Source organism: Cydia splendana, chromosome 7 (assembly GCF_910591565.1).
Source record: "Cydia splendana chromosome 7, ilCydSple1.2, whole genome shotgun sequence".
Classification (NCBI taxonomy): Eukaryota; Metazoa; Arthropoda; class Insecta; order Lepidoptera; family Tortricidae; genus Cydia; species Cydia splendana.
The window spans coordinates 7,173,172-7,245,260 of record NC_085966.1 but is presented as its reverse complement, the minus strand read 5'-3'; the positions used below and the strand labels follow the sequence as shown (position 1 = coordinate 7,245,260).

The following is a 72,089-nucleotide window of genomic DNA, read 5'->3' as shown; positions in this document are numbered from 1 at the left end:
CTTTTTTTTTTAAATCATAGACAATTGGTGATACAACAGCCAAATATCTGTCAACAATTTTTGGCTAGCCAGACTCTAACTGAAATTATGTAATATTATCAAATGGCAGAGTATCTACTCAGGGGACACCTACGAATAATTAAATTATAAGACTTGGAAAGACACACACAACAAAATCCGGTAACTGTATAATTTCACATGCAATTGATTAACCGCTGGAAACAGTTTATAATATAAATAAGCAGGTATGATTTTTTATCTGTTATACAAGATCTTAGAAGGCTTCTAACCAATTAGGGTTTATTCTCCGTATTGCTAAACCTTTTCGTAGACCTACAAGACCTACAAGATACTTTATAATAGCTTCGTCAGAAGCCGCCTGGAATTCGCTTCGGTAGTACGGAATCCCTACTATGATGTCCATAAAAAGAGAATAGAAAGGGTACAAAAAATATTTCTTAAAGCTCTTGAATTCCGAATAAGGGGTAACTATGGAAATTACGCCTCCTCAATCTCAAGACACAGGCTTCAACCTCTGTCATTAAGGCGCTCTTGTAATGATTTAGTATGTTTTTTTTTTTAGGTAAACAAACAGTCACTACAAGAAAGGCTTAAGTATAAAGTATTTTTAACACTATATACAGTATGTGTGACCAACACCGTAAACCACTTATTACAATTAGGTAGGTACTTTGATTATTCGGAGCTTATACCTCTGGAGCTTATTAAGGCAAAGGTAAAGGTAATAGTTATTTGTTTTACAAGGGGGCAAAGTTGTTGTTTAACCGCTCGTGCTAATATTGATATCCCGAGCAAGCGAAAGAATCCAAAATTGAGCCACGAGCGTAGCGAGTGGTTCGAAAAATGGAATCTTGAGCGTTGCGAGGGTTTCAAAGCACGAGCGGTAAACAAAATTTGCCCCCGAGTGAAACACAAAATTTTTCACCACACCAACCCGAAGCAAATATTAAATGTAAAATATCAAACAAAATCAAACCAAATCAAATCCAAATGAATGATATTAAATATTGATCATCCAAAATCATCATTTAAAAGTCAATTCTACCAGCGAACATAAGAAAGCAACTCAAAATTTGCATTTGATTACTTTGCCTCACATGTGAATAAAATGCAACTTTGCTATCAGTTTTTGAAGTGCAAAGTAAGCCTTTCCGAACTGGTGTGGTGAAAAGGTTATTATTATATTAAGTTCATACATCATAAAATGAAATAATTAACGCTTACTTAATAGTTAACAGTGCATGCAGAATTACGTTACATAAGTTTTATTTAAATCTTGTAGATGCTCCTGGTTTTCGAGTGCCTCGTAGAACAGAACGTGGTTGTCGGAACAAAATGCTGTTTAGTGTTGCAATAATATGTCGAACTAAACATGCACAGCAGTCATACATTAAACGCGCATGCAGGTTGTATAATGAAAAGTGTATGAACTGAACGCGGATATAGGTATTTGGCAGTTCGTTCAAAGGGTTATTTAAGAAGAAGATTTATTCTTTATTAAATACCTAAGTGTGAAAGTTAGGTTAAGCTATCTCATTATGTATTATTTGTTATTTTTTATAGTTGTTATACTTCGATATTATTATACATTTCATAGTATTAAGTTTATTACAAAATATGTTTTACATATAGGAAACTATAGGACTACACTATATGAAATTCTAGCTGTTAGCGTACTTAGCTACATGTTTTATAAGCAGTGATCGTTAATTTTCCAGCAATTTTGGTGCAGCATAGTAAAAATAAAGGATTTTCTTAATTTTTTTCTAGGGAGAGGATTGGTTAAGGTTAATATTACTGTTATTAACCCTAATTATCTATTCCACCTAGAGTAGGGCAAACAGATGCTTTTAACCAACAATGCTGCACCAAAATTGCTGGAATATTAACGATCACTGTTTAATAAACGAAGTTGAACAATTGTTTTTAGTTATACCTACATACATATAATATTTTTTCTGAATTTTCGTCGTTATAATAAAAGAAACAAACGTAGCATTCATTTGTTTATTTAATGGTTTAAACATGAATGCAATATGAATTATATGAGAGACCGTGAAGCATATATATATATATATTATTATAACAAAAAATACTATTTAAAATATCGGCATGGTGGGTCAATTGTAAACATACTATTAAGATATTGGTAATTATATACTAAGCATTATATAATAAAATAACCAACTAAAAATATTCCTCAGGTTGGTAACTATTTATTGCTTTAACAGCCAACAGGCATTTATTAACTAAAATAAATATAACATAAATATATATTGACTCGTATAATTCATCTATATTCATACTATTACATATACAATCAACGGTTTCTACATAAATAAACACAAAATAAGTAACAAATAAATATACACGCGCACAAACTATTTACATCAGATTAGTGACATTCGCTACTTAACAATACAGTTTGACTAAAATCACTAAAGACTATACTGTAACAGTCACAGTCAATAAATCCGATGTAACGTTGAGTATCAAAGGTTAAAATCCATAGTAATATAGGTAACGTTTAGTTAGCAAAAGAAGCCAGAATCACCGCCTGGAACCAGTGGCACGGTTGCTCGCCAGCTTTTATGACTCCAAATGAACGCTTACCCCCTGGAGGAACTGAAACGTGGAAAACTTGGCGGGCTTTGAACCGTTTACGGGTGGGAGTCGGTCGATCAAAGGAAAATCTCATAAAATGGGGAATCTTACCCGAGAATTCAAATGCCGAATGTTCTTGCGGGTCATATCAGACGATGCAGCACATGACAATGTGCCCTCTATGCCCTGTCATCTGCACTACCGATGATCTCCTTAAAGCAACTCCCCGAGGAATACAAGTGGCAAAATATTGGACGAATCACCTTTACACGATAAGAAGAAGAAGTTAGCAATGTCGGTGTGAGGCACCTAAACCTCGGGGGTGGGCTCATGGTAGATCAAGACATCCTGCAACATGATATTGCGCAGATTCTCGATCTGCCACAGGTGCAGAGGACGATCGACGGGGAAGCCGAACGGCTCATCGCTCATGCGGCGAGCTCCGCTGCCGTAGCCAAGAGACGCCACGTGGTCGAAACCAGTACCCTGTTGGACCTTGGGCGCGCGGTACTCAGAGATGTAAGTCAGCAGGACGAAGGGCATACCACCGACGCGACCTGGAAAATAACACACTAAGAATCAGTAGGTAATAAGGATAAAATATATATCGCAAATATTATGATGCTTACTTCACTAGGATTTTATCCCACTTGGGAAAGGATTGTTAAGATGATAAAATGGTTTATTATAATTGTAATGATGGGTATAGGTAGGTTATTATTATTAAATTTTATTCAGTATAAACATACCCTTAGGAAGCAGCAGATGCTCAGGGAATCCTTCAATCTTCTGAGCCTGACTCAAGACGAAATGGCCCTCGCCGTGCAGGCCGTTCTCAGCCTTCTCGTAGACCTCATGAGCGCTGGTCCAGTCGTCAATAGTCCGTGTGTTCTGGATGGAATCGCGCTGGATAACGTGCTCACCAACGGGCACTGTACAAATAAATGTATGTATATGAATATCTTAAATGCTAAGGGAGCTAAGTAGGTATTGATGCATTATATCCTACATTTTACTCACAGTCGTAAGTGAACTCGTCGATTTGGAAGAAGTTTTCTGTGTTGAGTTGAAGAGGGATTTCGTAGTCGTGGCTGTCGTATTTGGGAGCCAAGAATAATTTGACGAGAACGGTCATGTTGACTTGACTACTGACGTTCACGCGGACCTGGAAGACCTTGTGGTTCAGGACAGGGCTCAGGACGAGGACACCACCGTCATCAAGGACCACCTGTCCTGTAATTTAAATATTGAGTTATTAAGTAATATATAGATGGAAGGAGCAGCACTAAAACAAACCTAGTTTTTTTTATTCCAACGTACTTTCAAAATCGTTCATGTGCAGGTGGTTGGGAACTTTCACGTAGGTGTTTTCGAAGTAGGTAACCAACTTGTCAGTCTCAACCTTCTGGATAGTAACATCAGGTAAAGCAAGTTCTTCAGGCTTGTAGGGAGGCAGCTGCTGGTGCCACAGGTCGAAGAGGTTCAACACACGCTTCCAGATCATGTAGAAAGCGGGGTCGCGAAGAGCGGTCTGGTAGAGCTCCAGAGCGGAAGGCAGGACCAGGGGCACGGTACTGGAAAATATAAAATTACATTAAATGCTTACATCATAGGTAGGCGTCAAGTACCGTAAAATGGGCTGAGTAGGGACAAAACTGACATTCAAACCTCGATAACATTTTATTTATACATTTTATGCAAACTTAATTTTATTAATAAATGTTCCAGCCGTTTGTATTTTAGTTTTTTTTATGATTTTAGGTAGTTCCATTTCATAACTTTAACGGTAAACACAAAATCCCTCCTCACCCCGTAGTCCCTCGTAGTTGGGGTGAGATGGGATTTCATACAAAAGGTGATTTTTAAACGTTGTTGAATCGGTTTTTTTCATTATGAATATTACTCTAGCTCCATTTGTAATAGGAATAAATACATTATTTAGGTAGCAGTAGCCTTTAAAAACCATCTCACCCCCCTGTCATCCCTTGTCTCCCCATTCATAACCCGACTCTCCTCGCAATCCCTACTCACCCCATTTTACGGTGCTGAGTAGTAAAAAAAAACAATGATTTAATATTTACGTCCGGTGGTAAGCGTGCTCGTGAACAATAGAGTTTCCGAGGAGTTTTTTCCAGAGGGTGATGAAGTCCTTGTAGTAACCGGTGTTGGGAGAGTCAGCGTTGGCGTCGATCAGACGTCCGAGAACATCGATGGATTCAGGAGTGCGCAGGCTGACGTGCTCACCCAAGTTCTGAGAATCAATTTAAGTTCATTTTAAGTTAAAAAAATGCAACTTTATAAAATATAAATAATAAAGGACAATTTCCACACAGTACTTACGTTAATATAGTATCCAACGTCAATAGCGTCACGAATACGACGCTCGTAGTCCTCAATAGCCTTAATTTCATGGATGAAGTCTTTTTGATAAAGGTGGAAGTGGTTAGGCCTAACCGGGAATGGGATTCCGTTGTGGTACAGGAGACCAGAGGTGTAACCTTCTTCAACAGTGCCGTGCAGTTCAAGATCAGGGATCTCACCAAGACCGTTCGACAGCCTCTCCATGTAGTAACGAGACAGGAGCTGCTTGTGCCAGTACCAGAACCATTCACCACGGTAGTCCTTCACCAAGGGGCTGGTTTCGCTTCCGAGCCACTTCGGGTAAGCCACATGGGTGTTGTAGTACCATGTGTTAAGAGCATAATCGTGAGTCCAGTAGAACACACGGGAATCGACAGAGAAGTAAGGCCAGACGGTCTCGTTCCACCTAATCACTACACTGTCGTTCCAGATGTAAGTTATCGGGTAGTACTCGACTAGGTGCACGCCGTGAGTGTTGATCCTCCCGGCGGTGGTCATAACTTCTCCATTGTGGAAGTAAGAGGGAAAGATTTCGTAGAGGGGCGGGACGACGAATCCTTGAGTGTCGTGGCGGTGAAGAATGGCGGTGGTGAGCACGTAGACGTACAGGTTTTCATTAACACGGTCTCTGAGGTACACGGCAGTCTTGTAGAACGTATCGTAGTCCTTAGCGGAGAACAGAACGTGGAAGAGAGTCTTAGCCTCGTACTGATGACATTCTTCAAGAATAGAGAAAGGCACCGAACGTGGCAGTACACCATACTCCATGAGATCCACGTAAATCTTGACAGCAGTTACATTCTGAAAAGGAGATATATTATTTAACACTAACATAATATACAGGGTGATTCATGAGACGTGAGCAGGACTTATCCTGCATACTCAGTAACTGATAATTGATCGATCACCGTCGTATTTAGGTGAAACAACCACACTTTTTCCTATTTTTTAACTTTTTGGTGAGGGCAAATTTCTTTCTCTACAATCATGGTCACTACAAGACCTAATTAATAAACATAAAACCTCTTTAACCGTAATGACAGCATTTTGATTACGAAGAAAATAAACTGTCAAACTTGAGTGAGATACGAGTATTCAAAAGTAACCAGACCGTGATGACAGTGATGACGTTCAATTTGACACAGAATATCGGTAGTTTAGTATTCTAATTGTAGGGTGACCATGCATGTCTTAAGTAAATTAAAAACTTTTTGTTAAACACGACTAGAAAATTAACGTTAACCTCACTAATACTGATACGAAACAGCTGCTTATAATTTACGAAATGCGCAGTGTAAGTCCTGCTCACGTCTCCTGAATCATCCTGTATAATCACAGTTATAATTTTAATCGTTTATACTCAGGGGTAGGTACGTCAAATGTCTTAGTATGGATCACTTTATACTAAGCAGTATTTGCCCCATACTAAAGCATTTTTTTTAACCATAATAGGTGTGAAGTTATGGGTATTTAATTCATGACTTACGCTGTAGTGCTCAATGTTCTTCTCGATTTCCCAAGTACTGGCAATGGTCTTAAGTGGCTCGTAGTGAAGGGGCTCATGGATATGGTAGGAGAGGGATGACAGGTCAACCTGACGCTTGAGGGAAGCCTGGTCAGCTAAAACAAATGTTTAAGTAATGTTATTATTCAGAGATATACTATATATTTATTACACTCAATAATTTAGCTGAATAATGTTGATTGTTGAAATCACAAATTTATACGTAAGAAATGGGACGGTCTTTCATAAATTGCAAGCAAAATTTTATAGCCAAGTAGACAGAATGAGCTTGTATCATACTAAAATAAGAATGAGCTTCCGACTGATTCACTTAATTCACGCTTATGTAACGCCATAAATATATTATTCTCTCATCAGCGATTTATTTAGTTTTTCGTGAGATGATTTGCCATTGCTTTAAGGGGTCCACTGATTAACAGTCCGCCGGACGGTATCGGCCTGTCAGTTGTTCGGAACTGTAAAAAAATTGTTCTAACTGACAGGCCGATACCGTCCGGCGGACTGTTGATCAGTGGGCCCCCTAAAGCAATGGCAAATCATCTCACGAAAAACTGAATAAATCGCTGATGAGAGAATAGTGGTGACTTACCAGGTTTCTGAGGCCAGATCTTCTTGAGGGAGTCGCAAGACCCGCCGGCCACTAGGAGCGCCAAAGCACACAACACGAGACGAGCCATGTTGGCCAGTGTTGAATTGACCACCAGCACCCCCTTTTATACTGCCACGAGACTGATAACGGAGAAAGGAACTGAATGCATTTTTATTATCAGATATGTTGATTTGTATATGATTATCAGAGGTCAGGCACCGGTAAAGTCACCTTGATAAAAACTATGAATTACACTTCAGAACCGAGTGTTTCAGCTACAATACGTTTCGTGACGGGGGCACGGGCGACGGCAGTGGGCATAGTACCTCAATGTATTACTTCACAGCTAAATTAGTATGCTACCAGTGCATGAAATAAACATTGGAACTCGTTAACCATACTAGTGCCTACTTTATCTCAGTACTAAATGATAAAAATCTAGTCGCTATTGGGATGCACTCAAATAAAAGGATCCCATAGAATCGTTCAAGTCTTTATTCAAGTCAAGCTAGGCCGGCTCCAACCGTACACCTCTGACCCGAGAAGATTTAGCCCTATTTGGGACCGGCAACAAACTCGGCGGGACACATCTTTTCAAAACAACACTTCTTCTCTTTATTTTACAAAAGTAAGCTTCTAATGAAACATACGCTGCTGTATGTGTCCCGATTACACTACCTTACGAAGGTCGAGGAGATCGTGAAGTATGTACGAGCCAAGTCCGGATTCATCCTGAGGGTCGTGAAGTTGGAATCTCGACACAGTGTGAATTTTAATTCTTTTGTGCTGAGCGTTCCGACTGAACATCTAGCGACCTTCACCAAGGAGGAGTTTTGGCCGAAGGGTGTCAAGTTCCGGCGGTTCCGCGGCCGGCTCCCTGACACTGCGGGGTTGCGAACTGCATCGCAGCCATAATTGTGTTTTTAGTTTTAAGATATATTTTGTAATAATATGTATGCTAGTTTTAAGGTATTTATCTATGGGCCAATAGTTGCCTGAAAATAAATGTTTTCATTCATTCATTCATTCATAACAAATCAAAATAACACTTGGAATAAAACACTTAGCTAAATGGATAAAGAACGTTGGATTCTATTAAGCTTTCAGAATAATCCTTCAGGTATAAGCCTTCAGGAACGTGGGGAGTTAGGCACGAGGTTGGCTAACGAGTACGTCCGATCTCTAGCGCGGTCCGATCAAGAAGAAACACCAGCGGCGGAGCCTCGCTGCTCCAGTGCTCCCGCCTCAACGTCAAGTTGGTCAACCTGCTTGACCAGTCTACCAACATAACGACAAAAATGCCAACTCGTGCCTACGTTCACCCAAGAGAAACCTCGTGACGTTCCTTCTACCTGTCATCTTAGTTCAACAACACGCCAATAGATGGCGTTACTCTCTACGTTATGAATTTCGTTACAACTTCCAAACAGCAAACTTTGCTAGTAGCCAAACATTGCTAATCAATTGTATACAGGCGTCTAAAACTATGAACTGTCACGCTGCAATACGTCCTTCTGGAGTCACGCCCCGACATACAATACAATACAATACAAATATTCTTTATTGCTCACCAATATGAAAAAGGACATTACATATACAAATTAAGCACAATACTTAGACTTTGGTAGACAACAGGCGGTCTTATCGTTAAAGAGCGATCTCTTCCAGACAACCTTAGCGACATTGTTATCTGTAGATAAATATTGCTTTTATCAAATCAATGTGCAATCTATTAAAGGAGCTAGTAGGTATTCAGTACAAAAATATAATTTGCTGAACACCCTCTAAGGGCCGATTGCCGAAACAAACCGAATGCAACCTATCTGCTTCTTGTTTTCGACAAAGCGTCACCAACTTGCACACGATGCAGATGAAACGCAGTCCGTCTGTGACCAACCTAAAATGGGGGCCTAGCCAAGATGACAATCGTTATATGGAAAGGAAAAAATAACGGGATGCCAGACGAAAGTCATTTACGTTATTTACGTTTAGAATAGCGTCCAATCATCGATTGTTGTCTTTGCAAGACCCCTTGAATATTATGTACATCGCACTCTCACATATCGTCGGTGCGAATAAAAAAATCGCTGTGTGTTTTTTTACGATTTTTTGATTTTGGCATATTTTAATTCCTTATTCAATTTCCCGTGGACCTATATAAATATTTTTTTAATATCTTTATTAGTTTTGAAAATAACAATTCCGCTATGTGAACATAGAACAACATTTGTACAAAAAAAAAAAAAACAGAAACAAAAAAATTGCTATGTGATTTTTTAGCACATAACAAAATTAAATGCCTTGTTTTCCGTCGAGGGTGATGGCGATAATGTTGCACATGGCGATTTATTGACCCCAAAATCCGCTATGTATCATTTCTCGTACTACGTTACTTTGGCAACAAATAGCTATGTGTAAACTTTACACATGACGATTTTAAGTGAACCAAATTTAAGTCGCTATGTAGCAAAATTCTGGTTAAAATAATTAATATTGTAAAAATTTACGAAAAAAAACTCTTTATTTTCTTTATAAGTATCATGTAAAAACCATTGATCTACCAGAAAAAAAATACAGGTGCAAGAAATATATTACAAACACGAAAATAAACAGTTTTTTTGTCTCCTGAAAAGTAGCTAAAAAATACATGGCGATTTTTTTATTCGCACCGACGATATACAGAATTGAGATGCGCTTCAAACACGATTTAATCTGATATCAATAGGCCATTTAGTAACTACCCCTGACCAAGCGATCTCGAAGTGCGAGCGAAGCGTCTCCGTTTCAGCTTGGGCTTAAATTATTTTGCATGTCTATTCTGTCCGGATGTTTCACAGATCGCTCTTGTCAACTGAATCCCGTGGAAGGATGATGTTCCGCTCCAATACAAGTTTGGCCCAACACTCGCTAAACATGGGTGTTATATTGTTAGGCTCCAAACATAAAATTAAAGTCCCGATATTTATTAGAAATTCACGGACACTTCACAGAACATTATATAAGCGAAATTTCTCTACGATTTTGAGGTTAGGAATTCTGCCGTAATGGGTATTACGATAGTATAATATGAAAAAATATGCAAATTTTCTTTTAAATAACCTGTGACGTTATATAATTATGATAGTTTTTTGTTATATGTACATCTTTACATTTTTACATTTTAAAAATAAATTCCAAAGATATGTTGGTTTCAAATGATAGGTACAATAAAGCTATGAATTTGAACCTAACTTCTACATAAATAATGAAATATTAATTAAGTCTAACCTAAAGTACTTTACATTTTATTTTGTATCGATTGATTTACAGCTAGAAGTACGTGTGAAAATAAATACTAATTAATTATACATTAAACAATAATTGCCATCAAAAATAATTGTTCTTAATTCCAGCGTCTATAATTACGAGAATTTCCTAACTAACTTTCACCTAAAATCAAACATTATCTGTTAGGTGCTAGGTAACATACAAATCTCTGATTATCCTGATGTCATCAAATAATGAGTAAGAGTTATTTATTAATACGGTAATAATCATTTAAAATTGTTTGTTTTACCATTATTCGTAGGTACCTAATGTCAGCTGAATTTCTCTTAAAAAAATTATCTCCACAAAGATAAGTTTTTTTACATAAGCAATACAATCAAACAGCTATTATGTAGGACATATTTCTTTACAATTTACAATTAATTCGCAAAATACTGCGAATAACCCTTAAGCGGCATCCATACGTGCACAGCTGCCAATCAGTGTCAGAGACAACAAAGCAATAAATTTTATTGTTAATGATATCGAGGAAGCAAAGAAAGTTGCTACACTAATTACATTTATTGGCGGCCCTACATATGAACTGCCTCTTTGTTCACCAAAGAAACCATACGAAGTGAAATATGATGACATCAATAAAATTATGCTACGACATCTGCAACCAACGCCTAGCATATTAGTCGAGAGGTACAAGTTTCGGCAAAGAACTCAAACTAAGAGTGAGTCTATATCGGACTAGGTGGCACCTTTGAAGGAGTTGGCTAGAACGTGTGACTACAAGACGGGATTAGACGACAATTTAAGGGATCAGCTTGTCTGTGGCTTGTTTAGTGAGATGATCAGACAGAGGGCCCGATTCGGATTTTGAAATAGACATCTACTAGATAGTAGATATCTTTTAGACGTCACCAAGATACGATAACGATATGTTTAAGATCTAACCTGTCAAATTTGACATTTATGCGATTCTGGAGATACTGTTGAACGATTTCCACAAGATATGACTTAGAGATCCAATTCACATCTAATAGATATCTAACACTATCTGACGTAAAAGTGACACTGGTTGCCCGAATTGAGCTGCAAAAGAAAACTAGTTGAAATCTAAACTATAACGTATCTAGAATGGATCTAGTACGTGTCGTCTCTTGTGAATATCTTGAAGTTCGAATACGGCAGAGAGACTTTTTGCGGAAGATGAAGTTAGTTTTTCAAAAGCTTATAAACTAGCCACCGCCTTAGAAGCGGCGGAGATGAACGCGGCGGCAGTGATGAACGGCAAGCGGCCGAACGACGACGGTGCCGTGGCATCTCATGCTGTCACGAGTGAAACTCGCCGCAGCGAGGGACGAGCGGGACGATACGCGACAGCTGCAAGCGGCGAGTTAGCGCGCGGCCGCTACAGCGAGGGCGCAGCCGGCGGGAGCGGCGCGCAGGGCGCAAATGCTGGAGCTTCGGGCATGGGCCAGTAGCGCGCGGGCCAGGCTGGCGGAGCGGCTCGCGGGCGCGGCGCTGGGAGCAGCTGGACTCACTCGACTTGTCGGGCTTGCGGCGGACAACATGATGCAGCCGGATGCAAATTTCGAGTATACGTGTGTCGTGTATGTCAGGAATCAGGAAGGCCACCTTAAAAGAATGCCCTAAACTTGGCGCGGGCGGCGCGAGTTACGCAGACGGCAATTACGTGGAAGAAGTAAATGATTCGGATACCGACGATAGCGTCGAGATAATTACTTCCATTTATAACATAAGTCACTCAAAAGACTACAAACCATATATCTTAACATTACGTATTAATAATAAACAGTTGGAAATGGAGGTAGACACCGGTAGTCGCATATCGTGTATTAGTCTTGATTGCTATCGTGAAATGTTTATGGATTGTGATTTAATAGATTCCAATCTGTCTTTGCGATATAACACCGGCCCGCCTGTAACAATTGTAGGTAAAATAAGGCCTGTTGTTAAATATGTATAATAAGATACGGAAATTTACTTTGTATGTCGTGAAGGGCGGATGGACGTCTTTAATCGGGCGGGAATCGGGCTTTAAACTGTCGCGGTCCACAATACCCAACTCCTATGTTTAGAGGAGTTGGGTATTGTGGACCGCGACAGTTTTCAGTGTAATAGATAGTATAGCCATGGGAGGGAAATTTGATTTGCACTCGTTCAGTTCCAGATACGCGCAGGTTTTTGAAGACGGGCTGGGGTGCTACACGGGTGAGCCCGTGGGCTTTCGGCTGCGAGACGGCGCGACGCCCGTGTTCTTGCGCGCGCGCCCTCTGGCGTTTGCCTTGCGCGAACCGGGCGACCGCGCGCTGGACCCTGGACCAGCTGGTGAGTGACGGCATCATAACCCCGGTCGAGTGTTCGGATTGGGCCACACCAATTGTACCAGTAGTCAAGTCGGACGGCTCGATTCGTATCTGTGCTGATTATAAATTTACGCTTAACAAATGGCTAGAAATAGATAGGTATCCTCTGCCTAGGATAGACGATCAGTTGGTAAAATTAAATGGCGGGGACGAATTTTCTAAAATCGATCTAAGTCAGGCTTATGCGCAATTTCCGTTGTATGAGACCAAGAAATTTACCACAATTAATACCCATAAAGGCCTATTTCAGTATAATCGCCTCGTCTACGGGCTCGCGTCGAGTCCTCGCATCTTCCAACGTAAACTTGAACAAATGTTTGCTGACTTACCCACGGTCGGAGTCTATCTAGATGATGTAATCATAACGAAAATTGACGAAGAACATTTAAAAATACTTTGTCAAGTTTTTGACAGATTACTAAAGTACGGTCTGAAAATAAAGAAAGAGAAGTGTACTTTTTTCGCAGAGTCGGTTACCTATTTAGGATTTGTTATTTAAAGATGGAGTATCAGCATGCTCAAGTAAAGTAGAAGTTATCAATAAAATGTGTAGTCCACAGAATGTTTCAGAGTTGCGATCATTTCTGGGAATGATAATGTTACTACGCAAAAGTTAAAAACTTGAGCACAATATTATCTCCGATGTATGAATTACTCAAAAAAGATGTCAAGTTTGTGTGGAGTAAAGAGTGACAGGCCGCATTTGAGAAAATAAAAAAGATGTTGCAGTCGAGTGAGGTGCTGGCGCACTACTCGAGCGAGCTCCCGCTGGTGCTGACGACGGACGCGAGCAGCACGGGCGTGGCCGCCGTGATCGCGCACCGCTTGCCTGCCGGCGAGCGGCCTGTCGGAGTGCTAAGTTCAGCTGAGAGACACTACTCGCAGATTGAGAAAGAGGCACTTGCGATTATATATGGTGTTCAAAAAGGGTCTAGCAGGCTAAGCGAACAAGAAGTGCCCCCAACGACGATTTGGTCATTCTTTCAGGTGGTGTACGGGCAGGTCCTAAGAACACTCTATGCTTAATATCAGTCCTCGATCTTTTTTTGTTTTCGAGTTATCCAGGATAATGTAAAATAATCAGCGTATCATTGAAAGTGTCGTATTTTGTAAACTGTTCAAGTTAGATTAACCAAAAAAATTATATTTAACAACAATAAAATCGTCTGCGTAAAATAGAAACTCAAAGCTAATAAATCTTCTGATTTACACTATTATAAATTATAATAATTAAATTTGATGAGAATGAGTTGGTTTTTTACGCAGCAGGTACCTAAAAAATGGCTCCATGGCACAAATTCAGCTAACAAATAGTTTTTTTTGCAATTTTACGCAAGTACGCAGACGAACATTGTAAGCAGGTAGCTAATCCAACATTTTTAACAAAAAAACTTACATCAGAAAACCGTTTTATTTATCAACAATCACTTCTCTAAAAATCACTATAAGTGTTTTTAAGAAAGGTACCATCAATACATATATACATAATAAAAAAGCCTTCGAATGGAGAGCCTCTACATTTTAAAAGTCAGTTACAATGCTTAGAGAACTGTAAGAGAGAGATTTTCTCTCCCAAACGGATTTAAAGAGCTACGGAACTCCGATTTAAACGTACACGGTTTTAACACATTATTATTCACTTTAATGGGACTTAACCGCGTAAAGGATGACTCACGTCAGACCGGACCGTGTCCGGGTCGGAGCTTCCGACGCTTACTTTTCTATGACATGACAGGTGATCACGTGATGCTTCCCACAGAAAACGAAGCGACGGAAGCTCCGGCCCGGACACGGCCCGGTCTGACGTGAGTCATTCTTTATTCTCGCTCACTGCGTCTGGCTAAATGATGAATTAGCCAACATGATGAACACTCTTATATTGGAGGTATTTTAAAATTGAAACAACTTGTTAGGGCCGGTTGTAAGCCGCCTGTAATCGTAGATCGTTATTTTTGAAGTGAAAAGTTCTTTAGCGGCGCTGAGCACTTTTTGTGATGGGGAAAACATGTTAAACTCGCGAGAGCGTAAGACGTGACATCACGTGTGACGGACACTGTTACAAAGTCATTGAGTTTTTCTTTTTTGATTTAAATGCCATCTAGCGAGTTTACCTCAAACTGGTACTAATATAACTCTAGTACTCACAGTGATGTGCTTAGGGGTTTCAAGTAATGCGACGAAATAACGCTAGATGGCGTTATCCTCAATTATACATAGTGCTGCAGACATTTTGCACTAGTCATTGAGTTTTCACTTCTGCCGGCACTCCCGGAGTGCAACCCGTTGTTTTTGTTTATTCGGAGACTCCGAGTTTTTGGCTATTTTCTTAAATAACTTCTTACTTAATATGTTTAAAATTATAAAAAAAAAATATTTGAAATTCTCAAAATGGGCTCTTTCATTTGACATATAACACGATATAGATTGAAAAACTTTATTTTTAAATTTTCTCATTTACCCCCAAGAGTGACCCCCATGTTTAAAATTTTTAACCTTTACAGCCTTTTTTTAATCTGTGACGGTCACGATATTTAAATTTAGAATATCAGCCCGCTGTCAAATAGAACGCGGGGCGGAATTGGCATTCGTTTAGAGGCAGCCGTCGAGTGTAGATATTTATGTAAATTGTATGCTAGCTGAGAAATATAACTAAGAAGAAATAATATCTGTGTTTCCTCCATGCCCACAGCGTCCTCCCAATAGGCCGTCCCCCTTTACATGGTTGAGGCGGAATCGGTGGTGGAGTCGAAGTGGTGGCTGCGTATGGCCACCAGTCTTCTCGCTGCACCATTAAGGCGCTCTTATACTCGAGTTTTACGTTTTCAAGGGGGTGAAGCAGACGCGTGGTAGAACGGGCAGGCGGGCGCCCCGCGCGGCGCACCGCACCATTTCCGCGCAGCACGTCTACGTCCTTATTCTGACGACATCGGTATTCTGAATTGTCAGTTCCGGGATTTTTTCCGGCAATTAATATTGAATAAGATTTATTAGTAACTTCGAATTTTGATGAGTACTTAATGAAATTAAAAATGGTAGGTAAGACGGTGAGTGTAAATAATTATTATTTATATACAATATAAGTGTATACCGCGACAAACTGAGAATCTAATCAAATTATACCAAATTATTATGAGACAAAAAATAGTACTTACTAATAGACATTAAAAATGTAATAGAGCTAAACCAAGAAAAATCTGCAACGATTTTGATTGCACACGCAGTGCAAGTGTTATTTTAAACGTCAATCTTCTATGAAATTATGAATAATACTTGCACTGCCTATGCTATCAAAATCGTTGCAGACTTGGTCTAACTCTAGCAGTCAATTTCGGGCAAGTAGGTAGTGAAAATAAGGAAGAATACTAGCAAAGCTAAGATAATTTGTGGGACTATTGAGTTATGCATAGCTCCAATAAGTACATAAAATTAGCTGTCTTCACAAGAAATAATTATAACAATTTATAACTCTAAGCAAAGTCAAGCATTTAAAGATTGTAATGACAAAAAACACTTCTACTTCGACATTCGAGTTAGTTAATAGCTCAAGAAAATAAAAAAAATCTGCGGAAATAATTCGTTTAATTTTGAAAATTGGCACAGTTATACCTTGTGGTGTCCAGATAACCATGCTTAATGTCCTCTAGCTTAGCGGGTGTGCTGAGGGTGTAGGGGGGAGTGGGGGTGGAGGTCCCTTTTTTTAGTTTTTCGTAAATAACTCGTAAATGGTGGTCAATATAAAAAAATCTTATTAAACGTTAATAATCTACACAAAATTTTGTACAAAAAAGATTCAGTACACTTTTAGCAGGGATCAATATTTAAAAAGATAATAAAGAGAGAAAGTTAATTATATTAAATTCTAAGGTTCCTTGTTTTTATTTTTTCGTTAATAATTTGAAAAGTATGACTCATAGCAAAAAAAATCTTATACATAAATAATAAACATAAAATTTCCTACAAGAAACATGTAGGACACTTTTCGCTAGGATCAATATTAAAAAAAACCGGGCAAGTGCGAGTCGGACTCGCGCACGAAGGGTTCCGTACCATAATGCAAAAAAAAAACGGAAATAAATGCAAAAAGAAAACGGTCACCCATCCAAGTACTGACCACGCCCGACGTTGCTTAACTTTGGTCAAAAATCACGTTTGCTGTATGGGAGCCCCACTTAAATCTTTATTTTATTCTGTTTTTAGTATTTGTTGTTATAGCGGCAACAGAAATACATCATCTGTGAAAATTTCAACTGTCTAGCTATCACGGTTCGTGAGATACAGCCTGGTGGTAGACGGACGGACGGACGGACGGACGGACAGCGAAGTCTTAGTAATAGGGTCCCGTTTTACCCTTTGGGTACGGAACCCTAAAAAGACAAAGCAGCGGGTAAGTTGTTATTTATGTAGGTATAAGATTTTTTTTGCAATGAGTCATACTTTTCAAATTATTAACGAAAAAATACAAACAAGGAACCTTAGAATTTATTATAATTAACTTTCCTTCTTTATTATCTTTTTAAATATTGATCCCTGCGAAAAGTGTACTGAATCTTTTTTGTACAACATTTTGTGTAGATTATTAACGTTTTACTACATTTTTTGATATGTGCACCGTTTAAGAGTTATTTACGAAAAACTAAAAAAAGGGACCTTAGAAGTGATTATAATTGAATTTCCCGCGTTAATATCTCTTTGAATATTGATCCTAGCAAAAAAATGTACTAAATCTTTCTTGTAGGCAATTTTATGCAGATTACTTATGTAATAGAATATGTTTTGCTATGCGCCACCGTTTAAGAGTTATTTACGAAAAACTAAAAAAAGGGTCCTTTAATATCAAATATCTCACTTCCGGTCAAGAATTCGATCAAGCAACCGGCAAATTCGGATTCAGCGGGGTCTAATTAGGTTAAAAAACCCGGTTGCCAAAAAGTAATACGATTTGCCAGTCGAAATCGATATTATGAAAAATATGACCAGTCTAAAATATTTGAATCCTGTATATCTATGTTTAAAAATTATTCAATTTGATTAATTTTATAGCCTTTTAAAATATGTTTACACAATTTATCAATCGTGACTGAATTCCGGATTGGTTAGATGGGTGTGTGCCTTTGCTGCCCAACTTGTTATAAAATGACAATATGACGGACGAATGTCTGAAATGTCACCGTATTTAAGAATTATTTTGCTTTTCTTCGTAAGCATGTTGAAAAACATTGTGTGTATAACATATTTGCATATTTATACTGTGATTACCCATTTTATGAAACGTCCGCTAAACTAGCATAGGTCCGACACCGACAGTGGTCACGGGCGTACTGGCGTGAGGAATGGGCGCAAGGTATTGCCGCGTAGGGTGTAATTTAGTAAGCAAAATGTTGAATTCATCAAATGATGAATGAAAACATTAACGTTTCGATAAAAGGACAAGCAATAATGAAGATTTACTTAAAAGCTATCGACTGAAGTAAGTTTCATAAACATTTTCGTCGTAGTACTTCTAACATAAGGAAATAAAGACAGTGGTAGGCATGTTTTCAACTTAAGATTCAATCGAGAAAATTATGAGCCGTCGTGCTCCTGACAAGCAATAACGTAGTTCAAGGACTGAAGTTATACATACTAGAAAATAATGCATGAAATCCTTGTAAAAGTCTGTAAATATGGTGACAAAAAAGCGCATTTTACTACACACCGCGCCTTAACTATGAAGTAGAGCCAGGAGGTGGCTCGTACGCAGCCCCCACTTCATCGCCACTGCCAACGACCGGGAACTGCTACGAGCCACCTCCTGGCTCCACTTCATCGCTAATGGTGCAGCGAGAAGACTGGTGGCCTTACGCAACCACCACTTCGACTCCACCACCGATGAAGAACATCAGCTGCTGATAATTTTTATATTTTTATTGTAAAATAAAGATTCGCCTTGTTTTTTTATTTTGACGTTAGGCAAATTTGCTAACAGCTGTCAGAAATACAGGTGTCATCTAGTAATGGCCAGAGACAATTAGCTGTGAGGAAATTCAAAAAAAGGGGGTATAGTTCTGGTCGAGGGTTTGGTTTTTTATCATTTTTCCAAACCAAGCCCACATCTGACCTATTTGCGAGGATCTCAGCCATAGTCATGACCTATGTAGAAGGTCGTAGATGTTGGCTACCTTGTATAAGGCCGACTTTAGCGAAGGGATGTTAGGAAAAAAATTGTAGGGGTTGATCTAGGTAGGGCCAATCGGTAGTTAAAATAGAGTAGGATAGGGCGTAGTTTTGTGAAAGATAGCTGCCTCTTTCACCCGAGGAGGCGAGATATGTAAAGGTTTGCAACCTTTACAGCCTTTTTTTAATTTGTGACTGGTTAGTCACGATATTTAAATTAAGAATATCAGCCCGCTGTCAAATAGAACGCGGTGCGGAATTGGCATTCGTTTAGAGGCAGCCGTCGAGTGTAGATAATTATGTAAATTGTATGCTAGCTGAGAAATATAACTAAGAAGAAGTAATATCTGTATTTCCTCCATGCCCACAGCGTCCTCCCAATAGGCCGTCCCCTTTACAGTACTAAATTTCAACTTAATTGGTCCAGTAGTTTCCGAGAAAATAGACATGTGACAGACGGACAGACAGACAGACAGACAGACAGAAGCACGAGTGATCCTATAAGGGATCCGTTTTTTCCTTTAGAGGTACGGAACCCTAAAAAGAGAATTTTCATAAGACTTTTTTTTTTATTATATTGAAAAATTATTCGTTTATTTTTGCGAATATCAAAGCTAGCGCCAATAGTGTGTAAAATTGCTGTGCGAGAATAAGTATTGTGGTTAGCTAGAGCATAAATGAGTATCGTGTAATGTGGGCTAGTTTCTGGGCAGAGTGCCACACGAACGAAGCTCACCATATATACAGGGCCTGTTTAACAAACTCTAAGTGTACTGGTAATCGACTTAATAGTACAACTTACTCGTAGTTTAATTTGGGAATACGTAATAGCACATTCAGACTAGTGTCGGTAATGTCCTTACTTCTTCGATAGTTGTTACAAGAATAAGGATATCTATCTCTAATATTGTCGCTATCTCCCACACATAACATACCTACATACAACCTTACTTTTTCGATAGTTGTTACAAGAATAAGGATATCCCATACATAACGTACCTACATACAAAAATTATATGTACCTACAAATAACTTGAATAAAAGTACTCTGAAGGGAATTAAACGCAATTTTAACAAACTTAATTATGGGGCCAAATTGCTTTCTACTCGGGGATGGTCGTTGTTGACCAATCAGCGCGTTGAAAAGTAAAAGTGTAGCGTTTTAAAACATTGTTGGACTGTTGATTCAGGGGTACAACTGTTCAATACATTTATAGCCTGGATTTAGACCATCTTTTGCCGCATTTCGAATGACGTAAAAAATTGTAGATGTTAATGTTTTTATACTTTGGATGGATGCTAAATGGTTGTTCCTCAATTAAACGAAAAGGGATGAATTGAGTGTATGCAATATGTATGTTGTTGCAATGCAATGTGTGTTATGTGGACCTATAGCTGAAATAACATATTGCATAGATTTCTCCTGCCAAAGCTGGGTAAATGAGGAAAAAGTTTATGCTGGAATACTGCCGATTGAGTCATGAGTCATGACTGACGCGGAATAATTAACTGGAAGAAATTAGTCTAAAATAAAACACTTTAATGTTCGTATTTTTTTATTACTCACGGAGAAGCAACAGTGGTCCGCATGTACCTATGTACATCTGAATTTTGACACTATGGATAACTATTGACATGATATTTATGATATTAATATGTATGTTACCGTAAAAACCAGCCAGGTATTTGGGACTACCTAGATGTAAATAGTTAAAACTCGTTTTAACAAAGCGGAAAACGCGTTTAATTTAAACGAGTTTTTACGGTATCATTTAATATTTATACATACGATGACGATTTTTGTTGTATATTACATTAGTTGTATGAATTGAAATTTTACATTCATTTATAGGTACTATACCAGCATAAGTCTAATTTTTGGAAGCATTTTAGCATTTATAATTTCATAGCTACAAAGAAAGAAATACAAAAACCATTTCTTGAAATATATAATAATAATAGTTATAAGGTCATTATAAAACACAGTTATGTATTTGCTAACGTTATTATTACCTACTAGTGCGGCAAGCACCCACCGCGATAGCCGTTGACCAGATTCTAGGATAGTGCCTTATCCGTAGCTAGCTACGTGACCGTAGCTTGCGTAGGTACCTAACATCGTAGCGAGCATACTTAGGAATCTCTTCATCTGTGCAGTCAGCGTCGTATAGTAGGTAGCATCCAAAGTATTCAAATCATCATCATCATCATCATCTAAGCCATAAGACGTCCACTGCTGAACATAGGCCTCCCCCTTGGACCTCCATTCGTACTGGTTGGAAGCGACCCGCATCCAGCGACTTCCGGCGGCCTTAACAAGGTCCATCTTGTGGGTGGACGTCCTACGCTGCGCTTGCTAGTCCGTGGTCTCCACTCGAGCACTTTTCGACCCCATCGGCCATCTTCTCTGCGTGCAATATGGCCTGCCCATTGCCACTTCAGCTTGCTAATCCGGTGGACAATGTCGGTGACTTTAGTTCGTCTACGGATCTCCTCATTTCTGATTCGATCACGCAGAGAAACTCCGAGCATAGCCCTCTCCATAGCTCGTTGAGCGACTTTGAGTTTTGAGATGAGGCCGATAGTGAAAGACCGATAGTGAAATATTCAAATAGTTCACCATATTATTTGTATGGCGTACCGACTATTTGAATACTTTGGATACTACCTACTATATGACGCTGACTGTACCATGTTCATAATAGCGCCCTTAAACCTTGAAACATCAAACGCTTAAATAAGGTTCGCACTAAATAAACCGCTCCCATACAATCGTGTTACGCTCTCGTTGCGTCTCATTTTACATGCGAAACTTCTCCTCACTCAATTTTATTTGTATAATAATTTTTAACAAGAAACACTAGTACAAGACATATGTTACAGGAATATTCATGTCGAATTTCATGTTGCTTAAGAAATATAAGAGCCTCGGTAGAGAGTACCATTTGGTCCCCGTCCATGGGGTCCCAGCGCGCACAAGTTGTTTGCAGAAATCGCGAAGCGTCTGGTTGACGTAACTGGTGATCGAAGAGCTGGCGGCTACCTCGCACAACGTATCAGCATTGCGATACAGCGAGGAAATGCCGCCAGCATACTTCGTACAATGCCTCAAGGGCCTATTTTAGATTTAAGCTTGTTATTAATTTCGTTTAGTAGTACCTCTGTATATATCTTGTATGTAATGATTTTTCATTTAAGAAATTATTTTTAAAATGAGAGCGTATCATCTAATGCAAGTAGCCGGCTAATAGGTTCATGTTACTAACTCGTCGAGATTTGATAGCACAAATAGCAAAAATAGGAAGTAACTTTGCTTTAACATACAAAATATACCTATTATTTATAAGTATATGAATGTAAAACTGCAAATACATCAACATCAGCGTTACAGGCTGAGGATTACTTCGGTTTGAGAACCACAAACTATCAAGCCTTAAACAAAACCAAATGAATCTACATTTTTTTTTTTATAAATTTACCATTTTTTTAACAGAGCGGAGCGAAGGTCCACATTTTAGCTCGGACAAAATTTTACTAAATTGGTTCAGCGGTGTAAGCATGAAAAAGTAACAGACAGACTAACAGAGATTTTTTCGCATTTATTATAAGTAGGAATTCCATCCAACAGGATTAATTTTTAACATAGCAAGAACAAACCTAATTAAGTAAACCTTCAAATACTGAAACTGAAAAATTAATGATAAATACGTCGTGAAATAATAACACAAGTATAAGATTAAAAAAAAAACAAGGGTTCAAAGGAGACTCGAAAGTCAAACAACTCATGACGCCGCAGGCCGAGAGTAAATATTTTAGATATTGTCTTGACAACCTTTAATTTCGCCTAATTAGTAAATTGTGAATTTAAAAAAATACTGTCAGGGAGGTATTAAAGCAACTGAGAAATGAGACCCCAATCTAAATGAGAGAAAAACGGCCCGATTCGAACTTTAAGATACGTCAAATATTTGGTCTAGATACGATATTGATTAGATGTCATTGTCAAAAGCGACATTTCTTCAAACATAAACATCACTTGTGACACTGACATATCTAATCCATATCGTATCTAGGCCAAATATTTGACGTATCTTAAAGTTCGAATCGGGCCAAAAGCGCGACTTTAACCGGTGGCCAAAATATAAGTGCATTCCCGTTGCCAGAGCGGTTCTGGGATTATACTGAGCAACTTTTACTATGGGACCAACCCCAAAATTGCAAAAAAAAAACCCTGCCATAGAAAATGGACCGCCAAAATGTTTGAAACAGCCAAATTTTTTTTCCGCGATTTCGGGGTTGGTCCCATAGGAAAAGTTGTTCAGTATAATCCCAAAACCTCCCTGGCAATGGGAATGCACTTATTTTTTGGCCACTCTGTATTTGCAATTTTGCATAATTATATATTTACCCCTGCAGATTAGCAAACTGAAGTGGCAGTGAGTGAGCTGGCTATATCTGCCGCATAACTTATGTCATGGCAAGTGCAGTGGGTGTTCTTGCGGGTGTTCTCTTGTATGCCATGTTTCTTTTGACATTGGTGAGTTATAAATCATATTTGTATTGTATTGTACAAACCAAAGTCATGCAGCTAAACCTTCAACCTGTCCGTAGCTGATCATAATAACTTCTTACCAACCAACTCAGTTACACGGTACACCTACTCGTAACAAAGCTTCAGATTTCTAAAGTTTTAGTAATGTGCATAGCCTGTTTGATGGAAATCATATCAGCTTCTTAAATTAAGAACAAAGAAATTGAATATTATCGTAGGAGTAGTTAAAATATGAGTTTATTTAGGCGTAAACGTTTCATCCCAATTCAGAATTTTACAGTTGCTGGCGCGTTCAACTTTATTTACCCTCTTAACTACACCCTAAATGTAAATTAGTCCTTCAATGTTCCGTAACAAAAACTCGTTGGCTGAAAACAGTGGATGGTTTGTCTCAAGTAAAATAACCGGCCTAGTGCGAGTCGGACTCACGCACGAAGGTTTCCGTACCATGGTTACGCAAAAAACGGCAAAAAAATCACGTTTGTTGTATGGGAGCCCCACTTAAATATTTATTTTATTCTGTTTTTAGTATTTGTTGTAATAGCGGCAACAGAAATACGTCATCTGTGAAAATTTCAACTGTCTAGCTATCATGGTTCATGAGATACAGCCTGGTGATAGACAGACAGACGGACAGACAGACGGACGGACGGAGGAGTCTTAGTAATAGGGTCCTTCGGAACCCTAAAAATACTTCTCTCTTTGTAATAATTTTAATTGACCTGGTAGCTAATAAATATTTAGTGTCTTGCGTTAATTTTTATTTCTTTGAGAGTTACTTAAGCAATACAAAATCGAACTATGTGTTCGTTACATAACGTCATACAAGCTCCTATTATTAAATTTAGGCGAGACTGATACTAATTAATTAATTAATAAATTGTAAATTGACACTGTGTGTCTCTGCGTCACGGTAACATTATAACTAGTAATAATTGATCGAGGTTGGAATTACTACAACACAATCCTAATGACGATATGTTAATTTATTGAATGCATTGGAATTTCATTGTACCTACATTAGCTACTTATAATATGAAATAATATGCTAATTTTCTTTTAAATAACCTGTGACGTTATATATTTATATAGTTGACGTTATATAATTAGATAGTTTTTTGTTATTTGTATATTTATAGTAATCTTTACATTTTTACATTTTAAAAATAAATTCCAAAGATATGTTGGTTTCAAATGATAGGTACAATAAAGCTAGGAATTTGAACCTAACTTCTACATAAATAATGAAATATTAATTAAATCTAACCTAAAGTACTTTACATTTTATTTAATATCGATTGATTTACAGCTAGAAGTACGTGTGAAAATAAATACTAATTAATTATACATTAAACAATAGTTGTCATCAAAAATAATCGTTTTTAATTCCAGTGTCTATAATTACGAATATTTTTGCAATTTTCACCTAAAATCAAACATTATCTGTTAGGTGATATAACATACAAATATCTGATAATCCTGATGTCATCAAACAATGAGTAAGAGTTATTTATTAATACGGTAATAATCATCTAAAAATGTTTGTTTTACCATTATTCGTACCTAATGTCAGCTGAATTTCTCTTAAAACAATTTATCTCCACAAAGATAAGTTTTTTTACATAAGCAATACAATCAGACAGCTATTACGTAGGACATATTTCTTTACAATTTACAATTAATTCGCTAAGGAGCTTAATTGCATAATTCAAAATACTGCGAATAACCCTTAAGCGGCAGCCATACGTGCACAGCTGCCAATCAGTCTCAGAGACAACAAAGTAATATTTATTAAATAGCTGGATATCCACCGTTGACATGCTGCGTTCGAGGCGAGCGCTCTGAATCACTCATTGGAGACTCCCGAATCATGAGTACCTACTCCATGATCATGAGACGTGGAGCACCGACCCAATTTGGGATCGTTGGGTGGATATCCAGCTATTTATATACACCTTTCTCGATATCACCCTCGGGATGTTAATGTCTTAATTAAAATTACTAATGAGATCAAAAAAACAAAACAGCACCCATCCACCGACATTGCTCTGTTGTAGTCTTGTAGTCTGAAATCTAAAATAAAATAGGATTTATATAAAACATTTCGCTAATTAACCATTGCTAATAATATAAATGTGTTTGTCTCATCGGCTAATTGGAAACAGGGGGAAGGGATTGCGGTAATACAATAACAAGAAACTTTGTTTATTTAAATAGACTGAGTAGGTAATCTAATTAAGTTCCACGTGTTTTCTTTTTGTTTTCTAGAAAGGTATCCAAGTATTATTTGTTGAGAAATGACATTTTCTTTCTTGCTATTTTAGTTACTGCTAAATAATGTAAATAACGTAATAGGCATGTACATAGTATTAAGTACTCCATGCCTATTACTATATTATTCAGTTGTTGGAAATATGCATACACGTTATATCTTTTAAGTTCCGAGAAATAGAAACAGTCCGACGAACTCCAGATTTGATGGACACCCCAGCGTTTGTCAGGCAGCGCCACGGGTGTTAAAAATGGGAACTATAAACTGTCAAAGCGGCGGCTAATGACTCGCTGTATTACATTACGGCTAGCCGTGTTGAAGAACGTATGGCGCCGAATACATTCCGGCGGATTCTCATTCAGCCGCATTCAATCCGGCTAATCGTTAAACCGCCGCATTTCAAAACGCCCCTGTTTTTGAAAACGGCTAGCCGTAATGTAATACGGCGGATTATACGATTCGACTGCGACATATATAATATATAAATACTTAAATAAATACATAGAAAACAACCATGACTCAGGAACAAATATCTGTATCATCATACAAATAAATGCCCTTACCAGGATTCGAACCCGGGACCATCGGCTTCATAGGCAGGGTCACTACCCACTAGGCCAGACTAGACTATACTCACACTATACTCAGACTAGACTAGACTAGGCTATTATATATTTAAAAATATAATATGACTTTCTATTATATTCTTTCTATTCTAATATTTATAATTGCTACTCCAAGCAGATTTCAAGCCGAAATCATGCGACATTATAGGTCGTTTGTTGAGTACCTGAACTACCAAAGCTAGCTTTCTATTTGTATCTCATTTATTAAAGCTATAATTATCTATGTGAAGGTTTATTTTTATTACAATGATATCGTGAAGGTATTATTGTTTTAAAAATAAAAAGGTCTTACCTTGTGTACCGAAAGGCGTTATTTCTGACGCCTTATCAGCAACTATGTTCATCCTTTGGACAGCTGTGTCGAAAAAAAATACAATTGAAATAAATAAACAACACGAGGTATTTGTTATGAAAATTAGTGAAATTACATATTCCGGAGTAATTGATTTGCTCACAGAAACAAATAATACGATTTTCACAATAACTGTACTGTTTAGGGCGTAAATAGTTTCCAAGTTATTCAATCAACAGAGGTCGCGTTCGGCGGCCTCTAATCTAATTATAGGCATTTAGCTGAATCGTATAAATAAGTAGGTAATAAATATCTTAAATTTTGAAACTAATAAATATTGTAACTATTTCATTTTTATTAATGATTCCATTTTGTCTGGTCACCCTGCGAGCTGCGATGTCTTGATATTATTATTATAACTATACAAAAGTGACTACCGTAAGACGAAATATTGATATAAGTATTATGAACTTATCATATTAGACAATAGATATTCTTAACTATAAGAAAAAATCCATCTTTTAGCACTTATGATGATCACCTAAATATATTAGAACACGTAGTTACCAATTTTGTTGTCCAGTGCAGGTTGCGGCATAGCTTTAAAATAAATTCTAGGGTTAGTTAAACTATAGTAGCAAAACATGTAATCCATATACCTATTATACAATCTATGTAATAGCTAGTAGTCACAAACAGACATTAAAATCACATCTAAAGTTGAGCTTTCTAATAGTAGTTTATATCAATAGGTTATATAATTATAAGTACCTACAGCAAACTAGTACGGATTATACCTAATGGTCCGCAAGTTCTGGAGGCGGCGCAGCGCAACTTGCTATGTAAGTTTGTTTCGTCAAATGCTTGTCCTTTTAAGCCTGGCTAATTGGCAAACATTCATATGAATTGCCAGCAATTAATAGGTGTTTTAAATATCTAATACCTTTAAACGAGGAATTCTTGTTTATTTATTTATTATGTATATTTATATAGGTACATATAATTATATTTCGGGGATCTCGGAAACGGCTCTAACGTTTTCGATGAAATTTGCTATATGGGGGTTTTCGAGGGTGATAAATCGATCTACCTAGATCTTATCTCTGGGAAAACGCGCATTTTTGAGTTTATATATGTTTTCCGAGCAAAGCTCGATCTTCCATATATTTATTATTAAACACAGGAAATTCTCTAGCGGGAAAAGGGGACTTTTCCGGAGTTACTGGCGATATGTGTTGTTATTTATAAAATAGAAACTCAAACCTAATAAATCTTCTGATTTACACTATTATAATAATCAAATTTGATGCGATTGAGTTGGGTTTTTACGCAGAAGGTACCTAAAAAATAGTTAGGTACCTACTACCACCAATTCAGTTAACCTCCATTCAGTTAACCAATTGTGGTTCCTAATTCATAATTTTTAACAAAAAACAAAACAGATATTAGAAAACAGTTTTATCAATAATCACTTCTCCAATAATCTTTAATAGAAAAAAAAACGATTTCTCAAAACAGTTTGAAATGCCATAAAAATTATTGGCTGGTATTTAACTTATCACCAGATAGATATAGTACTGTTATTATTAAACACGGGAAGGAGGTTCCGTCACACAGGCGCGTTTTCCGGGCGGGGAGTGAGCGTTTTATATGTAAAAGCGGCGCGCCCCGCTCATGCGCCGCTCGAAAAATGCGCCTGTGTGACGGAGCCTTTAAACTTTCACGGTTTTAACACATTATTATTCACTTTAATGGGACTTAATCACGTATACGGCTGACGTACATGTAGGGATTGCAATCCGGTTCGGCGGATGCGGTAATCCGGCCGGATCCGGCACGTTTTAGGAGCTACCGGATCCGGCTAGAATCACCGGGAAAATAAAAAATACGCCTACACACAGCACGCGCTGTGCGTTTTAGACGAGGTAAAGGCAACGGATGGAAGGTATGAAGTTGACAGAACAAAGAACGAATGAAAAGGTAAAATTTAGGAAGATAAAAAGATATTTATTATGACGATGATTGAGGACAAAAGAGGATTTCCTCTTCTTTCATGTTGGTGGCGCGATATGACGATTACGGAATCTAATCAAATTTACGTATAATTGTAAACGTAATTTTAAACTGAGATTGACATTATACATTTTTTTACCTACTAATAAGTTTTATTTGATTGTTAAAAAGTTATTTAACTTATTTATTAACTTCAAATCATTGATTTAGGAATACATTTGAAAAAATATCCTTTCGTTCTCGTAATATTACGCAGAAAAATTAGAAAAGTATGTCATTTAATTAATTGTAATATCCATATACCAATCCGGATCCGGTCCGGCCGGATCCGGTCGGATTATGGCTATTTTAATTTATATATACATTTCAATCCGGTTTGCAATCCCTACGTACATGGTGTATAGGACAGCATTATACCCGTAGTCTCTGGAAAGACTCCGAGATCACGGGGACAATGCGGTCCTCAAAGCGTCAAGAGGTAATTTTAAAGGGTAAAAGTTATAGGTACTTTACGCGAAATTGTTTTAAGACTTACGATATAGTTTGATGGTGCCCTCAGTGTCACCCAGGGCGTTCTTGGAGACACACTTGTAGGCGCCGTAGTCAGCGCTCGTGACGCGTTTGATCGGCAGCCGAATCACTGACCGGAACGCCCCGTCGAACTTCTGGGGCTCTAAACCTCCACCTACGCATTATTAATATAACTACTATAATTGAAATTGACACATACGATATACCCACATGATTATATTACGATAGGTAGGCTATAAATAGTTAAGGTTCACAAACGCGAGAAATAAACAAGCATTTCAAAGAAAATAGTGATAAGCCCATTGCAATCCTGACCTAATTGAAATATTAACTTCCGGACATAGTCACTAGGTACCAATGCTATTACGGTGCGAACTTTAGCCGACGCAAAAAAATAAGGGTTTTTCTAATTTATTTATATACTTAAAGCCTGGCAAGTTCCTTTTTGACCCTGATATAGTGTCGCTACAAACAGCTTACATATAGCAATACTACGTCTACGTCACGAATAGTCGGGACAGTGTGTATTGGCATCGTGCAAGAGCGAGTGAGATATACAAATACCTATGTAATTGTAGATTGTGAAACTATGTTTTCAGGTAATCGAAAGAGCATGTTTAATTGATAATTAAATATGAACTAACCTATCCGTCAAAATCTGATTCTAAATATTCGACATCCATATATTTATCAGATTCTGGCTCCGATGAATCTTCATTTGATTCATCAGTTGATGAGTCACTTTCGGGACCACCAACCTCGATTATAAATCTTTCTGTCTGTGATTCGATTATAGGACCTTTTGTACTATATCCGTCTTCTATTTTTTTTACGTGGTCGCAGCATTTTCTCCAATTTTCTATAGGGACTTCCTAAATAATAACAAAGTGTTAAGTTAGTTATATTTTTAACTATTCAATAAAATTCTAAACATTTGTAAATGTAAATACCTGAAAACTATCTTCAACGAGCTTTAGGAAGGCATCATTTGTGATGGAAACATTTTTAGTTGCCACTTTTGCCTTCACGATGCCCCAAATCATCTCAATAGGATTTAAATCACAGTGATAGGGCGGTAACCTTATCACTTTGTGACCATGATTTGAGAGAATCGTATCTATTTCGTATACTGGTTCCGGTTTATGACGTCTCAAAATTGTGACCAATTTATCTTTAGATGCGTTTTGTGGAAATGAGATGTTATTTAAACGCAGCCACTCAGCAATGATGTGTTTTCTATCGTTTGATGTTGGAGCTTTGTTAATTTGGAAAGAATGGTACCGGGCATTATCCATTATAACACACGTGGGTTCACTGAGATTGGGAATTAATTTCTGCAAAACCCATTTCTTAAAATTGTTTCTGTTCATGGAGTCATGATAATCGGCTTTTTTTTCTTTATCATTATATATTAAGAGTGCATTAGGAACAAATCCCGATGGTCCACCAGCATGAACGATAATATATCGTTTGCCGGTTGAAACGGATTTCGACACACCGGGTTCATTTTCACTCTGCCAACATTTTGCATGGTTAAGAGAAGTATGGATGTAAGTCTCATCTAAATAAACAAGAGGCATATTTTTGTCCCTCGCTTCTTTTATTTCGTCTAAATAACTTTCCCGCCAAACTACAATATCCGAACGCTCCTTCAATATGGACCGTTGGTTTCTGCACTTTTTATATTTGAACCCCATACTGTGCAATAGCAATCGCAAATACTCCCTACTACCGGTAAAACCTATATCTTTTTTTAATTCGGTAAGCAGAGTTTTGAGAGTTGGTACTTGCTTTCGCACAGCATAGAATTCATGAATTTTGTGCCTAATGGCACATTTGTCGAAGTCGTCTATTTGTATTCTTTTTTTTGGTATCGGTGGCAATGGCGGCAAAGTCTCATTCTTTTTGTGCATATTTTTGATTGTAGTACTACAGACGCCTTGAATGAGAAAAAAATAATAATTTAATAATTAATATACATATTTAGTACCAATAAACTAACCAGTTCATTACAACCGCACTATGAATATCAGTACCCGTCATGTCAGCAACTAATTTCAAAACATTGTTTAATGGAATGCTGTTGAATCCTTCGTCCTTTTTCTGCCGCAAGTATTTAAATGTGTTTAAAATTATTATTTTTGCATCGGGGTGAATTTTTTTGGGCATTTTGATTTCAAAATCGATTATTATCCTGAAATATATACAATTATTTTCGATATGTTTACATCGGTGACATTCAATGACTTCCAACGTCTGTTGTCAAAAGAAATCATTGCCATTGAAATAAATTAGTTCCATTGAAAATCCGCAACGTGGCCAAGGGCAAAAATGAACTTGCCAGGCTTCACATTAGTGCTCATTACAAAAAGTTACGAATGTCACCTGCCTGATAAAATATACGTGCTCAATGAGCTGATTAATATTAAACATTGACAGGCAGCAGCTATTTTTTCTTACAAAAGTACTATCAGACTTAATAAAAAAATAACGAACTACGATGACAGGCGGGCTAACAACCGGCCCAACGAGTTGCTTCAATTTTAAAATACCTCCAATATAAGAGTATTTTATTTCAAAATTGAGCCAGACGCAGTGAGCGAGTATATGTAACTAAGTCTGCATGACTGACTATTGAGCCATAATTGAAATTGGTTGATGATTTTTTTGTAACCTCATTTTCGGTGTTATTCTCATAGTAAAAGTAAAGCTAAACATTTGAAAAAAAAATAGCCTTCATTTACTGTAAAGTTTCCGCATTAAATTTAAATACTTACCAACGGGAACAATTTCCCCGTTCTCTCGGCTCCAGTAGCTAACCGGCTTGGGGTAAGCTTCTGTGTCACACTCCAGCACCAGATCCGAGCCCAACGCCGCGCCAACCAGCTGGTTTCTTATCGTTATCACTGGTGGGACTGTACGAAACGTGTTTAGTTGTTGTGTTAGACTAATCACTAAGTAGAGAGATTCTAGCATGCACATATTGCATTAAAATTTTACGTGATGTAACATTATAAATATTATGTCTACATATTATGCGATGCAAGTTAGTATTTAAGTTCCAACCAAACACGCTCAATCCTGTAATCTCAGGCTACATAAAACAAAATAGGGTAGAAAAAGGCATATTTTCATTTTTATATTTCTATTTAAGGTGACAGTCCATTTCCAACGACAGCTGCACATATATGCACGTTCATTCGTGGCAATGGCATTCGTTTGAATTTTATAACTCTGTGTTTTTATGTAATGTAATCTACGCTTATAGATAGACACATCGCCCACCCCAACCTATTTCACAACGTCCGAGTCTGTCTGACTAACATTAAGTATTTAAGTACCTATTTCGATTCTGACCCTTTTCATGTCACGTATTAAACCTGGAGGGAAAGCTTTTATTTGTAAAAACGTATTCCAAAAAGATTGCTTACTTATGTACTTGTACGTCTGAACCTCTGAACCAATTGATTGTAGAATAAACACTAGCATTAATCTCTTAATCTGTTAATCCTCAATCGTGCTAAGGAATAGTTGATTACATAAGCCGGGTGTCAGGGATTAAGGATTGTGCGACGCCGGTATTATGACGGTGTTATGTCACTGTCTTTTGGTTGCAATTATGTTTTAAATAATTGTTATTTTTATACCTAGTTATTAGGCTTTAAACCTACACTATTATACTTAGTTCGTTATTCATTATACACATGTATGAGTATGCACTTATATTTCGACCGTTATCGTTAATTATTGATAATTTAATCTAGTTGATTACGGCTTGCGCAATTAATTATTCAGGTGAATGTTAAATAATCAATGATAACACGCCGGCGATAAGACGGGTACGGTTGTTACTTAATACTCTATCTATCAATTAAAATACCCTTTTACTAAGTTCGGTTTTTGTAGCATTAGAAAAAGGCACCAACATATTAACGGTTCATATATGGTTTATGTTTAACCCTGTATTGACCCAGAAAAGACCAGTGCCTAGGTATAGTAGGGCTAATATTTTTACTATACCGTAGTAGTGGGGTGAGTAGGGTTTGCGGGGAGAGTAGGGTTATGAATGGGGAGAGAAAGGTTGAAAGGGGGGTGAGATGGGTTTTTAAGGCTACTGCTACAAAAATAATGTATTTCAATTTAAAACGGAGCTATAGTACGAGGGGTGTTCAAAATATTCTCGGTATGAAAATGAAAACAAACAAGTACGAAAAGTTTGATATTTTTATTTTTCAATATACTCCCTCCCTATGTTCATCCACTTAAAAGATCGATCAATTTTTTTTAAATCCCCGATAAAAAAAATTTTTTGTCTTTGGTGTAAAAATGCTCCTCCACTGCCGCCTTCAATGCTTCATCATCAGAAAAAAAATATTCCATGCAGATCCTTTTTAAGATTGGGGAACAAAAAGAAGACGCTGGGGGCTAAGACCGGACTATACGGTGGGTGAGTAACAGTTTCAAACCCACATTCAACAATAGCTGCCTTGGCAATATGAGCAGTATGGACGGGGGCGTTGTCACGCAGAAGCAGAACACCTTTGGTTATCTTTGCTCGCCTCTTTTCTTTGATAGCATCCTTTAATTGACGTTGAATGTTAGCGTAGTACTGTCCTGTGATATTTACACCTTTTTCTTTATAATCGATTAGTAATATTCCTTCAGAATCCCAAAATATCGTGGCCATGACCTTGCCAGCTGAAGGGACGACCTTGAACATCTTGGGATGAGCTGAACCCTTAATGTGCCACTGCATGGACTCTTGTTTACTCTCTGGGTCATAATGATGAACCCAGGTTTAATCTCCAGTAACTATTCTTTGCAGCACCTCATCAGGATTTTCACCGCACAGGTCAATAACATCGGAACTACACGCTACACGCATGTCTTTTTGAAGCCGAGTCAGCATTCGCGGAACCCATCTTGCACTTACTTTTGACATATTAAGATGGTCATGGATAATATCATGTACGATACCAATAGAAAGATTGGTTACTTGAGCTATAGATTTTACCTTCACTCGACCATCTTCCAATATAAGTTTTTCCACTTTATCAATATTTTCTTGTGAAGTAGCTACTACAGGCCGACCAGGTCTAGGGTCATCTTCAATACTAGCCCTTCCACCCTTAAATTCGCTTGACCACTTTTAAATGATAGATAAAGAAGGAGCAGACTCACGGTAAACACAATCCATTTCCTCTTTTATGGTTTTTTTATTTTTACCCTGTTTTGTCGAGAATCTTATGACGCATTGATGTTCTGATTTAGTTAACATTGTCAATTCGCACATGATGTTCATGTTTGTTCAGCAATTGCAGAAAAACAAAAGAACATCTCGGTTCGAATTATACTTTTTTTTAATGTCAATGAATAAACCTTAGCGGCCAGTAACAAAAGAAATTTTAGAAGAGGTTGTAAGATATCAATACCGAGAATATTTTGAACGCCCCTCGTAATACTCACAATAAAAAAAATCGATCCAAAAATCTTCCAAAATCAACTTTGTATGAAAACCCAACTCACCCCAAATACGAGGGACTACGGGGGGAGGTGGGTTTTCCTGTTTATCGTCAAAGTTATGAAATGGAACTACCCAAAATAAAGTAAAAAATAAAATAAGGACGTCCGGAACACTTATTATATACACCATTCAGTTTGCATATGTAAAAATAAAATGTTATCGAGGTTTGAATGTCAGTTTTGCGCCTACTCACCCCATTTTACGGTACGTCACTGTCAGCACTCTTACTCTGAATATACAGCATACCGTTCGTAGCCAAATAGGTCACAGCATGGTAGTTTATTAATATTATAAGAGAAAATATGCAGAATTCGTATTTACACTCTACGGTCAGCATGATCCTCTTGCTGAGCGTGGGCGGAACGCCGTTTGACGCTATGCACAGGTAGGCCCCAGCATGTAGGCGGCTCACTCGGCTTATGTTCAACACTGGCCCTTCCAAGGAAGACACTGCAATAAAAACTTGTGTTAAAGTACATAAGATGAGTTATGATAACTAATAGATGAGATAACTAAAAATTCTGTAATCCAATTTTCTTGACGTAGACACTAAACTAATCGCAATCAGGCTTATGTAGATTTCCGACTATTCCCGAAGAACCTTTAGCGTCGCTGTCATGTTAGATTAAATAAATAGGTACATGAGGCAAATTGCAATACAAAGCGATTTTTATAAATCAATAATATAATATTTTATATTATTTATTTACCATAGTTTTCTAAGACCATAGCTCAAGACAAAGTTTTCTTCGAAACTATACACAGTTGAAAACATTCGTTTATTCAACGAAATAGAAGATTTCTTGGTATGCATGCAGTCGGTAAATTGATCCTTGTGGGAACGTAGTATTCTATCGGCAACGTGTGTCCAGTTGTCCACTAGTAAGTATTGTCTCTATTTTTTATTTTCGATTTATAATAACCACATTTATTCATTCCCACACAAGTTATTACATTGTAAAAAACAAAGAAGCTCCTTCTGTCTCTACGCTTAAATATTTAAAACTACTTACGCAACGAATTTTAGTACGTTCATTGATAGATAGTGATTCAAAAGGAAGGTTTAGATGTCACCTATATCATTAATTAAAGTTTTGTTTTTGTAAATAGACTTACAACTATAAATAAAACATAATTAAATACCTAACCTATAAAACTTAAAAACTAAATCTAAAAATAAATAAAACTAATCTTAAAATAAATAACTATAAACTATTCCCCTGCGGAATGGTGCCGTAGATGATGGCAGCATATCCTCGCTGTAACGCAATACTTATTCTTAGTAAATTAGTTAAAATATGACGATAATTTTATTACATGCAGTATCTAGATGGTACCGTGCGAAACCGAGGCGGGTCGCTAGTAAACAATGTTGTAATAAATACTAGCCATAGTCTAATAAAACATGGTCTTCTCTTCCCAGAGTGACACAAGCCTACGTCACAATAACATTGCCACTTTATATAGCGGTATTGCATATTATTATATAGCGCTGTCGCATGATGCCGTAGGCTTGTGTCAGTCACGTGGTGGGAAGAGAGTACCAGGCGGAGTATATTATTATACCATGATACTAGCTATGCCCATTGCCACAGAATAAATAATATTACTAGGTACAGAAGACTCACTCTCTAAAAAAACGCGTCTGTTACGATCAGGACAGATATGTGGTATTATCTATGAAAAGGGACCTTATTGTCGATGGCGCTTACGACACTAACATCGATGAGCACAAAACGTAGTAGTTTAAAATTGGGGATTCTGGCCCATTTTAGTTATTTTGATTTCCAATTTAGCAATTAAGTTTCTTTGATTACTGGAACATTCAATGTTGCTGTCTATCCAATGCGGAGGTCAATTTATGTTATGTGACGCTGATGAACTTATCAGTCATCGGGTTTAAAGGTCCCTTTGTAGTTTTTTATAAATAACTCGTAAACGGTGACCTGTAGCAAAAATGTTCTGATACATAAGTAATCTGCGTAAAATTGTCTACATTAAATATGCTATACACTTTTTCGCTAGGATCAGTATTTAAAAAAATATTTAAGGTAAAAAGTTAAATATGATCAATTGTTAATATTTTTTGTAAATAACTCGTAAACGGTGGCCTGTACCAAAAAATGTTCTGATACATAAGTAATCTACTTAAAATCTACTCACACCAGAGGATGCTGAAGACCGGACGCTTAGCTAAAACGCTAGGTTGAAGGAGAAGAAGATTGATCCTAGCGAAAAAGTGTATTTAAGGCGCTCTTATACTCGAGTTTTACGTTTTCAAGGGGGTGAAGCAGACGAGTGGTAGAACGGGCAGGCGGGCGCCCCGCGCGGCGCACCGCACCATTCCCGCGCAGCACGTCTACGTCCTTATTCTGACGACATCGGTATTCTGAATCGTCAGTTCCGGGATTTTTAGTTCGGCAATTAATATTGAAAAAGATTTATTAGTAAATTCGAATTTTGATGAGTACTTAATGAAATTAACGTACTTTTTAGTATTTGTTGTTATAGCGGCAACAGAAATACATCATCTGTGAAAATTTCAACTGTCTAGCTATCACGGTTCGTGAGATACAGCCTGCTGACAGACGGACGGACGAACGGACGGACAGCGGAGTCTTACTAATAGGGTTCCGTTTTACCCTTTGGGAAGGGAACCCTAAAAATGGTAGGTAAGAAGGTGAGGTCGGTGAGTGTACCTAAATAATTATTAATTATATGTATACAATATGAGTGTATACTTGACTGATCATGTTTTTGTAAAAATTGATTTCGACTGGCAAAACATATTATTTTTTGGCAACCGGGTTTTTTAACCTAATTAGACCCCGCTGAATCCGAAATTGCCGGTTGATTGATCGAATTCTTGACTGGAAGTGAGATAGTTGATATTAAAGGTCCCTTTTTTTAGTTTTTCGTAAATAACTCTTAAACGGTGGCGCATAGCAAAAATTTTCTTAAACATAAGTAATCTGCATAAAATTGCCTACAAGAAAGATTCCGTACAATTTTTCGCTAGGATCAATATTCAAAGAGATATTAAGGCGGGAAAGTTAATTATAATCACTTTTTGAAGGTCTCTTTTTTTAGTTTTTCGTAAATAACTCGTAAACGGTGGCCAATATAAAAAAAATTGTTAAACGTTAATAATCGACACAACATTTTCAATAAAAAAAGATTTAGTACATTTTTAGCAGGGATCAATATTTAAAAAGATAATAAAGAGGGAAAGTTAATTATAATAAATTCTAAGGTTCCTTGTTTTTATTTTTTCGTTAATAATTTGAAAAGTATGACTCATAGCAAAAACAAATTTTACACAAATAATAAACATAAAATTTTCTACAAGAAACATGCAGAACACTTTTCGCTAGGATCAATATTTAAAAAGACAAAGCATCCGGTAAGTCAATTATAATCAATTTTAAAGTCCCTTTTTAGTTTTTTGTAAATAACTCGTAAACGGTGTCCCATAGCACAATAGGTTTTTATGAATAAATAATCTCCATAAAATTTTCTGCAAAAAACATCTGAACACTTTTCTCTAGGATCAATATTTAAAACGATATTAAAGGAAGAAAGTTAATCACAATCAGTTCACAGGTCGCTTTTTTTTCGTAAATAACTCGTAAACGGTTGCAACGGGGGCAGTTGCAAAAAATATTATACATAAATATTGAACATAAAATTGTCCACAAAAAAGGTTTTGTACACTTTTTCGCTACGATCAATATTTAATGTGGTATTAAAGGGGGTAAGTTAATTATAATCAATTTCCAGGTCCCTATTTTAAGTTTTTCGTAAATGACTCGTAAACGGTGGCCCATAGCAAAATAGGTTCTTAATGTTAACTAACCCCCCTTGGCTAAAAAGTGGCCTCCATGTTTAAAATTCATTTGTTTACGTAAGATTGTCCCGTCTTTGGGTCACGAATTTACATGTGTGTACCAAATTTCAACTTAATTGGTCCAGTACTTTTGAAGAAAATGGGCTGTGACAGACGGACAGACAGACAGACAGTCGCACGAGTGATCCTATAAGGGTTCCGTTTTTTCCTTTTGAGGTACGGGACCCTAAAAACTAAAAAAAGTGACATGTGAATTGATTGTAATGAACTTTCTTCCTTTAATATCGTTTTAAATATTGATCCTAGAGAAAAGTGTTCAGATGTTTTTTGCAGGAAATTTTATGTAGATTATTTATTCATAAAACCTATTTTGCTATGGGACACCGTTTACGAGTTATTTACAAAAAACTAAAAAGGGACTTTAAAATTGATTGTAATTAACTTACCGGCTGCTTTGTCTTTTTAAATATTGATCCTAGCGAAAAGTGTTCTACATGTTTCTTGTAGGAAATTTTATGTTTATTATTTATGTGTGATCAACAGGGTAAAGACCGGTAGTGATCACCAAATCGTAAGAGGCACACTGAATATCAATATTAAACTTGAAAGGTCCAGCCTGATGAAGTCTACGCTCTAAAGCTTTCAACTCGAGCTCTCTAACCGCTTTGCTTGCCTAGAGAACTTGGCTTCAGTGGACGAAATCAACGACGGGCTAGTGGAAACTGTCCACACAGTAGGGTCTAAGTTTTTTAGACCCCGCCGTAAAGATAGACCTCAGAAATTGACCGAGCAAACCTTAAACCTCATGGCTGAACGACGCTCGCTACAGTTGCAGTCTCCCGATGACGCGGAGTCATATAGGCAGCTCAATAGACGTATATCTAAGTCCTTGCGACATGATCTGCGTCTCTTTAATACTAACCGTATTAAAGAGACTATTGAGCGAAACCAAGGCTCCAAAGTGTTCGCAAAGGACAAAGCAACGCAAGCAAAGCAAGGGTCTATTGGGCAAAGCCAGCTGACAAAGCTGAAACGGGAAGATGGCAGCATAGCGTCGAGCAAAGCGGAGGTTTTAGGTGAGATCGAGAGGTTCTATGGACAGTTATACACTTCGATCGCAAAGCCCGTTGACAGCTTGGTAGGAGATCCAAGAGCCAAGCTGTCCCGACATTATACCGAAGATATCCCGGACATCAGTCTGTACGAGATTAGGATGGCCCTGAAGCAGCTTAAGAACAACAAGGCGCCGGGCAAAGACGGAATCACTTCAGAGCTTCTGAGAGCGGGTGGAACACCGGTACTTAAAGTCCTCCAGAAGCTCTTTAATTCCGCCTTGTCCGAGGGCATAACGCCTGAAACATGGAATAGAGGCGAGGTGGTGCTGTTCTTCAAAAAAGGTGATAACAACCTATTGAAGAACTACAGACCCATCACGCTTCTGAGCCATGTCTATAAGCTGTTTTCAAGGGTCATCACGAACCGTCTCGAACACAGACTTGATGAATTCCAGCCTCCCGAACAAGCCGGTTTCCGAAAAGGCTATAGTACCATAGACCACATCCATACGCTGCGGCAAGTTATACAGAAGACCTAAGAGTATAACTTGCCATTATGCTTAGCGTTTGTGGACTATGAGAAAGCCTTCGATTCGGTGGAAACATGGGTGGTGCTTGAGTCTCTTCAGCGATGCCATATTGACTATCGGTACATCGAAGTGTTGAAGTGTTTGTATAATAACGCCACCATGTCGGTCCGAGTACAGGAGCAGAGCACGAGGGCGATGCCATTGCAAAGAGGCGTAAGGCAGGGAGACGTTATCTCTCCGAAACTGTTTACTGCCGTAATGGAAGACGCCTTCAAGCTCCTGGAATGGAAAGGACTTGGCATTAGACATGTGTAAGTAATGCTCGTAATATCACAAATGAGATATCTCTCGAACGCGTACTATGGCATCACGTATCACTTCGCGAAATCAACCAGTACTTCAAACATCACGCATCACGCGAGCCGCGCGAGCGCCAACGACCGGCCCGGCCGAAGCGCGCGAAATGGATTCAATTCCACACAGATTGACGCGCCGATATGAATAGTCAGTTCAAGTCTACTCACAGAGCGCGTAATGTGTAATGCCACTTGTGATAGTGTCATGTTTGTTCGCCATGCCTTCATTGCTTTGTTATCTCGCTCGCACTCGCACTCAGTACTCGCTCGCTCTCGCTCTGCGATGCTTTCGGCTATCTTCGGAATAATTCGGATCGGTCCGCTCGGCCGATCGCCGCGGTGCGTTTAAGTTGTCGCAAATTTCACTAATATTCTTACGAATAAGATTTGCTGCATCTGCAATAGATTTAAAACTCTAATGCGTCCACGTAGAGCTTAAAATGTTTTCTTATAGTACGAGAAGGACGTGGCTAAATCGAGTAATTTATTTGAGATTTTGAATTTGACGAAAACAAAACCGTTCTTTATTATTGTTGTGAAATGTTTGGTTGACTTTCGCGGTTCGCGGTAAACGAAGTACGAGTTATTACTTGTTTATCCCGTAATTTAATTGTGATTGAGACTGAGTGTAGATATTCGATTTGTGTAGGTATATAGTGTACATATAATGTAAATTGTAGAAAAAGAAACATGTAAATATTGTAAATAATGTATTATATAAATCAAGTTGATTTCTAAATACACCAAACTTCGCATTTAGTTTACGTATATAATAGACGTATATTTTATTCTACTTTTAATTCATATTTCTTAAATAATTATCGAAGTTTGGCAGTCCTAAGCCTGGAATTCCATTTTGTTTTGGTAAAGTATGAAGGGAAATCAATTTGAATGCAGGTATATCTAGATATCTACCTCCGAATCAAAGACATATGTAACTTCGTATAAGACGAATAAAGTCTAAGGAAAAAACGTGCCTCGGAATTCAAGTAAAAGTCATTCTCGAATAGATGCCGCACACACCTTTAGCCTATCCTCAGCTAGATGGCGTGACGACACCGTTTCATATTTAACAATTTTAACACATAGATATCAGTGAATGAACATGGATCAAAATGATATAAAAATAATAAAATCATTTATCCATATATATACATTTTTTGATAACTTTATACGTTTTAATTTTGAGTTTTAGCCGTGTGTCGATAGATGGCAGTAAATTTACAGTGACTACAAAATTTACAATGACAGGACCCCTCTATACTATCTATTCTTTTTGCTCCGAATCTTACATACATAATTAGTAATTACATTATTTATGATTTTTAAGAATTAACAAACAATCTTTCACATAGCGGTGACAAAACGCAACACGTAATTAATAGATCGATCGCCGATACGGATACGAGACGCCCTAGAATCACTAGAGTGCTGTAGATGCGCTGCGTAATGTAGGAGATAGCTGTAATGTGGCCATCTCGCGCGCGCCCGCGCGCTGTTTCACGTTCGGGTCATGTTTCGAGTGATGAGTGATGTGATATCTCAGTGTAATATTACGTGTTCGAAAAAGTGATGTGATATAGCATTTCTTTTTGAAGCACTGTTTCGCGCATGTCTACTTGGCATCAACATCAACGGCGAATACATCACTCACCTTCGGTTTGCCGACGATATCGTAGTCATGGCAAAGTCGATGGAGGAACTCAGCATGATGCTCGATGACCTCAACCGAGTTTCACAACGGGTGGGCTTGAAAATGAACATGGACAAGACGAAACTTATGTCAAATGCCAATGTTGTGCCCATCCCAGTCTCTGTTGGGAACTCGGTACTCGAAGTTGTTGACTCGTACATCTACCTAGGACAAGTAGTCCAATTAGGTACGTCCAACTTCGAGAAAGAGGTCAACCGCCGAATCCAACTCGGTTGGGCAGCGTTCGAGAAACTACGTAATGTCTTTTCGTCCGACATACCTCAGTGCCTCAAGACGAAAGTCTTTACTCAATGTGTGTTACCAGTGATGACTTACGGCTCCGAAACGTGGTCTTTCACTATCGGCCTCATCTCAAAACTCAAAGTCGCTCAACGAGCTATGGAGAGGGCTATGCTCGGAGTTTCTCTACGTGATCGAATCAGAAATGAGGAGATCCGTAGACGAACTAAAGTCACCGACATAGCCCACCGGATTAGCAAGCTGAAGTGGCAATGGGCAGGCCACATTGCACGCAGAGAAGATGGCCGATGGGGTCGAAATGTGCTCGAGTAGAGACCACGGACTAGATAGATAGATAGATAGATAAAAACTTTATTCGTTTCCACAACATACATGGTACATAGATGAAAGAAGACATGCAGCTTAAAATTATCATAAAAATTAATTTACAAATCTTAAAGTAGAAGAAAAATAAAACAAATGCAAAACCATGTGTCGTGGCAGAGAAAAGGCGCTGGCTCAGCATGGTGATGCGGCAAGCCACATCGCTGATATTCTGCCAGGACCTTTTACAATAATGAAAAGACTGTACAACGCTTAATTCTTATAAATCTAACTTAACTAAGGTAATGATGCTCATGTTGTGTGTTGTGTGTCTACTGTCACGTGCTTCTGTGTATGAGATGTGGTAATATCCGTTCCCGGTCTTGTTTTATATTATTATTGAAATTAAATTTAGATGTTACCCTAAAATTTGAAATTGAACATAAATATAAAAGAGACTACATCATCTAGAAAGGAGATTCAGCCTTGAAGTTTTTGATGGTTTAAAAGGTGTAATCGATATTTAAATTTAAAATTGGATTTATTTTTTAAATGTCGTATTGGCGGAGGAATGTTGTTCCAACATTTTGTTGCACGGTAGCGGAAACTCCCTTTAAAAGCAGCGGACCTGTGTTTAGGGACTTGTAGCACGGCTGCTCGTGACGCTCTAGGTTGGTGGTGGTTGTTAGTGAGCCATACAAGTTTTTTAAATAAATAGGTGGGCAATTTAGTCTGTATGGTGTCAAAAAGTAAGCACGCGAACATAAGATCCAGGCGGGCGGTCATTTTTAAAAGACCTGAGTTATTTAAGTATGGTGTAACGTGAGCCCGGGGAGGAACTTTAAAGCAATACCTAGTGCACGCATTTTGCACTCTTTGAATAAGACGCTTTGAGCGAGCAAGAAGACATGGACCGTAAGCAGTGAGGCAATAATTAAGTTTGGATAATACCAGGGACTCACAGAGTCTTATTCGAAGTTGGACACTGAGAAGGTTCCGGAAATTGTACAATACTTTTAGGCGATAAAGGCAGTTCCGAACAGTTTCTATCACGTAATTTTCAAAACGTAAATTTGAGTCAAACAGTAGTCCAAGATTTCGGGCCTCATCCACACGATCAACTGTTACGTCATTGACAATGATACTTGGGCGCTTACTAATGATAGCCTTAGTCTGATTTATATACCCCAGAACCATAAATTTTGATTTTGATGGATTTAGCACAAGACAGTTTGTCGAGGACCAGTCCGACAATCGTTTTAAGTCGTCGTTAACCTTCGCGATTGCTGCAGCAGTATCATTGGGGTGAAAAGATAAGAAAATATAGAAGAATATAGAAGACTAGCAAGCGCAGCGTAGGACGTCCACCCACAAGATGGACAGACGATCTTCTTAAGGTCGCCGGAAGACGCTGGATGCGGGTCGCTTCCAACCGGCACGTATGGAGGTCCAAGGGGGAGGCCTATGTTCAGCAGTGGACGTCTTATGGCTGAGATGATGATGATGATGATGATTTATGTGTAAGATTTGTTTTTGCTATGAGTCATACTTTTCAAATTATTAACGAAAAAATAAAAACAAGGAACCTTAGAATTTATTATAATTAACTTTCCCTCTTTATTATCTTTTTAAATATTGATCCCTGCTAAAAATGTACTGAATCTTTTTTATTGAAAATTTTGTGTAGATTATTAGTTCATTTTTTTTATATTGGCCACCGTTTACGAGTTATTTACGAAAAACTAAAAAAAGGGACCTTTAATATCACATATCTCACTTCCAGTCAAGAATTCGATCAAGCAACCGGCAAATTCGGATTCAGCGGGGTCTAATTAGGTTAAAAAACCCGGTTGCCAAAAAGTAATATGTTTTGCCAGTAGAAATCGATTTTTACAAAAATGTGACCAGTCTAAATTATTCAATTTGATTAATTTTATAGCCTTTTAAAATATGTTTACACAATTTATCAATCGTGACTGAATTCCGGATTGGTCAGATGGGTGTGTGCCTTTGCTGCCCAACTTGTTATAAAATGACAATATGACGGACGAATGTCTGAAATGTCACCGTATTTAAGAATTATTTTGCTTTTCTTCGTAAGTATGTTGAAAAACATTGTGTGTATAACATATTTGCATATTTATACTGTGATTACCCATTTTATGAAACGTCCGCTAAACTAGCACAGGTCCGACGCTGACAGTGGTCATGGGCGTACTGGCGTGAGGAATAGGCGCAAGGTATTGCCGCGTAGGGTGTAATTTAGTAGGCAAAATGTTGAATTCATCAAATGATGAATGAAAAAATTAACGTATCGATAAAAGGACAAGCAATAATGAAGATTTACTTAAAAGCTATCGACTGAAGTAAGTTTCATATACATTTTCGTCCTAGTACTTCTAACATAAGGAAATAAAGACAGTGTTAGGCATGTTTTCAACTTAAGATTCTATCGAGAAAATAATGAGCCGTCGTGTTTCTGACAAGCAATAACGTAGTTCAAGGACTGAAGTTATATATACTAGAAAATAATGCATGAAATCCTTGTAAAAGTCTGTAAATATGGTGGTGGTAATCAAAGAAACTTAATTGCTAAATTGGAAATCAAAATAACTAAAATGGGCCAGAATCGCCAATTTTAAACTACTACGTTTAGTGCTCATCGATGTTAGTGTCGTAAGCGCCATCGACAATAAGGTCCCTTTTCATAGATAATACCACATATGGCCGCTAGGTGACGACAGCGCCACGCGCAGCTTATGGCAAACCCCAAAATTGGTGTGGAACGGATGTACTTTTAGCTACCTGTAGCAAAGCGACGAAATCGCGGAGTGAGACACGCCTGCCATTGCTCCACCCGCGTCAAAACACAAATGAAACGGATGAACCGATTTTGATAAAACATCTCAGTGCTATACCTCACTTACGGTAATAGTCATGTTACGTTATAAGTAAGAAAGTAAATAGTTCCGCAATAGTCCCGCGTCAACTTATGTTCTAACTAGAGTGCTTCGAGCATTCCCCCTTAAAGTTGCTCATGCAATTTGTAATGAACACCAGCGGCTGAAAATAAACCCTTGTAAGTTATAACCACAGATGCTGCAAAATTAGAAATAATATGTACGTACGTAATATTTATCAAATTTTGTTTTATAATTGTATTAAGAATAACAGATATAAAAACTACAAGCAGGTGAAGTTAAATTGTAGCTTATTCTGAAGGATAAGGGTATTAAGCCGCGGTAAATTCGTTTACTGATATCGTTACTTCTGAGTAAAGATGAGAGAGATTTGGTAACAGAATCGAGCAAATATTTTAGTTTATCCGTGCGTATATAGGTACTTTATCTTCAAACGTTTTGCATTCAATGTGCAGTTTTCTTTAAAATCTTCTACATAATATGTATATTTATATATTATAAGTTTGTATTTGAGTTTCCTATGATATTTTAATTTACTAGAGTGAATTAAGATAAAGTTTAATGTCAAGGAAAACAAATAAATACCTATGTATTTTGGGTTTAAAAACCTAAATATATGGACTTATTGCTTTTTTTGCTGAGGTAGAGATAAATATTATTATTCGTTTTTCTCAATATTTATACAGAATCAACAACACAATCGTAAAACAGGTTGAGTTACTATAAAATATATAAAAAAACGATTGAACATAATCCATTACATAAAAGTCTATGTAAATACATTGCTTGAAATGAAAAGATTGTTCCATCTATGTCAGCCATTTACATTGTTTTACTTTGGCAGTAAAGTTAATCCAATTAGGTAAGCTGTGAAAATACCTCTCACATCAAAATCTGTCAAGCGTCAAGCCGTTTGTATAGTCAAAGTCAAATAGATACTGACAGGCAAAGTGGCCAAATATATCACATCTTTATTCCCACACCAACAATAGTGTGTTGTAATACCTACTTACCACTTTGATGATGACTATAGTACTATACTCTATATCTTTTTCTTTATTTAAATAAAAGTAAACAAAATCTACTCTCAAATGGCTCCTTAAGCCAGTTGACGGCAGATAAACACATTACATGATCAAATAATGTAGGTTAAAGTGAGGTCGTTCAGTGGCTGACCCAGGAGGTTTTGTATTTGGTCGGTTAACCAATAAATGTTATAACTACCCGAAAATGTACAAATTGTTTGTTTACTTTTTTAAAATATTACCTAAAGCTACAGACTATAGGCACCGGCAATGCCCTGAAACATTTATAATATGCATACACTCGAAACATTAAACTTCCTTCTTTGGTCAGGCAATTACACAAACACACTTAACAGTTTGAAAGCGGCCCTAAGATTAGATTGGAAACATTCGCAATTGGGTACTGATCGGGTAGCAAGATAAAACAAACGCCAAAAGCCTTTAATTATGTTCCAGAATATAATAAATTGTCGTTTCGAGCGGAAGGAAGGTCACGGTAGTTACCTGTCGATATATCGTCTTGTTATAATAGCTAACAACTTAACATCATTAATATCTCGCCTGTCAAAGCGTTGTTTCGATGACACTGTTGTAGTGAAAGCAATAGTTTGACAATATGCTAGAATACCTACTAGAATTAAATAGCACGTATCGCGCTTCGAATAATACGTTGTTAACCTTTCATGACTAAAATCTATCTAGTTAGATGCTAATATGACACGGCTTTCTTAGTTATTTATTAAATGAGAGTTTTCGAGTTTCAGAATTAGTTTTTATATTTTTACAGTCTAGCTAAATTATTAGAACTCGTTTGATATGTGTAGGTAATAATGGTGACGTCTCCTTTTCAAAAACTGTTTCATAAACATCATTGAATTACCGATCTAAAATATTAGTTAATGAGCGAAAGGTGACATTATACCTTATATTTTTTGAATCCAGCTTCCCCTAGTAACTAGGAACATAAAAGACTCGTTTCGCCAAAAGAAATTCAGCTAAGGATTTACAATATAAACCTAATTCAAGATGCTATCTATACCTATATAATATTCCATTCAACACTCTCAGACATCCACTAGTTTTCTCTTCTTCTTGTATTCTTATTTATGATCGACTACTCAATTTTTTTAAATAAATTAATTTTGTGTTAAGCAGAAACGCCTGCAAACGAAATACTATTATAAATATTATAATATTATTGTTACCTTGTATTCCTTCAGAAAGGACGATAGGCTTGGAATGTTCACGCCTCCACACGATCTGCGGCTGCGGTGAACCTGTGGCGGCGCAAGTCAGACTGACGGAGGCCCCTTCCCGAACCGTCTGGTCGCGGCTTGTTCCACGATCCAAAATGTCCGGCGGAACTATGTAAAAATGATAATTAATCAAACGAGCTCTGTTTTTTTACCGCCGTCGTAGAATTAACATAATAATTTTCATCACATACACTACACGTATAATCTATCATCGATTGTTATTATTAAAACCGCCAGTTCTTATTACATTTTTGTAGCTTTTAATGCTCCATGAATTGTTATACCTATGGGAGTCCAGGCTCCTGCCTGGCACGGCAGGAGCACGGCACGACTGCCACATTATACTGTGGTAGCGGCGTTGCGTCGGACTCAGTGCCTTCCTGGATCCTCCTGGATTAGTCCAACAAAAAGTTGATAATGTTTAGAAACCTCTGGCATTTTTCTCGAAGGCACTGAGTCCGACGCAACGCCGCTACCACAGTATAATAAATAGTACTAACGTACAGTATGGACACTCCCTGCCTCCCGTTGAAAGTGCCGCACACCCGCTCTCGGTTACCTCACACAGGCCTATTTGGATTTCGAGATAATCACAAGATCTTGAGACGATTTAGAGACCAACTAGATCTACATTAGATATCGACTAGATGTGACTTGGATATCTAAGTCATAACTTGTGGAAATCGTTCAAGACGACCTCCAAAATCGCGGAAACGTCAAATTTGACATATCTATCTTACAAATATCTTTGAATTATCCGTATCGTAACTTGTTGAAGTCTAGTAGAAATCTAATTCATTTTCCGAATCGAGCCGACAGTTACCTGCTGGCAAGGACGCGACTACGCGGTGCGCAGAGCGGAGGCCACGTAAAATATTCAAATATTAAACAAATATTTACAAAACCTATCAGAACACACTGAAAACAACACAATATCTATATGAACAAAAAATCATGTTTTCAACTTACGTAATATTTTGATGGCCTGAATTTCCTTACAAAAATTTTATTACTTCGTTTATACTGATTCAAAATAGGAAACTATTGTATAAATCGAGCTTAGATACCCACCTTACAACATAATACGATTCTTATTTCTTCCTAATTCGCGCAATGAGTTTTGAGTCATTGAGGTCATCGAACTTGACAACAAAATGGCGGAAACCCTAGCACGTCTTATCTCACTCACACAAGCATGGTACGCGTTCACCTACACGAGCTTAGACTGTGTGCGTAGGAACGCGTTTGTTTCATACATTTGATCGCCAGTGTCCGAGGTGTGCCGCTACAGTATGTATGACCGCGAACTCCTAGCGATTTACATGGTTGTAAAGCACTTCAGACGACTGATAGAAGACATGTCATCGCACTCGTGAGAGGCGCGATTTACGTCAAAGGGTAGATTAGATTCTACAAGATACCTATCTTTCTGTTTTTTCGTAAGTTTAGGAATACTATATAATTACCTAAGCTCTTTGCGTTGTTCTGTACCATTTCTGTACATAGTACAATAAACTAAAAGTCACGAGTCGCCATGATATTCTAAAACCATTAATAGAAGGGGAATTAAGAGACGGAGAGATACCTACAGAAAAGAGCAATAGTTAAGACTTTAAAAGTTTTCATTTCAATGTTTGTCCATTCAAGTCGGAACGGAATAGAACTTATTTCCACTATTTAAAATTCCAGCAAATTTTAAAATTTTAGCAACTTGTAATATTGGTTAGAAGTAGCTACAGCAATTACTGTAACATTTTAAACATACTAGAAGTCAAATAAATGGGGAAATGGCACAGAGCACATTTAACTTTATAAAATGTTGGTTTTATCTACGTACTGACTTTCATTTATTTATTTATTGCATTCCATGGTATATACAGACGATCATTATCTAGTGTAGGCAGGTATATGAGCTGCAAGTAAAAACTAACTCACCCACGACGTCCAAATACCCAAGCTGGCTCTTCATAGGATCGGTGTTGATCTGACACATGTACCAGCCGCGGTCGGTCTCTCGCAGCTCGCGAATGTGCAGGAACCAGGTGCGGTGGTCGCTGTGCGTCACACCCACGCGGCGGGACCGCGATATCACGTGGATGTGGATCGTGAGGATGGTCTGCGTGTCTACTCGGAGCCATGCCACCTAAAGGTTAAAGTTAAATAGTAAGTAGTTAAGTATAATATAATGGCTAAGGTTAAGCTTTTTTAAAGACAAATGGTAAAACTTGGTATAGGGTTCGAAAGGCGCCCAAGAGGCACAATGTGATAAACAAGATCTTGATTTGATATTGAATCCATGAATGAACTAGTATTTAAGTATAAATTGTATAATTACCATTGTATCAATCAAATTAGCATAAGTTTTAAATGAATAAATATTATACTACCTTATCTTATCTTATTGGTACGAGCAAGATACACTTAAGACTAAAATCAAATAAATATGAAATTAGTCTCATGAATGAAATTTAATGGTGACACCTGTTGGATTAATACATTTCCTCTGCCTTGAAAGTATAAATAATTGTTTTTTCTTCTTCTTAGTCTATTTGAGTGTCCCACTGCTGGGCAAAGGCCTCTCCCCTTAATTTTACACGACTCCCGACAAAATAAATTTACTATTTTGTTTTCTCTTTCAAAAAACGTAAATATTTCTTTTTATTGTGAATTTACTTACTCATCATGTTTTACTCAATAAAACAACTCTCAGTTAGGTTTTCTAAGCCATAAATACAATGCTACCACAAAATGCTTCTTTTTCTTGCTTAAACAAGTCAAAATAAGTAAGAAAACATGCTCGAGAAGCAAATACTGCGACGACAAATCAGATTTATCTTTTTAAACGGCTTTTTCTGGGTTAAATAACAATGATGTAACAGGTAACACACGCGAACAAATATATTATTATTTATGTATCAATATTTTAATGGTGTTTTTTCTGAAGCTAAATCTGAGAAATAAAGAGTATTCCATTTTGTATACTTTGTAACAAACAAAAAGTGCCATAATAATTTAAGTTGACAACTGATTCGGAATTTAGTACTGCTACAGATATTACCTATATTAAGAAAACAGAAAAAAAAATGTGATTTTATTTTATACCTCTTTATTCCTTTATTCTTTCGATCCGGAGGTCGCGGATTCAAATCCGGGCTCGTACCAATCACTTTTTCGGAATTTATGTACGAAATATCATTTGATAATTACCACTAGCTTTTCGGTGAAGGAAAACATCGTGAGGAAACCTGCATACATCTGCGAAGAAATTCAAAGGCGTATGTGAAGTCCCCAATCCGCATTGGGCTAGCGTGGGGACTATAGCCCTAGCCCTCTCGCGCATGAGAGGAGGCCTGTGCCCAGCAGTGGGACGTATATAAGCTGAAATTATTATTTATTCTTTTTAATACCTTATATAATTGGCGAGATCAAAGCCACGACTCCGCTGGCTTGATCACCTGGAGAGGATGGGGGAGGAACGTTCTGTGAGAAGAGCGTATGTGGGGCACCCGGCCGGAAAACGTCCGTCTGGGCGTTCCAGATACCGCTGGAGTGACGAAGCCCAAAAAGACCTGTCCGCCCTCGGAATACCCAACTGGCGCGAAGTGGCGCAGAATAGGGCACAGTGGCGCTCTCTTGTGTCAGAGGCCAAGATCCTCTTTGGGTCACTGAGCCAGTGATGTATGTATGTATGTAATACCTTATAAGTTGAAAGGTTGTGCACGGAGCAGGCGAGTATCGCCTCACGGCCCAGCGGCGCCGTAACGTTCGTGATGGGCCCGGTAAATCCCGGTTCGTCTGAAACAACCACAATTAATAAATCATAAGAATTTTCAAAAAGTACAAGAATTATTCTATTCTTAGTCCTAAACGACATAAATGTCAGACGTGTTCGATTATTTAGTATGTAAATATGTAAATTATATCTTGGGAGTTCAACAAACAAACTTGTTCGTAGCGTGGGCTATCCTAAGGCGAAGCTCTACCACTATGATTCGAGGAGCTGCGCAAGACCTGATGTCAGACTTCATGCGCGACCGGACGCAGTACGTAACTGGTCAAAGAGGTAGTCTGAACTCACATGGGCTCTCGACCGCCATCGGCGTCCCCCAGGGATCGTCGCTGTCAAATGTGGCTTTCTCGGTCCTTCTCAATGCCCCTCCCATGGCCCATGCCCATGGCGGTAAGTGAGGGCGAGGTATACATGTATGCAGACGACGTTGCGGATATCGTAACCGCTCCAACCATTGACCAACTGGAGGCGAAGTTAAACACGGTTGCCGGGCAATTATCGAACTGGTTTGAACATATCAATTAATTACGAAGTCTGGTAATTTGACTTATTGAATAAGGTTTGCGGCTGTGGAGTGTTTATTTGAATTGGTTAGACCTGTACCCCAAAAGCATAAAATTGTTGTAGTAATTCACCGAATCGCATTTCACCTCGATCTCATATTAAATTTTCGCATTGTGTCTCAATAGTTTTTTTTTCTAGTGGCTATAAGTTTTAGTAGCATTTCACCTCGATCGTGCATTTAAATATCGCGTTGTGACTATATCGTTTATGATTTTTGTCGTTATTAGTTTTAGTCGCATTTCACCTCGATCGTGCATTTAACTTTCGCGTTATGACTCAGTCGTTTATTACTTTAGTCGCATTTCACCTCGATCGTGTATTGTATTGGCGACGTGATTCAACGCAACAGTATGAAGATTGAATAGATTGATGATTCTGTAGACTTGGGTGTAATTCTTAATTTCGGATACAGTCCCAAACAAACGTCGATCGCGGCGAAATGCGTCTACGGTAAAATAATCCAGTAACTTTGTCGAATTTTATAACCTGGCTCTTTTGCGGCAAATCCGGTAGTTCTGATTTTTTGCAGACTTGTCTATGATGTTGGCCCAATGAATAATCCAAGTTTGTGACTTCGAGCGCCGAACGCAACATTGTCAACCCTTTTGGGGGGGGGGGGGTACGATCTTGTGGCTACCGGGCCAAATCAGCTTTGATTGACCTTAGAAACAATTGTGCCAACTGGCATCGCCTGGACAAAAGTGTACACTCACTGCACTTATCTTCTCCTACGAATATAAGTTCGAAAACATTATACATTTTGAAAGGCTTTATCTCGGAAAATATTAGATGTACAGAGACAATTCTAGTGTCTTATTGTTGCAAATTTAGTCTACTTTAAAAACTCCCTAGGAAGTTACTATCAAAAACTAGTACTTTAGGGTTATAATGCCCAAATCTAAAAAAAATTGCGGTTTATTCGATTTTTGACAAAGTTGCGTTCGGCGCTCGAGGTCACAAACTTGGATTATTCATTGGGCCAACATCATAAACAAGTCTGCAAAAAATCAGAACTACCGGATTTGACGCAAACGCAAAATGTATAATTTTACTGTATTAAAATACTACACAAAGAATTTAATACTACATTTAATTATACTAATTTCAAAAGCTACCCGAAAAAGTCGATCACGGCGAAATGCGTCTACGGTAACATACTACACAAAAAAAATTATACTACAATTTAATTATACTAATGTCAAAAGCTACGCGAAAAAGTGCGTCAAGTAAAAAAATCTAGTGATATCTTTTTCATTCAAGGTGAAATGCGATTCGGTGAATTACTACAACAATTTTATGCTTTTGGGGTACAGGTCTAACAAATCTTTATTTGCGTGTAGAGTAGACGGAAGCGTGGTGTACTTAGTTGTAATAAACATGTTTATCAGGCACATATATGCCAGGAACCATTTTCAGTGTTGGTTGATGTACGGGATTTTAATTAAATTATAATTTATTATTTTAACTGTGTATGACTGTATGTAAATTAAATGTATTGAGTAATACTAATGAATGAAACTAAGCGTTAATTATAACGTAACCAATGGGTGATAACATTTCCCCTTCCCAGAACACGAACTGAACAAAGACTGCCAATGCCATTACAACTACTGGCTGCATTACTGTTACTGCAATGCGATTATTACATGGCTAACAGGTCGGTAATAAATTTATCAAGAATCCTGACACCTAAAGCCGCGTTATTCCATTCAATTATGAACGATGGATTTTATTTAAATCATTTTTCAATCTGTTACGTAGTCATATTTAATCGCCAGGATTTATATTGACAGTACAAATATTATTAATTATTGAAGTGTATCTGGATGGATGTTCGAATTAATATTCAGGGCAGCTTTACGTACAAATAAATACTATTTTAAGCCTGTTTAACGCTACTTAGAAGGTATTTTTTTTATTGAACGTCTGACCGAATTTTTCAGTCATCTTTTTGCATTTATTTCGAGAACTATTATTTCTGCTCCATACGGCACGACCGCATGTCTAAAGTAAGTCGAACAAATGAGATTATATATTATAATATTACAAATACCTACACTATTGAATTGGACAAAGAGCGTTACATTACCTTCAATGTTCATTTGGGACGATTTTTTTTTAATTAAGCCGAGGACTTGTGTTGAACTTGACATGAATATAAATTAATTTGAATAAAATTATACACTTTAGGGTATCCTACTTCAATCAATCAATATCGTCCGTCCAAGTTGTTGGCTTAAACACTAATTTTAGCGGAAGTATCTAGACTTTCTAAAGTTTCTAAACGACGCAATTTGAGTAACTTTCTCAAAACCAATTAACTTTATTCAAACTTAATTAAATAATGTTGTTATTCGTTATTAAACAATTACCGATCAAGGTTCAACAAAATCATATCCTGTCCTGTCATGGTGGACATTTTGCATGATGCTGCTCAAAGAAGTTTAAATTGTTTTCCATCCATATAGCCTACGGTAATCTAAGAAATTGAAAAATGTCTTTCCAATTCTCTTATTTTTGTGTTTGTTAAAAGCAGTATCAGTTTCAACAACAACAAACTAATTACTGATAAGGAAAACAAACGAATTGGATACAACCTAAGAATTGGAATTTCACAGATTTTTAATGAACACGCTATATTATTTACTCGTATTCTCTTACTACTATCTCACTCGCAACTACATACAAATCGACCTACATAGGCCCACAATGAGCTATATAAGGCATGCGTAAGGGGTATTACATTGTTGTTACATACATATTTTAGGTTACCTTAATGCTGTAGTAACAAAGTAGTTAATTACATGACAGAGCAGACGTGTGAAGCGGTCGTATTGTAGTTAATCTTTAGAAGATTTAATCAAACCTCGAGCGATTAAGCGCCACACCAAGGAAGTCAATTATCTGAAGGGTATCGTATATCCAACCAACATACTGCAACACAAGAAGAGTATTGCTTTGTGTATATGATACGTCTTAATTAATTCGGTTACCACTCAAATTACAAGTTATATCAGTGTAAATGTGAGCCTATAATAGGTATATGTGCTATTGCTTCATCCATATAATATGATAATTAAATAAACTTATTCTTAGTTGCATAATAATGGAAAAACTGGCCATGTAGCTAACATGTCAATCACTTAAGGTCTCTGCCCACTACACCGTATCATACCATGACCGTGCTGTGAACGTATCAGGCACGGAATGTAACGAGATACTGACACTATGCCCACTACACCGTGTCCACATTGTTTCATATCCGTACATAACGGGTTTAGTGCCCTTAGTAACCGCGTATCATCCCCATAGCATCCGCGTATAATCCCCGTAGCATCCGCGTTTCTTCCCCTTAGTACCCGCGTTTTATTCGCGAGAGCAAGACTCGTTAGAAAGAGCGATCGAATAGTTATCAGACTGGCAAGTGCGAGCCAGAAATATGGCAACGCGTTTATAACGGGCTTAGAATGGTCACCATAAGCGGTTATATCCCGTATGCTCACCATTTCGCCGCCAGCACGCACCGTTCTGGCAACGTTGCGTGCCATGCACGGAGCGTTTCGGCACCGGCGAAATATCCTCGCCGACAATTTTTGACGGTCCGTGTGTAACATGTCAGAGGCTCCCTTCCATGTTAACATTATATGTGAACATAGTATTGTTCTATTTTTAAGTCGGTTAAATTTCCAATATTGTGTCCCACGGTAATTTAAGTATTTATATTTCTTCTCATATCTCAAGTGGGCCATTTCGTCTGAAATTCTAGATATAGTTTTGGAGAGCCAGGTGATTAATAGTAAACCAATATATTAAGATACTTATTCATAAAATAATTTGAACTTTATTTCAATGTCATAAAGCTTTTATAGTATAAAAATTCTGTTAAAAATCAGTTTGGTTTCTTAAGTTCAAGTGGCATCGACTTGTATTTCACACGTCGTCGTAAAATGGATGAATAATGTTTGTTTTGGTTAAAATATTCTATGCCAAATTGAACCATATTATAAAGAAATAACAAAGGGCGGGGCTCTACATTATGTGTCATATAGAAAAACAAAGGCGGTTAGAATAAAAAACTGTAGTGTCAATCCCATAGGCGTAAAAAAATAGTTTAAACCACACCCTAAAGTAGGTCAATTTGGACCTTATTTTAATTAGGGAATAAGGTGTAATTAGTGAAAGGATTGTACGAAATTATGAAATTCAGTATTGGTTATGGGAAATACCAATCAGGTACAAGGAAGTGGGCATAGTGGGGAATTTCAGGATGATGGTAGGGGACCATAAAAACCCTTGGAGATCATTCTTCGTGGCCTTCCGCAAACCGTCGGACGTCGGTTCTCTAGCTAGGTCTATCTAGGTTACCTATATTGTGTCCTAGTCTGGACTTTGCTAGTTTCTCATGATGCTGGTAGAGTTTGGATTGGAGCATAATGTAGTGTAATTTGTTGTGGGGTTTTACTTGAATAATTTTAGAGAAGTACATTTAAATTGTGTTAATTTTAGTGGGTTTAATTCTTTTTGTGTTCTTTATTGATTTGTGGTTCAGACAAGTGCTAGTATTTAATATTGTACTAGTAAAGTTTAAATTATAAATCAATAGACTTATTAGTATTGTAAAGTTAATTTTGTTCATAGTGGATTTAATAATATAGTGAATTTTAATTGATTTGTCCTTAGACAAGCGCTAGTGTGTTATAATATACTAAGTGAAGTCTAAGTTATAAATCAATAGAGTCTTAAAGATTGTAAAGTCTTGAGTTGTTTCCAGTGAAAATTAATTAGTTTGTGTTTTAATTGTGTTTAATATGTGTAGTGTTTTGGCCTGGTTTATTTTAGTGATATTAAGCACTGAAATGAACTTGGTTGGAATACTCTATATATTAATTTTAATTTAGTTTAGTGAGTTGTTTCGTTCATACTTATGGGATAGAGAGAACTAGTTCCGATCCAACATAGTGTTGGGGGGTTAGTAAGTTGGACGGGTAACCTCACGGTGTCAACTATAGTCCAAATTACTAACTTGCGGTGTTTTTGATAAAACCCAGGTGGGGACCTGGCAGTTCCTGCTTTTATTAAGACAGGGTTACCCCTTAGGATCTGGAAGATTTGGGTTGTCAACTAGACCTCTTAAAGAAGCCAGATTCTAGTCCAATTATCCCGTATCTATATACTTATATATTCACTTTTATATTACCCCTTTCCGGCCTTACTTCTGCTGTCCCAATACACTGTGTGGAAGTATGGCTAGCACACGGAGAAATAGGATTTTTAGGTCTAAAACAAGGTGTCTCCACTCGTCTTAGTTAGCTATAGCATAGAAATTACTCATTGCACATCGAGTAATTACGCGAGTAAATTAAATGTGCATCCCGGGATGCTAGTTTTCAAATATATCGGTAGAATAGTTGGATAGATTAGCTGTTAAGGTTAGGGTTTTTATTTATCAGGTCTAGGGCTTTTGTAGGATTGATCTAGATTTATAATTTTAATATATCAAAGCCATTAGATATTTACAGTAGGTAGCTAGGTTCCTTTTCGATACATTTATGGCTATTTTATTGAATTTGTTGTTCATTATTATGGGTTTATGGGTTAACTTCAGTTTAGCGTTAGCTAGGATGTAGTGTGGGGTTAGGGATTGTTAGGATTTTATTACATATATTTATTTATGACTTATTGACAAACTTGACATATTGACTTATGACATGACTGTATATATTTTGGCCTTTGCAACGCTACTGGTAGAAATATATTGTGGGAAAAACTAAAGTAAATAACCACAATATAATGTAGTATTGTAGAATCAATTTGCTTATAAAAGAAATATTTGTTTTGCCTGTCCCTTAGCAGTTTGTATGACGATTACATTCTGTTTTCTACAGATTATCTGTGATTTTCACACTTGACCTTTAAAAATATAAGGTCATATATTATCATAAAACCTTATTTCAGTGAGTGATTTATCCGGGCTCAGATCAAGGCTGATGCACGATCGTAGATTATTTTGGTCCGAAAGTGTGATTCAAAATGACTACAATTAAAGTTTGGATAATATCATTTCATTGAATATTAAAATACGTATACTACAAAATTACAGTATTCTGGAGAATTGGAGTGGATCAAATACAGCTGCTCTACTACCAGTATTTTGTTATGTTAAATTGTCCCTTTGATTTCCTCTCATTTATGACGAAAAATGTCACAAATAATGACATGGTCGAATGATGGTGATGGCCAGTCATTATTAAAAGATGTCCCTTCTGGACCACAATATAGTTCCTTCAGAACTGGGGCGGGGATTCTGACCTGCAACTGGATGATGATCACGGGTGTCGCGGAGGCGGGGCGATATCTATACCCCAAAAACAAAATATTGTGACATTTATTAGTATTTGTATTTTGACCAACTGACTATTACATTTGACAGACTTTACTTACTATGACATACTTTACTGACAATTTAACTATGACATTCTACAGACTTACTTGATTATGACATACTTACTATTGACTTATTGATTACATCTTATTACAGACTTAATCTGATTAAGTCAAACATTACTATAACCTGCAATGATATTTCTTAATACTCTGACATAATTCACGGTTTAATAATTATCTGACATTATTATTATGCGAAAAGGATTTCGGTTACTATTAGCGGTTACGACGAAGGGTCCTACATAAACACTAAACGATCATTTGGCCAATTTACTGATCCAATTCAAGATATTAACTTATTTAATTAGAATTTAGTTAGGTTATTTGCATTATTTTATGATAACTAGTAAAGGTAATTACGGATTGCGGTATTTTAAAGGGTTTTTAGGATTTTAGATTTTCTTATTAGAATTTTTAGTATTTTAGGTAGGTCCAGGTTTAGCTAAGTAGGGGTAAATTAGGGTTAGTTGAGGAGAGAGGTGGGAGATGTTACACGTGCATGGCACGCGACGGGTATGGTCGGTGACGGAACGGGCTAGTGGGCATAGTCTCATACTTTTTAATACAAAGAATATTTTTTTGCCTGACACGTTCCTACTACGGTCATGGTACATATATGATACGGTGTAGTCGGTGTACCTTTATAAGCCGACCACTGACTAACAGTCCGCCGGACGATATCGGCCGGTCAGTTGTTCGGAAATGTCAAATTTTTGTTCTAACTGACAGGCCGAAATCGTCCGGCGGACTGTTAATCAGTGGGCCCCTTAAACGCTCCGTAGCGATCGAAACGCAACTGTCACTGTCGCACTAATATGTAAAAGTGATAGAGAGACACAAAGCGTTTCGTTGTCGTAACGATAGCGTTTGTCACCTTGGCAAGGCCGGCTGGTCATCAGCTTTATGACTATAAGTTGGCTCAATGATAGTAGTTTACTCAAAAAGGACACTATAATATATTTTGCGACCAGTTGCTACTTACAACACAAAATTAACTTTTTGTGTTGTTAACTCTACATTAATTCTCAAAATAAATTGTTTCCAAGCGATGAGACTAGATGCCCATTGCAGTTCACCCAAGAGAGCGGCCCATACACAGTCGGATTGTAACTTTTTGGTCTAAGTAAAACGCCTTCGTTAAATAAGTGTAATAAAAATCAACCAACGAGTAGATAAATCAGGTTCGTTTTATTGTGAATCTGACTTATTGGTTTACGTGTTTTCCTCAAGTTTGCTAAATATCGTCTATACCTAGAAATATACAGGCTGTAATAGTTAAGTGTTTATACCGATGTCAAAAAAATAAACTGACATGAAAAAAAATATATATATTTATTGGTTTTTGTAAAAGTATTGTTTTACACTATAGGTTAGGATCTTCTTTTAAGCAACTAATTTTTTTTTAATAAAATTAGAAATAGGTACATATAATACATTTAGTATTTTTTTATAAACGCAACAACAACCATATTTAAAATGAATCAAGGAAATAAAAATACATATATGAAGAGAGTTGGTTGGTAGTGGTGAGTTAGGGCTAGGGCTGCGGTACGGCTGCCCCGTCGTCAAAGCCTAGGAATTTTTTGGTGGATTTAAATCTGTGCCGTGTAAATACATTTTAGTATTTATACGTACTTAATAGAAAAATAATCTACACGGTCAAAATGCGACCAAGGAAGGCCATTATTCGACCACTAGCGAATAATTGTTAAATACACTCAAATAAGCATGTTCTGTCAAATTAATTCGGGAACACGCGACTATTTCGTGTGTAACGACGAAACCAGGTCAAAACGGTTAATGAGCTTAAAAAATAATTACGAACTTTTGCGTAATACACACCACGCTCCTACGGCGTGTTAAGTTCTTGGAGTGAAAAGCGTTGAGTATCGATTTCAACTCAATTAAGCAAACATTAAACTTATAGTTGCCTTTTTACGGGAAATGGGTCTGTGTTTAACCTTAATCTTGGTAAATGGCGAGTGTAGAAACCCTTAAGGTTTCAGCACGAAGCTTGTTATAGAAATTTATTTTAGGTTCAGAATATACCTAACGATAAAATAATAATGTAAGTTGTTGCATAAAAAATACCGGAAAGATTTGTTATGAGTAATTATTTATTTTTTCTATGTATTCATTAAAAATGATGGTGATGAAAGTACTTACCTATTTCTTAAATCATCAATTTAAGTAGTTCATAAATATACTACTTTCTAAAATCATTATATACCTAAATATGTCAAACATCTGAGCGATCTGAAATTAACGTTTTCCTAAATGGTCAAATTAGGAATCGCCTTATCTGTGCAAATCGATTGAAAACGAGCAATAAATATATCAAGAAAGCCTTATCCTAATCCTTAATAGCTTATTTTATAATATTAAATGCCAAATACTTTGTATAAAAAGGCATATCTGCAATGGTTTGCCGTGCAAAGAAGCACCTTTTATAAACGACAGTATAATGGGGCGTTAGATAAAATCTAGGTTCATTGCCTTCCGGCGCGTAGTTAGTATAATTATACCTATTATAATATTTTCCTACATGCCTAAAAACGTATAAAATCATAACAAGAAAGCCTCCCTAATCTCTAATAGCTTATTCTAAATGCAAAATACTTTCAATAAAAACGGTCTCATATCCCCCCTAAGCAGCGTAGCGGTATCAGCACGATTTTCTAAAAGACAGTATAATGCGGTGTTGTTAAAACTAGGCTCATTGCCTTCCGGCGCGGTGATAGACGTTGCCGCGCGCCCCGCGACCGGCACACTAATTGACTTGCACGTCAACCCATCATATTACGGTTAGGGGAAAAGATTTGCGGTTCATTTAGAAACCAAGCCTTCGGAAGTAGGGGTACGTAATTTGTGAATGTGATTCGAAATTAAATCAGGAAGTAATTTTGAATTTTGATTAAAACAATAACTTAGAAATATAAAAAATTGCAAATGAATGATGTAATCCCAATTGTTATACATACTTTTATAACAGATTCACGTTTACTTTTGGGTCTGCTAAGTAACATAATTATGGGTATTCCCGAGTGTGGCATTTAGAATGAGTACTATTTTACTAACAACTCAACACTTACAACACTAGGAATATTCCTTCCAAAACGACTATTAGATATGATTAAAATTAAACATGACTGTTGTTAATCATGACTATATTTTCAATTACCGATAAAACACTAGGTATAGAACAAGTCACGTTTAAAATCTTAAAGGCCGGCAGCGCACTTACTATGGTGTTGCGGGTGTAATAGGGGCATATTAACATTAGTTACTCTAACATATAAATCCAAATATGATGAAAATTTAATTGAATGTGCACGTTTGTAAACAAAGCGGCACGCGCCCGTAACGGCTTTATTTGTCAACAATATGAACAAATTCGAGCTCGAAATCAGCGTAGAGCGTACAATATATTTTCAACATAGCTGTTTTCCATCAGTACCAGTTTTGATTGTGGACAAATCCGCTTGCCGACTTATTGGATTGGAATTTCATAATGTAAACATTTTTGTTTACTTGGAAAATGATTTTATATTTAGGTACATGACATTCCAATAGATATTATGCGTACCTACATTCAAATACACATAACTACGTGCGTTTATAATATTTTTCAAACTCGATGAGTAGGATGACACCGGTCATCTCCATATAATTTATAACCTAAAAACGCCAAATCTCGCAAAATGGTATCGAAATGACAGATGTCATCCTACCCTTCGACTTTTAAAAACATTATATGTAATAAATTTAACGACAAACTAAAAACAAACAAATAGGTAGTAGCCTTTAGCCGAAATAATATAGTAAACTGTATTTTTTTTATATTCTGGCATGTTACAATATTTAGGTACAGTCGGCGTCAAAGATATGTTTACACTTTTTGCCTTATTTCAAAGGAGTAAGGTGCAACAATGTAAACATATCTTTGACGTCGACTCGTACATATGATTGAGAAGGCAGGCCACTTGAATAAAAAGGAAGTTTAATTCGTATGAAGTATAACATTTATAACATAACACGGTAATCTCATCAAATGTACGCCTGTGAAAGTCTGTTTACATTTTTATACAGGATACGGGATTAGGTTGTTTTTCCCCCGACGTAAGCCTGTGAGGTACATTTCTGCGCAATTGTTAGTCATTTATCAAGAAAATCAATGTGACTTTAAGAACATATTTAATCGTGTTTGTCGTTCAACAGCATATTTTTAAAATAAACGAATATATCTTGACGTAATATAATTTGTGCCGGTTTGGCATAAAAGTTGTTGGAGGGGTTGGTGCAAATTATATTTCATCAATCAACATGTAGGAACTATCTATATATTTATTTACTAGATGTAATAAAGAGACTTACGTGTTGTGGCATCTGTACTTCCGGCAAACAACCAATCCAGCACTAGCAACGCCAACAGAAGTTTCCCACTCTTCAACAACGTGAACTGACTCATTGTCTTGTTTTGATTATGATTATTTTAAATGATCAACCATTTGAAACATAAGTTTGGTTAACATAAACCAAATGAAACTCAAAAAATACAAGTTATAACGTAATACTTTATTAACAAGTCCGTGCCTGTAAACTGAAAAAATCTCTATCAATTCTCATACATAAAAAATATTTCTTTACAAAACCAAGGAATCACGTAACCATAACATTTTATCGTTAAAAATAAACTAAACCATAAAACACACGTTAAACGCTCTTTTCGGTTGCATTCGACACACGCAAAGAAGTGATTAAAGGGGTGGTCAACTCTGGAACTAAAGAATATTTTTCGGAAAACTCGTGAAAAGTTTTGGTGCCGACTTTTGACGTGCGGCTGTATCGCGCCCGGCGCCGCCGAGGTCCCGAAGATAACTGGTGCAAGCAGTTTGCACCCGCTTGCCGTAAGCGCCACCCCCTTGGCTAGCGCCTTCTCTTTCACTTCCAACGAACACGCGTAGGTTTCATAAACCAACCCTCAAAATAAAGCCTTGTTAATACGATATTTTCCACTTTAATTCTGCGCTTTAAATCGTCTAGACGGAAAAGCCAGCAATGTCAGTGGCTTGAACTAGGGTATGTTTTTCTTAATTTCAAATTCTGGAATTTTAAGTGAGTCTAACCACTCCCTCGTGCACAATACAAAGATCCGTCTACGGTGATAGGCTAAGCAAAAATCCAAATTGAATGATGTATTTTTCCGTTATATACAAAATAATTTTGTTCTCTGGTAATTTGAATAATCAGGATTTTTTTAAAGGGTTTCTCGTGGCTAGTTGTAGTTGTAATTGATACTTTATTGTGTACCGTAAAATGGGGTGAGTAGGGTCAAAACTGAAATTCCAACTTCGATAACATTTTATTTTTAAATATGAAAACTGAATGGTGTATATAATTAGTTTTCCGGACGTTTGTATTTTAGTTTTTATTTTATTTATTTTGGGTAGTTCCATTTCATAACTTTGACGATAAAGAGGAAAACCCACCTCACCCCGTAGTGCCTCGTATTTGGGGTGAGAGGGGTTTTCATACAAAGGTGATTTTGGAAGATTGTTGGATCGATTTTTTTTTATTATGCGTATTACTATAGCTCCATTTTAAATTGGAATACATTATTTTTGTAGCTGTAGCCTTAAAATCCCTTCTCACCCCCCTCTCAACCCTTCTCTCTCCATTCATAACCCAACTCTCCCCGCGAAACCTACTCACACCGTTTTACGGTACAATACTTCCTAATGGACGCAAAATGATATTTGGTGGCTAACACCGTAACCACGACACCAGGAAACCTTACGATGGCTTCAACGCTGAGCATTGATTTCATCAGTCTTCAATAACAGATTTAAAAATTATGTATAAAATATGTATGTTTAACACTGATTGGTTGTACCTATGTATCTAATGACGGCATTTTGTACTCTTACTTACTAATTACTACATTTTATTCAAAAAAGAACCCTGATACGTAGTATGTACCTACATAATCTAGAGCCAGGTTTGCTTGCAGGACGAGTACAAACATACAGATTGAGTTCTGTAACATAAAAAAACGGTAATTTTTTAAGTAGATTAGTCACTACATTCAGTAATATGTATACATTTGTTTCGTTTAAATTAATTCAAAGTCAAAGTCAATTTCATCACCATCACTTTAACCAGTGTTGGCCGAAAGTTAATGCGAATTGAAAATGTTGGTTATGTTGGCCATGGCCAACATTTTCAATTCGCATTAACTTTCGGTCAACACTTACTTTAACAAATGTCCACCCGAAAACAAAAAAAAGAAGAGTTTTCTAGAAAATGTGTGGGACATTTAATTATCCTTCGAAATCTTAGTCACGTAAATAAGTATTTAATTTTATGTCTAAACAAATATTAATTTATTTCGAACTACTATCATTTTTTTTCTACCTATCAGTCAAATGCTTCGAACAAAGAAATTTCGGCAGTCTTTTTAACCGATCGTCCAAATAACCTACTATGCGATGCGGTTTTCAATAATTTCTACCCATAATAAATTATGATGTTATTACCTATATTAAAGTGCTAGTTATACAGTTTAAATTGCGTCACAGACTGAAAAAAAATTCGCAACCACCTTCAAGTTCCTAGTAAAACTCCTTTCCTAGTAGCTATTTATCTATAACTATCGATTCTGAAAACGTGCTTATAATTTATTTGCTTGCAGGAAAGTATATCCGTCTGGTTGGCGCCGGCCAATGGACTTCCAAGAATCGCTGCGGCGTTTCCTTGCAACTCCCCGACGACTTCAAGGCTATTAATATTGATACTTACGTCATTGAAGCCTCCAGTTTCAGTGCCATCGAAGATTGCCTCCAATTAGGTAATGTCTCGCCGACTTTAAAAATATTTTCCGTGGCAGAGAGCAGAGTTCCGGCAGTTTAAGAGTTTTAGTAACTAGGTACTTTAAGGACATTCAAAGGCATTGAAATACGCGGTATAACTAAAAAGCTGAAGAAAGTAACCTCCTTGAGTGTCATAATCCCGATAGTTATATTTTTATTTTGAAGGTAGTTATAAAGTAGTTAATAGAGTCGGTGCGGAAAGAGAAGAGTCATAGAACGTATTAATTAAGGAACCCTACTCTTGAGGACTTTTAGTGTGTTTATCTGGACACCACTAGGTATTACTCTACCAATTTTCAAAACTACACGAATTATTTGCGCTGATTTTATTTTTATTTTATTGAGCTACGTTCCCATATTATATTCCACGACTCTTCTCTTTCCGCACAGACTCTAATTCAAAACGAAGTAGGTAACAAAATTAAAACGGCATCCATATTTTTCCCTTCTTTTATGCAGAAATAAGTAAGTAAATTTTAACTTTTATATAATTATGGTATGGTATTAAAGTAGACTCTTTAAGGGATAGGTCTGAGGCATTGTATTAACTAAAACGGCATAAGAGACAGCGCAACGCGTCACGCGATCGTGACTAGTGCATTTTGAGTATTTTTACAAACAAACAACGTATACGTAACGTAACAACGTAATTATTTTATTTTCTTGTTATGGCATTTTTTGAGGTTTTCAGCGATAATGGCAAAAAGGGAACGCTTATAATATTTAGTTTCGCCATGTCCGTCCGTCCGTCTGTCCGTATATCACAGCCATATTTATTATTCGAAAACTGTAAGCTATATATTAATTAAATTTGGAAAATAGGTGTATTTTGTGAGCCACTACTTAGTTTAGAATTAAAAAGAAAGTGTTTTTAGGAGGTTAATAAATATATATTATTTCAGGAAAAATCAGCCTGTGGCATATCATTCTATAGGTCTTTAAAAACAATGTTTTTCGATACATATGAAAATAAATGCTTCAAAAGTCCAACAAAATTAGTGAATGATTGTTATGAACGTGATCAGTTGAGCCATTACTGTTTTTTCCCAAAAAACTTCTCTTTTTATAGGAAATATGACACAGAAGTAATATTTTACGCAGACATTAACAAAACCAGTAACTATGTTAACCACGCAGATAATCAAATTTAGTAGCGCGTTCAGGCCAGGGACCGTTACCGGTATTCTGACTACAGGTTATTATTGAGGTATAACCGGTGTAATTTGAATTTGGGTATTTATATCACTTAAGCTCCGAATAGAGGTATTCGAATACCGGTATTCAATAGTGTTATCGGTTTAGCCAATTGACAACAAATACCACTATTTGATAGTTTACTCCTAAAGCTATTACCGGTAATAAGTAAGTGCCAATACCGGTTGTAGTAGTACCACGATTCGTTCCTTCGCTACTCGTCAAGGACGTTGTCCGGCCCGCTTGTAAAGTTGTAAATACTTAAGATCCGGATCTTAGAATGCCCGTTTTCATGTTGGCTGGTAAAATTAGCTGTTAGGTGATGATTTTCAATGATAAATATTTAATAGCGTTCATTTGATTCATTTAATTGTTTTTTTTTTGTTGATTTAATTGTATTTTATTACGTATGTAGTTTATAATCTCAAATATATGAGCGCCGATTAGACGTGCGCGCCGCCGCCATAAGGAGTCCGCGCGCCGCCGCCGCCGCCGGTAGATTAAAATGCGCGCCGAATATTTTTTATAAGACAGTATTAAGTATGCAGCGTTAAAATATGTAATAGGTTATAGTCCGATAAGAAATAGTTGAAATAGGCGCCACTTCCTACGTAACTCTCACATTTTTGACGTAAAATACTTACTTAAACATGGCAATAATTACGTACCTACTTACGGAAATTTTTTGGTCATATAATTTAATTTCTACTATTTTATGTCGCACCAACACCATACTAACTATTTATTATGTGGCAGTACGATTTACATAAAAATGTGTTGTATGTACCATGTACCTATGGGTAAAACACATTTACAAAGTATAATGTCCAGTGTTTTAACCGTTGTCGATTACAGGGCACTAGTGCCAAGTATGCGAAGAGTAAAATTATCACGTTTTCTGGTAGTTTTTATGAATATGAATATGAATTAAACAGAGGGATTTTAGGTGTATCAAAACCTTTTAAAAAGTCATTACTTGTCGTATTGCAACGTAATGAACCAAATAGATAAAAAAATATTATTACGGTTTTTTTTTTCCTGTGCGTTCATCAAGACATCAAGAGACAGACCCGATGTCATTTGAGAAATTTCTTACGAAAATATTGAAAAAATTGCATGCATTGTTGTATACCATTGCTCAGATGTTGCTGCATCCTACGATACCCCGCTAAGTTTGATTTAATGTTAATAAAATGACGCCAATGACTGGTAAAATTTTACCACCTACGAGCTATAAAGCTATTGGAAAAATATAAAAATAATAGGTTTTACTTTAGTTCATAACATAAGTTGACATTATCAGTAAGTGTATTTGTAATTAAAAATGCAATTATTCTATATTTATTAAAAAAAAAACATGAATTTGACAAAAAAAACCTTATGCATATAAAGTACTGTATACTAACTAGGCAACGTCCAAAATACTAGACGTCTTTTCATTATGCGGCGTATCTTTTTATTTACACCGACTGGCAACATCCAACATATTTGACATACCTATGTTTTTTTCGAAACTATTACAAATAGATTTTTTTCATGATTTTTCTACAATAAACAACCACATAATAAGATAATAACACCAAAAAAATGATACTAACACAGTTTTTTGAGATTTTTTTCCCTTGTCGATTTAAGGGTTAAGCATGGCTTTTCATTATACGTCTTAATATTGAAAAGTTGAAAAATTCCACGCCGCCGCCGTGGATTTTTTTCTGGCGCGCCGCCACCCAATTTTTTTCGACCGGTGCGCACGTCTAGCGCCGCCCAATAGGCATTTAGCCGGCGGCGGTTCGCCGGTCAAAATTGGTTGGCGGTGGCGGCGAATCGGCGGCGTAGCCTTGAAAACTTGGTTTATGCGAAGAGAATTCAAACCTTAATTCATTTAATTTCATTTCATTTAATTTATTTAATTATGGTAGGAAAAAAGTTTTTCATGGCATTAACTGTAGATAAGCAGCATAATGAACATCTCTTTATATTGTGAGGTTACTGTTAATTGAATCTATCACTAATTCACTACACTTTATAAAACAAAGTCCCCCGCCGCGTCTGTCTGTAACTATATGAATGTATGTTCACGATGAACTCAAATCAAAACCTAGTCAACTGATTTTCATGCGGATTTCAGCTATCAATAGAAAGATTTTTGAGGAAGCTTTAGTTTAGGTGTACAATTTGTTAAGGTTTTGTGTAATCCGTGCGAAGTCAGTGCGGGTAGCTATAGTCAAATATAATAGTTATTATATGTACGTATCGCCAGGAGAGGTGAATGATTACACACACTGCTCGCACAGACCACCTACTAATCGCAAAAATAGTATGAATGAATCAATGAGTGAATGTGACTTAAATGTACGATATTAAAAACCTATAAAAACCCCTTCAAGAAACTTTTTTGCAGTTGATATCAACTTGATATTGGTACGAAATACGGAACCCTAAAAAGAATATTAATTTCAAAAATGTCTCAAAAATTGTATTGAACAACTATTTACAACTAATATTGCTCAAAGGTTAACTGGAAGAGATCCCTTAAAGGCATAAGTTCGCCTTTGTACTAATGACGAATGTTATTTTTCCTGTTTTGTTTTGATTTTTGTACAATAAAGTGTTTTACTACTACTACTAATATATTAAAGCAGAAGGAGTTGAAAATAAAGTTCCAGTTAATCCTTGTTTAATATTCGCTGAAAGTTGTTGAGCATTAGACTTTTCTGAGTGAGCACTCTATGTATTTTTTTCTTTATGTGGTTAAATGCACGTAATGATTATTTTTAGATATAATTTTAATTTATATTTTTGTTCGGTAAATAAAACAAAAATATGATATGAAAAGTTTTCTTGATTTCTATTTAAAGTTAATTGTTTTTATATAAAGTACCATCTCTTAAAATATCGGTACCTAATTAGTTAGCGCGTTATATAAAAGCAATAAATTCCCGATCAAACTAATCTGCATAGCATTTGCAACGACAACGTGTGTAAATATCATCGTTAATGTCAAAGTTCTATGAAAATATGACGTTTATATTATAATAACACTCCCTCACTTTGTTCTGTTCAAATCGGTGCAAAGTTAGCTTAGACAGACTCTAGTATCTAACAAGGTCACGCCGATGCCACACCGATAGCGCAGAATTTTGGCGGCGGCGGCGGCGCGAAAATTTTGGCGGCGCGGCGCTCATATTTCATATGGAAATGTTTTCTGGGATTAATTATTTTCATTAATTCATTCATTAACCTCGTGCCTTGAAACGGTCGCAACGCTCAATTTTACAGATTTCGAACCACTTGCTACGCTCGTGGTTAAATCATGAAATCTTTCGCTTGTACAGCGATCAATATAAGCATGAGCAAAAAGAATAGATAGTAAGTTACATATGTCTTTGGCATGAGGACTTAACAACAACTTTAACCTCTTGTCGCAAAGTTTTTGGTTACTCTTTAATCAAGTGCAATGAATACCGGTATTAAATACGAAAACCATTACCGGTATACTGAATACCTGTTATTATTGAGGTATTAATGAATACCGGTATTTCATTATGTCAATTAGTGTACAAATAGCGATAAAGACAAAAACGGAATGACAGCAATACCTCTAATGCGAATATAGGTATAACATTTTAACCGGTATTCGTTTGACAGTTTTTATACAGGTATTTAATATAACCGGTTATACGGTCCCTGGACTTCAGGCTCAAGGATCATTTCGTTACTTGATCAGCACAATGGGGAATTGTTCGCTTTTGATGTATGCCCTTCAATAAAAAGGTTTCTCTTTGCACAACAATTTCATATTATTTATTTTAGTTTCTATTTTAAAATCAATTAACTATAAGAATTAAGGAATATCATGTTTTTTAATAAATTAGTAACATTTCTAGAGACTGAGCTGAAAGGATAGTGTCATCTAAGTGATCTACAATAATCGTAAAGCTGGATTAGGAAGTAAAACAAAATCATTAAAATGAAATATTTTCATATCAGTGACAATACAAAGTTATTAACATTATAAATTGACACATGTCATGTTATCAATAGGATCTACTTGCTAGGGTTGAAACACACAGTTTTTTGCTCTAATGTTTAACAAACTCTATCTCAAAAACGGTTAGAAATATTAACGTGATTAATAAGTGAAAAATAAAGCACGTGGCCTAAACAATTCCCCGTTTGCGTAAAATTCCCTCGTTCTTGCACCCGATATAATTAAAAATGAATGACATAATTGATTTGTTACTATGTATTTTTATCGTGGAGTAGGCTCATGATTAATAAACTTATTTACTGACATTGATGCTTCAAGTAGGATTTATAGTGGTTACTTGTGTGGCAATATGTGCAAAGAGTATTGATATTAATGCTAATACACAGTAGTATAATATTGAGTTATCTGTCATTGAACTCCAGTTGCAAAGACGCCTCCACATCAAAGAAACCATATAAAAGAAAAATGGCAAAAGTCATAACAAGTAATCCTCTTGTTAAGTAGGTGAGTTGTATACTTTACTCACTATAATAATATTATACTGGCGTCTAGTTAGCTAGCAAAACTGGTTTACTTTTCGTTAAACGTTTAAAAACCTCCGAACTTTAAAAGTTAGGAGTGAAACGTCAAAGTAAAACTTAATATCGACTTTTTAGGTCTCGTAGAAAAGTTACTCGGAATATTGGCTACCATTTTACGGGAAAAGGTAACAAACAAAGACGTGGCGAAAATGTGAGTTTGAGCATCGTTTTACAGGTGAAGTTTGAAGTTTGTTTACAAAGTATTACTAACAAAACGCCATTGTACAAATGTATGAAACACTGAAATTTAAAGAAACTATAGCAATAGTTAGTTAATTCAATTATTGTATTATGTATTATACAATAATTCAATATAATACGATACCTAATTGAATTAGTAACTATAATATTTAATTATTGGTGACGTACTTATGTCTTAGAGGAGGCTAAGAAGACACATTTTTCACCAACAACGGAAAACGATCCGTACCGATAGGACACTACCTGATTGAGTATTTTTTATGTAATACATGTGACGCTCCAACACGTATTATTGTCAGTAAAGGGTCTGTATTCTAGAGCAAGTGAAAGCATGCAACCAGTTAATTGGTTTAATTTCTATCCCTCAAATATACAACCCAAGTAGCACAGATAGCTCTATAACTACTCACTTTTAGTTCTATCTAACGCTCTGTGCGTATTAAGACACTTATAAGAGCACACTCGTGGTCCTACAGCTGTATAATAGATCTCAGTGATAT

At 36.9% G+C, this 72,089-nt stretch overlaps 1 protein-coding gene and 1 pseudogene across 1 annotated transcript; both read right to left on the bottom strand.

Annotated features, from left to right (window-relative positions):
* Nucleotides 1-2,838: 2,838 nt before the first annotated feature.
* LOC134792294 (acidic juvenile hormone-suppressible protein 1-like) lies at nucleotides 2,839-7,217 on the bottom strand (annotated as a pseudogene).
* Nucleotides 7,218-24,865: 17,648 nt separating this feature from the next.
* Nucleotides 24,866-63,227, bottom strand: LOC134792093 (lachesin-like). The gene is made up of 10 exons (XM_063763278.1): nucleotides 63,128-63,227; nucleotides 51,653-51,750; nucleotides 49,891-50,098; nucleotides 47,905-48,063; nucleotides 35,030-35,158; nucleotides 31,962-32,099; nucleotides 29,189-29,338; nucleotides 27,208-27,240; nucleotides 26,641-26,703; nucleotides 24,866-25,523 (listed from the first exon to the last, which is right to left on the bottom strand). The coding sequence occupies exons 1-10, from the start codon at nucleotides 63,219-63,221 to the stop codon at nucleotides 25,417-25,419; spliced, it is 1,179 nt and encodes a 392-aa protein (XP_063619348.1). The 5' UTR covers nucleotides 63,222-63,227; the 3' UTR covers nucleotides 24,866-25,416.
* Nucleotides 63,228-72,089: the final 8,862 nt, after the last annotated feature.

Bases quoted from the DNA above. Each gene is read 5' to 3' on its own strand.
- LOC134792093 (XM_063763278.1), bottom strand. From the start codon at position 63,221: ATGAGTCAGTTCACGTTGTTGAAGAGTGGGAAACTTCTGTTGGCGTTG. The intron at 50,099-51,652 runs GTATTACATACA...TTTAACCTTTAG, and splicing joins ACAACCTTTCAACTTATAAG to GTGGCATGGCTCCGAGTAGA. The intron at 29,339-31,961 runs GTAAGTATTTAA...AATAATGCGTAG, and splicing joins CGGGGAAATTGTTCCCGTTG to GTGGAGGTTTAGAGCCCCAG.